The sequence below is a fragment of the Rhipicephalus sanguineus genome, chromosome 3 (genome assembly GCF_013339695.2).
Source record: "Rhipicephalus sanguineus isolate Rsan-2018 chromosome 3, BIME_Rsan_1.4, whole genome shotgun sequence".
Classification (NCBI taxonomy): Eukaryota; Metazoa; Arthropoda; class Arachnida; order Ixodida; family Ixodidae; genus Rhipicephalus; species Rhipicephalus sanguineus.
Genome location: NC_051178.1, coordinates 184,844,627 through 184,916,715, shown reverse-complemented (window position 1 = coordinate 184,916,715; position 72,089 = coordinate 184,844,627). Strand labels below are relative to the sequence as shown.

The following is a 72,089-nucleotide window of genomic DNA, read 5'->3' as shown; positions in this document are numbered from 1 at the left end:
CCTAAAAAAAAGATATACGCGACTCTCTTCCAGCGTCCCCTCTGAACGGGTGCTGTATGCGTTCGTGAGGAAGAGAGCGAGCACCCTTTGACTTTGGCGGCTGCGGCCCACTGCGGTCCGTCAACCCAAGAGCAAGCCAGACGAGGCGCTGCCGAAGTGAAGCTTCGCGACGCATGCGCGCGCGAAGAAAAAAAAAACAAGAAAGAAACGCGAGGACAGAGTCGTTGAAGTTTCGAATTGGCCGCGGCGGCGTGATGCCGAAGCAGAGCCGTTGCGGTATTCGCCATATCGTACCTTGGCCTTGGGAACGCCACTTCTGAAGTGCTCAGCCTCAGCTGTGTCGGCCGTGTGTGCGCGTTTTGTGCCTGCAGCCTCACTGTGTTCTCGCCGCTGGATGTGAAATGCGTGGTTTTACGACAGTGCAGCATGCCGTACTGCGAGTGGAATAATCGCGACGGCCTGTCGACTCAAACGAGCGTGCCGCTGTGTATTACCAAGCAGATGATGGGCACCCTGCGTTCTCGGCACAGTCAGGAACAAAAATGGTAAGTAATAGTGGTGTTCTCTCTATTTGCGGGTCCTTATCGTCGCTCATGCACCTGTAGATGTCTTTCTGCACTTGCGTAGCGTGAGAAGTGGAATGAAAAGCAAAAAAAGAAAAAAAATCGACATATCAAGCTTGCGAAATGCCCGCGAGCGCACCATGAGCGTGGCATGTAAACCATTCCGTACATGACGCGCATGTCATTCTTTCCATGTTACCAGCTGTCATTTATGTTCGTAGCACAAGCACGTCACGCTATATCAATTTTGGTATATGTCAAGCTAGCGAACCGGCCTCGAGCGCAACATGAGCGTGGCGTTTCAATCATGCTGTACATGACAGGCATGTCATTATTTTGATGTTACCAGCTGTCATTTATGTTGGTCGTACAGTCAGGCTGCACAATACCAATTTTGGTGTATATCAAGCAGGCGAAACGGCCGTGAACGCCCCAAGACCATGTTGTCTAAATCATGTCATACATGACAAGCTTGTCATGATTTGCACGCTAGAAACTGTCTTTATGTTCGTCATACACTCTTGTCACGCAATACCTATTTTGGTAAATATCAAGTTAACGAAACGGCCGCAAGAGAACCGAGGGAGTGGCTTTCAAATTATGCCGTTCATGAAATGCGTATCACGATTTTCAAGTGACGACCCGTCATTTATGTTCTTCATACAGTTCATGTCATGCCACAACAATTTTGGCATACATCCCATTAACGAAACGACCACACGAGCACAGAGTCATAGGCGGCTAGATAGGCAGAAAGATACGCTCAAAATCGCAGAAGTTCGCTAAGAAATGCTTCGCATTTAAGAGTAATTAAACTCGTATAGCAACGATGTGTGGTGCGTGTTTTGTAACTCCTGTTAATATAGCTCATGCTTCACACTACCAGTCGTGTGAAACATGACCAGTTGTGTGAATCGACCCACGAGTGCGCCCTGAAAAAGTCGTTTGCACGATATAATGTTCTTGCTTGCGATAAAGCATGAATGAGGCATAATGCTTTCAGGGAATATACATTAGAGCAAAAGGCCCTGGTTATCACATTGTCACGTGATGAAATGTGCATAAAAAACATTGTTTTCTATTTATTCTGTTCTCAAACTTCATTTTGTTTGTTTTTATCCTTCGTCTTGGTGTCGATTTGTGCGCATTGACATGTGACATAACTGTGCGCTCTCGTTTTGCAGCATCTTACCTTGGATACAGTCAATTACCCTGGGCATCCTTCTGCCGCCATACAACTGTGACAACCCATCGAAGCACAGATTATCAGGAAGTGAGAAAACTTTTCGACAACAATATTGCATTGCGCACTCTGCCCGTCTCCTGAAATAGAATATTAAGGTACATAAACACTGTACCTTGATTCATATGCATCAAGGAACAGTGAAATAGCATATCAAGGTACATTAACATCATTAGCTTGCATTCATTTAGCTGGAAAGAATAAATCATGTTAAAGCTATATAATGACGGCCATATCATGTCACAGACATCTGCTAAGTAAGAGTGTGTGGGGAAGCACATACATTTTAGAGTATTGAATCAATGAATAAATGTTTATTCCAGCAAAATACAAGAAATGGGCCGCGAGGGAAAAGCTACAATGGTAGCTTGAGAAGTGCACAAGGCCTGGTAGAGCAAAAACAGACAGACAGAAGAACGCATACGAAAAAAGAATTGTAGCTTGAGAAGTGCACAAGGCCTAGTAGAGCAAAAACAGGCAGACAGAAGAACGCATACAAAAAAATTGGCCGCGTATCTGCGTGCTTCGCTGCAAATGTCGTGTAAAGACGATAGAAGAGGCGCTGCGTGAGATATGAACGCCATCTGGCAATACGTCGGGAAACGTGAATGCTGTGTTGCGGGCTGGTAGTCCCGGCGCAGCAGCAGGCAAGACCGGCGGTGACCAACGCGACCGGCGGGGACGCCAGCCAGCCCGAACACGCGGTTTGGCGCGAAGCGCCGAAGCAGAAGAAACGTCCGCACTCAACGAGTACTCTCCACACACTCTTTTATATTCACGTCGCCTGGGTAAAGCAGGAATGCCAGAGCGGCGCCCCATGGCACTCGTACAGTGCAATACTGAACTGAAACCGAAACACAACAATGAGCTCGCGCAGAGGGCACGGTGGAAGCCAAGTTTCGGCGCAGTCGCATTTTCAGCGCAGCTTAAGAAACTAGGGTCTCTAGAATTACGTATCTATGTATTTTCTATTAAAGGAACACACCACCTAATACTTATCTAGTGATGTTGCGCCTCAGATATGCGTAATGTTTGCTTTTTGATCAACCATGTAGACAAGTATGAACCTAGTGAGCCGTTCACGATGGCTGGCCCTTGTGCAAGGGGTTCAACTTTGGCCGAGTGGCTGAATCGAGGGACGTGCCGACAAACAGAAAGACAGACAGACCAAAATTTCTGCGTTTAATTCCCCAAGAAAGACTATCGTCTTTAAAAAGAAGAGACAAAGCAGGAGAAACATGTGCACATTCAAAACACATATGCGAACTGCAAAGTGACAGAATAATAAAGAGTGAACATCTGTGCTAGTAAAAACAATGAAAACCAGGGGACAGTGAAAACAGCAAACAATGAACGGCCGTTCAACGGCATGGAAGAAATGCAACTTCATTGGTCACATATCAGCAGTGGAACATGCCAAGGTTACATGTGCATATTCTTAGCCATTAGGAAGTGTGCAAGGTTAATTTAATCGCATTGATATAAGTCAGCTGTTGAGTTTGTTGAACCACATCATTCAATCACCTTGTTTATTCCCTCTCGTTAATTTGCTGTTTTGCGTTATGTTTTGCCATAGTTTTTAAGGTCAATACATGGTATCATGACTGTTGACACAATTTGACAAGGTGAAAGTGCTGTTATTGTGCCCAGGCCTTTGTTTAACCTCATTAGAAGTGCGCTGTTTATTTTTGCCATTGGTCAACACCAAGTTGCCCAATCTTCACTCCTAAACAGAGTAACTGCGGTTGATCAAGACCTTACTAATTCACAACCCTTTTAAGGTGTACTTATCATGACAACTTCACTGACATCAAAAACTGCCCAGATAACGGTAAACATGACAAGAGTACACTTCCGGTGTTTTGCATTTTTTACGCCCGTGTGTATTTTTCGCCCTGTCCACACTAAGTGAAAAGCTCACAAGGAAATACTTAGCAGCGTCTCAATTTTGTATTTATTTCGTGCTTTGACAAAAAGTCTGCAATAATTAAGGATAGTCAAGGGCGGGTTTTTGGTAAGACATTAATTTTTATGGATGCAGAAAGCTTAATGGACTTCTTTTTTGTGTAATTATCAGGTATACACTTCTAGCAAAGCAGCAAAAGTTGCTTGCCCACCAGTTTGTGTTCAAGACAGTGTATTGTGGGCATGAGTGTCGGCAGGATTTAGTCTTGGAGGGTGCAGGGTAGTGTAACGTAGCGCCCAGGTGAGCGGGAGAGCAATGGTGTAGCTTAGGTGGGGTCAAGTGCTGGTGTGTCTTGAGGGGGGCAGGTGCCCCTTTTGCAACCCCCTGCCGACGGCCATGATTGTGGGAACACTCTGATGTGCCTCACTGTACACTATGTCGAACAGCTCGTACATCTTACTACATTTAGGCCAACACTGGTATTGATGCAGAGTGTTATGTGCGATACTGTGTGCAACCTTTCTAATATTATGTGCATTTGAAAATTTCACATTGTTTAAAAAGGCGCTGGGTGGAGCCAGCGTTATTCAGAACTGAAATCCTAACGGGGCAGTTGGACAAGTTGGTGTATACTCATTGCTAAAGAGCGTGCGAAAAAAATCACAACACCGAGAAATGAAAGCGACAGGATGATGCGCTAATAGCAACTGAAGTCTAATCGAAACCATAGAAAAGTATTAACACAAAGTACGAAAAAATTACAAGATTAAACCATCACACATCCACCGAGGAATGAAGGGGATAGACAAGACGATGCGCTACTAGTCTCTGAAGTTCAATTCAAACCACAGAAAGATATAAACACACGGCTCGAAAAAATTACAAGATTAAACAATCACACATCCATAGAAAGACCACGAACATGACTAAAAAAGCCAAACACATGTTCCACTTCAGTTGTTTGTAGTGCGTCGTCCTGTCCCCTTCGTTGCTATATGTTGTGGTTTTGTTTTCGCGTTTTCCTTGCCTATGAACATACCTGACTGTTTTACAACCTCTATACATGTGTGATCAATTTTTATTCATCCTCATGACATATCAAGTCCTAGCATCCAATGTGCAAAGCGACCAGTCACTAATTATAGGAAACTTTTTATTCAGTGCATGTGATCGCCTAATTCCAAGTTGACTTTGCAGCCATGGTACTTGGATTATTTTCAATGCGGTAATTAAGCATGAGCCGTAAAGTGAGGAAATAAAGATGAAGAACTATTGTGTTACAGATGGCACTACCTCGCATGTAAACATTGAAGCATAGCTGTACTAATTATGCATAATAGAAGTATTGGTACATTGCAGTCATGTGATTATCCCGACAAGTTCCCAAACATAATTCCAGAAATTTACTATGGCTTTCGGATATCTGTGTGTAAACATGCACAGCAATATATGAAGGCAGCCTTGTCATTTTGTGGGCATTGCTGAATGCTTTTACGCATCTTGGTAAGTGGACTTATGGTCAATACCAGAGGTCTATTTTGGGACTTTTCTGCAGGAAACTGAACTACACAATCATGTGTGACATGTTTTGATGCCATAGGGCAAACTAATGCAATAAAAAACTGTACAACTGCCTGTCTACACGGTTTCATATTTCTCGAAATTGATGCTAGCCTTATTGTACTAATTTAGTTGCCTTCATGTGTAGGCTGACACCAAGTTCCTTGGGTACCCTATTTCTTTGTATTGTACTTACATCCTGGCACGGTGAAGTGCGCACGTCAGTGTGCATTATGATGAGATTTTACACCCTGCTTTCATGTTGCTTTACTGCTGTGAATTATGTATAGTGCTTAGGCTGTACTGTATATGTTGTTCCACGTGTTCAGTATGGGGAGTATGTTCTGTGCGCGATGATGGCAATAGATATATCCTTACATTGAAATGAGAAGAGCTACTGTTTTGATTCCAACAAAATATTGCAAACACTGGTTCTTGTATCAATGGAAGTATAATATGACTACTTCTCGTGCATGCAAATGTAAGAAATGAACCTGTGCATGCAAAATAAATTGCTGAAACACTGCCTGTTCAATATAACTGCTTGTGTTTTATTATTAAACACATTGAACAGATGATTCACACATTGGGACACATTGTAGAAGAGAGAGAGGCAACAGAAAGTTAGGCAGAAAGCAATCGCAGTGTTCTAACGTAGATTGGGTGATCCTTCATCAATAATAGCATAATTGAAGGCGCCTGTTGTATAAATAAAATTTAACATAATACGCAGGTGGGCGAGGGAGCGCACATATGATAGAGCTTTTCCAGGTTTCTGCATATTTGCTACAGTCCTCGTGTTTCTGTGTTACGATTGTGAAATTCTGAATTGCAAGCAAGTCAACCTGTCTGCTGCTGTGAAAATACCACACTAGTATTTCAACAGAACAGTATTTTCTCAAGAACAGTTGTTTCATTGAGGAAGACGGTAATGCGTTTTTTTTTTTTATTCGTCCTGCAACATCTGTGCAAGAGGAGAGCTAAGTACTCATGGGCGTTCACAAGAGAGAAGTGCAAGTACATTAACTTTTTATTTTGCAGGAGGCGTGTCACTGGTAAATTTGGGGAGTTTGTGCTTGACCTTGGGGCAAGCGTTGTTAGGTATTCGCTTTAGCGCGGTGGCGTGCTGCTTAACAAAAAGGTTAATGAGTAAGATAGTAGGTAGTCTTCGAGTATGAAAGCAACCAAATACTGAATATGAGTTATAGAGAACAACTGTATGCCGCGCTAAAGCGTGCATTGCGAATAAGCGCTAATTGTGGAAACAGATGATCGTTCAGCTCCTCAGAGCGCGCTGCTGCCGCTGCGTGCGGCTCGCGACAGTACGCGCGCATTAAATGCACCTAATGCAGCCGCGTTACAATGTTCTTGTAAGTCCGGCATCTGCATGTGTAACTTTCATATGAGAACGCAGGCGGTCTTCGAACCGCTCAGAACACGCTGCCACCTATGGACCCGTGCAGTTCGCGGCTGCAGAAATAACGATAATTGCTCCACAGCATACGCTCATGGAATGCACATACGTTCGGTCATCTGAAGATACCTTTGTCACGCTGGTATTCACGAATTTAGGGCGAGCGAAGCATTGTCGATATATGGAGAAGCACTCAAGAGGGCACAGGTTTTCAATTGTTCTATAGCGGCACGACACGATGAACCGAAGAATTCGGAGCCGAGGGTGTTTACGTCGGCCTGCATGACGTCCCACTAATTATGTACTGACCTAACGCAAGCGCAAACACACGCTGATGGTACAAGAACAGAAGTTCGGAGTTCCGCCGACGGGTTACCAGCCGCTTTGTACATACATTGGTACATATATAAGCCCAAGAAAAAAGCACGCAAGCAAGTGATGGCGCTGTAGTGTAATGGTTATAGTGTTTGCTTTCGGTGCGTGGTGGTCGCGAGTTCGATTCCTGTGTCGTGTTTACTTGTATGCAAATGTACTGTATGTGCACAAATACGATGAATAGTAGCGGAAATTGTCCGTGAAACGCTAATATAGTGCCTGAAACGTTTTTTTCATTTTTTTCGTTTTGCTACCGCTCTAGGGCCTCGTATAAAAGGAGGCTTTAAAAGCTCTCAAAAGAAGCAGAAAAACTCCCAATGCGCTCCGTTCAAGTCCCCAAAATGAGTAAAGAAAAAGACCAAATTTACCTTCTAAAGACTGTTAGTTCCGTCTAATCACTCCCTTAACAAAGGATCTAAATAAAACCTCCTTTTCAAAGGGGTTTTGCGTAGTACCTATAGGATGCACGTTATGCGTCGAGCCCGAAACTCCCTAAAAGGCTCAAACCCGTTTGCAACACCTTGCGTTTCCGTCTACGGCGCCTTCAACTGAACAACTGCTTTATATGTCAACAGTTCAACCTATGAACGTAAGCGTTTTTCAAATCACAAATCATTTGCCTATCTCTCTACAGCCCGCATGCGAAACACTTTTTTTTTTCTTTTTGTCGCGAGCGCAAATTCGCAGAAGCGACGATCGTGCAGGAAAGTTCGCAGCACAACCCTTAAACACTGTCTGATTAGTGGTTGGGTGTACGCTGAGCTGACGCATTATTGATGCCTCAGACGACCGACGTTTGGCTAAAGGTCGCCGCAGTCGCCGTTAACTATAGCTAATTAAGGGGTTTAGGTTGGATTTCATTCTGTGCCGGTGATTCCGGCTATTGCAGGTCCGAGTCTCATTATTAAGGGATTTAGAACTAAAGGGGTTGTTCTGGCAACATAAACTGCCTACGTGACTAGTGATGGAAAGGCATTCGAGTGAGCCCACCCGTTGGGGCAGGGCGTGCCGCTAAGGTATGATAATACCCTCTGTACGCTGTACGTATGCTCACGAAAACTTCAGAGTTGAAGCAAGTTCACTACGAAATTCAGAATTGTAGTGGCTCAACACTTTATGATGCACATACCCAGTTCATCTACTAAGTCGCATGCAGTCTCGCTGCTAATGCTGGGAGCATGAATGATATTTTTGTCTGTGTGCCTGTGTCCCGTTTCCTAGACCATACTGCCATGAAACTTAATGGTACCCTGAGTTAGACACATGATGCGGCGCCATTATTATAGGCCGCACTTCACTTTAATTGGGCGTAACCGCAACGGTGGCTCAGTGGTTAAGGCGCTCGGCTGTTAACGCGAAGGACGCGGGTTCGATTCGGACCGCGGCGTCGCATTTAGACAGAGGCGAATTTAGACGGATGTCAAATTTCCGAAGCCCTGCACTACGGCGTCTCTCCTAATAGTATCTTGATTTTGGGACGTAAAACCCCTACAGCTACTACTCAAAGCACCTGTGGTGGTCTAAATTGCCCGGAAGTCCACTACGATGGACCTCATATTAGTATAACGGTTTTGGCTCGTAAAAACCCAGCAGTTAGTACTTATGTTAATGGCATGGCAGGCTTTAACGAAGCCTGCCTTCCCATTTTAGGGGCGAAGCTCCTTAAGGCGGCACCCGTTCGTCCCTCGTAGTCGTAGTAGTGCGTAACCAGTCGTAACGCAAGTACCAGATCATGACCTCCAAGGTGGTGCCGGTGGGAGATTTTTCCTGTGCGTTGTTGAACAATAAAAAATTCGCAGCGTGCGCGTTAACTAAAAGCCGAATTCTTCTGTCTCTCATTCCCCATTAGCAGCCATTGGCATGTTCCAGTAGGAAACGTTAGTAGAAGTAGAAGTGTAAGTGTTAGCTAAAAGCCGACTTCTTCTGTCTCTCATTCCCATTAGCAGCCATTGTTTACCTCCAAGGTAGTGCCTGGTGGGATTTCTCATGTGCGCGATTAAACAATAAAAATTTTGTTCAAAACGCCGTTGATTGATGAAATAAACCAACGAAAGACGCCAGATATTTTCTAAAAGCAAAACGAAAGAACGCCAGATGTTTCAATGGTTTTCTAAACAATGAAAATTCACAGCGTACATGTAAAATTAAAGTGAGCTGCAAGTCGTCATAACTCATCGAACCTTTAGTACAAACGCGCCCAATCTCACGCCGGTGATGATGTACTGGGCAGAATTCACGGAAGATTCACGGTTTACCGACGAACCTCCGCAGTTTCGCCCACTCATCATCATTCACTCCGTGGATATGCTGTGATTTTTTAATGGACCCAGGTTTAATTAACTGTTTAAAGTTGTCATTGTTGCTCCTTTTCATAGCATTGAGTTATTAAGGAAGATATCTCACATTCACGGTATATTTACGTGCATAGAAAATTATATGTACGGACTCCATGCATCCGCAGTGTGACCGCACTTTGCGTACTGGACTACACCCTTAGACTCTGCTCATTCTTTACACTCCACATATTGTATACGTACATAGTGCTTATGATTATTTTTCTACTTTCTCGTTATTTTATTATTTGTAGTTTTTCTTGTTTTTGGGTGTTTCTTCGCCTCGCCATGGTGGTCTAGTGGTTATGGAGCTCGACTGCTGACGGTCGCGGGATCGAATCCCGGCCGCGGCGGCTGCATTTTCGATGGAGGCGAAAACGTTTGAGGCCCGTGTACTTAGATTTAGGTGCACGTTAAAGAACCCCAAAGCTCGAAATTTCCGGAGCCCTCCACTACGGCGTCTTTCATAATCATATCGTGGTTTTGGGGCGTTAAACCCTAGATATTATTATTAGTGTATTTCTTCAATACTACCATCATGCTGACATGACAGCCGGCTCTAACGTAGCATAGTTTCTAAGGTATTTTTTTCATATATAAATAAACAAAAAATGTTTTGCGAAGTAAGGCTAGCATTTAACCCCATTAGGATGCTATCTTGCGTCACTCTAGAAAACGCTGGCATACGGACAGAGAGAGAGAGAGAGATACGAAAAGGAAAGGCAGGGAGGTTAACCAAGCTTTGGCTCGGTTGGCTACCCTACACTTCGGGTGGGGGAAGGGGGAATTATAGAAAGGAAAGGGTAGAGAAGAAAGAAGAAGAGGAAGAAAGAGATGGAAGAACAGCGTGAAACTACACAACACGAACCCGCGCTGTTAGTTTACAGGCGCTCGTGAAGTCCGGTGGTCCTCAAGAAGCACAAGAGGGCTTTCGTGGCCTTGCGCATATGCGAGACCGTAGGCGAAGGTCCCAAGATCTTCTTTTCTGTCAGTGGTCTTGAGTCCAGGTGACTGGCATACGGGAATACAGCCGCTCCGATCACCTTTTTCGCCTCAGCGCCTCAACGCGAAGTTGAGTCGCCTCAACACGAGGAGCGGTGAGAGCACAGCGCGTATACAAAGGCAGGAGCCAACTACCGATCACCGGCATTGCCAGAGGTAAGGGGGAGGGGGGAGGGGTGCTTCTAACTTTCTCAGAAAATTTTCAATTTTGAAGGTGTATATACACGCGCACACACAGAAGCGCACGCGCGAGCATACATAAGGTTATGCTTGAGCCAAACCCCTCCACCCCCACCCCCGAAAAAAACATCTGGCTTGCAGAGAATTCCCAGTGCTACACGCTAAGCTCAATAGAGCTCAAGCGGTGACTCTGAGATCGTTACAGAGAGGCATTTACCCGAATCCAAACTTTATTAGCAAGATATATCCAGAAAGAGAGTTACAAATCAAATGCGAGAACTGCAATGGCATCATTACTCTGCATCAGATGCTTAGGCAGTGTCCTGTGCTTTCCCAGACTGCGACAAAGAAAGAGACTGGTGGCAAAGATTCCTTCACAGTGGAGCTCTTTCAGATCAAATACACGCCGTCCAGAAGGCCCACGATATGGCGGTAAGGTTAAACCTTACTGTCCCAGCGTGGGAGCCGCCTGCGTCAACTTAGGGTTCACCTTCAGGACCCGAATAAAGTTCATCATACCATACCATACGCCCCTGCTACTGATGTCTGTCGAGAAGGCGCGTGACCACGCCCTTTTTAATCAATTTCACAGTTGCTGCCCGTGCGACGCAGCCTCCCCCCCCCCCCTTTCATGCTCCTTCGGCCGACAGAGCCGGCCGGTGCATTTCATCTCTGCTTGAGCCGCGCCCGTCTGCAGCCTTCGCAACATTGCGCTCGCTCATAGAACATATGACGCGCTGGACGGTGTTATGGATTTGGACTGTATATGGAACATGAAGGCGACGGCAAAAATGCACCTGAAATGTTCATGTGATCCCTATCGCAATAATGAACGAGTTTAGGTATGCAAGCATTCCTTGTGATAATTGAATTACGTGATATAATTGTTTGATGGAATTACGTGATCAAATTACATATCTACGAAGAATAACTGCAATGCGGGCGAGTTGATGTACGTACGTTTTACAGAATCTGCAGGGCAAGCACGTAAGTGCTGAAATAAGGTAGCGCGTTGAAGCAAAGAAGGCAAAGCATGTGCGTCACCACTTATGGGCTTGCGCTGCAGATTCTGTATAACTCATAGTGATGTGCTTTCTTTGTATCATTTTGCGACTGCCTTTGAAGCCTTGGCAAAAAACGTAGAGCTCACTCAAACTCACTCACCAAACAATCTTGCCCTTAGGGCTCACTCAGACTCGCCAAACTTTTCCTCGTCCGGACTCACTCTGACTCAGACTCACCAAGATATAATTCACTCGAACTCACTCAGACTCACGGCTCAATTTGAGTCTGAGTGAGTCAACTCATGAGTCCGTTAGCCTATAAATTGCTTTTTCTACCATAGTATCAATGCTCTTTAGCACCAACATCTCGCATAATCGGTGCTCTGCTTCGCACCTTTTGATCTCGTACCTTCAAACACGAGTTATCAGAGTTTGCAATTAATTCAAAAGGACCTTTTTATTGAAAGAGATGACTCACACGAGATATTTTTATCAATAGCTTCCCGTGAAAATGTTTACGGGGGGAGGTCAAGGCACCTCCTCCCCCTCTCCCTCCACAAATCACGCCTCTGATCAATAAATATAGAGCTGATGTATGAACAATAGCACGTTGAAGTAGGTGGGAGTATACACGAGTATAAACCTGAGCAATAGTAATGCTGAAGTTGACTATATAGGACCATAGGTCGGCAAAAAATGTGGAGCTCACTCCAACTCATTCATGCAATATATTTTGCCCTAAGGGCTCACCCGGACTCAGACTCGCCAAAATTTTCCTCAGCCGGACTCACTCAGACTCACCATAATTTTTTTCTCAACCGAACTCACTCGGACGCAGACTCACAACAGCTTTACTCACCAGGACTCACTAAGACTCACGTCTCGATATTAGTCTGAGTGAGTTTGCCGACCTATGGTTGTGACTGCTTAAAATGAGGCTTTAGCCCTGAGCTATGAAATTTAGGTGTAAGTTTTAATTCACAGTGGCAGATATCTTTGGATATCGTGCTTATTGAAAAGCTTGTCTTAATAAAGTCAATTTGAAAGGGTATGCACTTCCTCCATGCTCTGATTTCTATCTTGAAATCACAAGGTTGAACCAGCTTGTTTCAAGTTTCTTGGACTTTCCAAATAAGTAAATGTGCTGAACAAAGGTGAACAGTACACAGGATGGGCTTCATGCGCCTCGTGATTTAAGTTATCACTATTAGGAAAATTTTTACACTCATTTACACTTGATAGTTATATTAATTGCTTGTCTAGCTTGTGTTGGCTAGGGGATATTTAAGGCAATAGCGAGCAGTAAGTGGCGTAGAAAATTTTCAGTGCGCTCGCATTTCATAGTTGGCAGAATCAGGATGGTGCAGTGCTTATAGGCAGTTGCTATGTACACCGCAGGTTTAGTCAGAAGTACAGTGAGAAAGACAATGTCTAGATTTTGCTTTGGCATAAGCAGAGTTTTATATTTAAATGTAAATTTAAAAATCGAGGCTGTCCACTGTGGCATGCCTCATATAGGTATATATCTATATTTTGTCCCGTCTAGCCTAGGATTTTAAATAATTTATTTCGGAGAACTTGCAGTAAGTTTTGAGCATAAATGAATCATTTTTCTAATAGGAGTTGCCTCCATGAAACAACGAGCAAGACTGCACACTAGCCATTGTGCCTTGTTCTTTTGCTACGTGTATAAAAACATGGCAGCAAAACATGAACAAGCAAGTGAGCCCCTTCTTTCCGTATCATAAAGCTGCGTCTTTCTAGATATTACAAGAATAAAAGTGTGCTGCACACTCATTGCATACCTCACAAGAAAATACTTGGCAGCCTCTGAATTTGGTATTTTTGTGTTTTTTTTAAACTGTAGTTAGAGAAGTCAAGTTGGTATTTTGTACGGATGCAGGAAGCTTAATGGACTTCTTTACTTGAAATCTTTTTCAGGAAGACTGAACACTTTAGGCAAAACAGCAACAGTTCTGGCCCACCTGTTCGTATACAAGACGGTCTCTTCTGCGAGGACTCCTGTGCCTTACAGTATACTATACTGATGATCTTGTACATCTCTCAGTATTTAGGATTGTCAGCACTTGGACTGTGCTGCACTGTGTTATGCACTGTGCTGAGTGCGAACTTTCCAATAACAGTGTGCTTTTGAAAATTTTGCATGGCTTGAAAAGATGCTGAAACTGAACTCATTTAATTTACTAAGCATGATTCTTGACTGTTTTAGAGTAGTTATTGATTGCCTGTTCAGTTTTATTGCGATAGCAATTATATGGACAGTCTCGGCTGGTTAAGTATATATATATATATATATATATATATATATATATATATGTCCCAAAGAAAAATAATTCCGAAAAAAGCTTCCGAAGCGCGGAATCGAACCAGCGCCCTCTCGATCCGCAGCGCGTGGCTCTAACCACTATGCCACAAAGCGCAGATTGCCCAGGTGACTAACGGCGAGCGTTATATACACACCCTTTACCGCAGTACTCAGAGACGACAGGCGCTTATAAGCGTTTCTTCATTACCAGCGAGATGGCGCTAGGAGCGCAACGTGCTAAACGGGCGCACTTAAAGGCGTCGGCCAGCTCGCCCCGCTCCTGCGAACGCCGTTTCTCTTTACATGGCGTGGTCGCATTCGTGCGCTTATCCGAGAAAAGAAGGGGGCGGGCGGGGGTGGAGTGGGGATTGCCTGTCTTGTGCTTTCCCCGCGATGTCCGCGCTGAAGTCACAGAGCGTACGAAGGTCACTTCGCTTGCTGCAGCGGCCGCGTTTGCGAAAAGAGCGCGCTGTTCAAACAGAAATAAGTAACAACTGTGACAGTTCGCGCTCGTCCTGTGTGTACCTGTTCGTTTGTTTCGTGTGTCCTGCTTTATGTGTGAGCAGTGCGCTTCAAGTGTCGAGCTGTGACGCATGATAGTTCGCGCTCGTCCGGTGTGTGTTCTTTTCGTGCGTCCTTTGCGCTTGAGTGACGAGCTGGAAATTTCGAGCTGGTTTCCGTTCTTCGCGTTACATTCCAGTTTGTTGCTATCGCATTCATTGCTACGCCGTTGCGGCGAAACTGTGACTTTTTATTCAACATCATGGCATGTCCAGTCCTTGGCTCTAATGTGCCAAGCTACCGCCAGTATTGGTAGGCAATTTTTATTTCAAAGCATGTTATTGCCTAACTCCGAGATAACTTTCCATTCATGGTATTCGGATTCATTTTCAATGTGATACTTTTGCATGAGTCATAAAAATTGAGCTAGTGACGGTGACGAGGAACTACTTTTCTGGTTGCATTTGATGCACTAACTGGCGTGTAAATATTGTAACCATTGGTTGCAATATTTACACATGCATAATAGTACGGGTGTATAATGTTACTTATGCATAATAGTACGGGTGAATAGGGTTGTGAAATAATGTCATGTTCCCAAGCTTAACTTTATAAATTTACATTATTTCTTAAAAATATGTGATAAAGGTGACTGTGTTTGCAAATCTTGGCAGGCGGATGCACGGTTGACACCACAGGTCTTTATACAAAAAAAGTGAACTGCACAATTATGTGTAACATGTTTTTATGCCTGAGAGCAAACTAACGCAATATTAAGAAAAATGGTACACCAACATGCCTATTGCACAGTCACAATTCCCAAAAGTTCTGCAAGCCTTTATTGACTTATCGAGTTGCCTTCATGTGTAAGCAGACACCAAGTCCTCTGTGCATCAGGGGCATAGGCAGAAATTTGAAGTGGGGGCTGGGCAGGCAGAGGCGGTCAAGTGTCATTTTTGGCTCTGTATGCCATAGGAAAAAAATTTCAGGCGAGGGGGGGGGGGGGGCGTTGTGTCTCCCGTGGCTACGCCACTGCTGTGCACGCCATCTCTTTGGATTGTACTTGCATACTGGCATTGCGAAGTGTATGTGTTGTGCTTTGTGATGAATTTTCGAACTATACTTTTATTTTACTGCTGTGAATGAGTGCTCAGGTTGCATTGTTTATGTTGTTTCCTGTGGTAGATGAAAATGTATATCTTTATATTGACATTGTGGATGTTATTGTTTTGATTCCAATAAAGTACTACAACCAGCATTTATTGTATCATTCGAAGTTTAAGAATTTGTAATGCATTCAAACAAAAAGTCCTTGTGCATGTAAAAGAATTTGTTCACGCTTGCATATAGGTCAGTGGTTCTCAGCCATGGATGTTTCGGGGACCCCTGGTGGACTGGTGGGAGTGATCAAGGACCCCTTGCAGTGAGAGATAAGGGGGGAGGGGGAAATTATAAATTAGCACAACATGCAGCTTCAAATAGGTGCCTTGTGTTTCTCCGTGGCAAAGAATGGTCAAACTAAAGTGTCGCGCCAATTCAATCTCAACAGCTTGTCAATAAGTTGTGCGGTCTGCCGCCACATTTCAGCTGCTTCTCGCTACGCTTTCGCTTTAAATATGCAAGCCTGGAAAAGCACATGTCGTAGAAAATTGCAATAAAAGCTTTACAGCCATCTCATGGAGAAGTGAAAGCATAAGTCAGCCTCCGCCGCAACGCAAAACCATTATGCGGTGAAACATACAAAAAAATCAGAAGAGGCTGCTGTCATTGGACATATTGTTTCTTCGAAAAAGGCGTATTTTGTTTTTTGTTTGGAGATGCGTTTCGCGGACCCCCAGAAATGGCTTCGCTGACCCCTCCTTGAGAACCACTGTATGCTACAGATAATGCTTGTGTTCTACCACATGGGTTGAACCGATGATTCTTGCAAAACATCGTGCAAATAAGCGACAGGTAGTAAACGGAAACGGCTCAATAACAGTGATCGAACATGGATCGGTTGATCATTTGTCAATGGTCGCATAATTTGTAGATTTGGACATCAACTACAGGTACACGAGGTAGTAGGAGTGCACATGGCACCCACTTTTTTCAGTTTTTATTTATCTGCGGCACTCACGTTCGTGCTATGTGTAATCCTGAATCACGAAAAAGTCAAATTGTGTTCTGCCGTGACAAAAATATGTTACCAATTAAAATGAAACCTTACTTTCTGAAGAACAGCTGTTTCACTGAGGCATACAATAATGCCATTTTTCTTAATAGGTACTGCATAATCTCTTCAGGAGGAGTGCCAACTAGACGCGGACGTTCGCAATACAGAAGCGCAACAGTATTACCTTTTCTATTTTAAGCGAGACCTGTCACTCGCGAATCAGTGGACATCGTGCTTAACCTTGGTGGACGCCTTCGACATTAATTTTAACGGCGGCGTGATACGGAAGAGGTTATTTAGTAAAAAGGTAGCTAGTCTCCGTGTTTAAATGCATTTAAATACTGACTATGACTAATTCAGAAGCACTGTATCTCCTGCCTCAGCGGAGATACAGTGCCGCTGACCCTGCGTGCAGCTCGCAACAGTACCTACACTCGCAATAAATGCACATGCTTATATAGATGCACGCTAAAATGCCCTTGGAACTCTGACATCGGCGTATGCAACACAAATATGCTACAGATGATGGTCTTCGAACAGCTGAGAACGCACTGCAGACACTTGCAGCTCGCAGCACAAATAACAAAAACTGCTCAACAGCACACGCTCGTAGAATGCACATTCGTGAGTTTCGCTACCTAAAGGCACTTGTCACGCTGGTATCAGCAAATTTTTGGGCGAGCGACACGTCCACGATGTATGGTAAACACACAAAAAAACACACGTTTATCATTTCTCTTGCAGCATGACAAACGACGAACGGAAGTCGGAGCTGAAGGTGATAACGGTGGCCTTCTTGACACGCACAAACACACGCCGGTGATGCAAGAAAAAAAGAAGTAGAGAGCTCCGCCCTCTCGTTGGAAACCACTTTGTAAATATACGGCTGTGAAAAGGCAACGATGCATGCGGTGGCTCTGTGGCGTAGTGGTTAGAGCGTCTGTTTTCGGGGCTTGTGGTCATGAGTTCGATTCCTGTGTCGTGTGCGATTTGTATGTGTTGTGATATGTGCGTGTTTACATTGATGTCCATTTTCTAATTATCCCTAGCATGGAGGAAAGAAAAAAAAATCACAGCATATCCACGGAGTGAATGATGATGAGTGGGCGAAGCTGCGGAGGTTCATCGGTAAACCGTGAATCTTCCGTGAATTCTGCCCAGTACATCATCACCGACGTGAGATCGGGCGCGTTTATACTAAAGGTTCGATGAATTATGACGACTTGCAGCGCACTTTAATTTTACATGTACGCTGTGAATTTTCATTGTTTAGAAAACCATTGCTTAGAAAACATCTGGCGTCTTTCGTTAAGCAGCTGGCGTCTTTTCGTTTTGCTTTAGAAACATCTGGCGTTCTTTCGTTTTGCTTTTACAAAACATCTGGCGTCTTTTGTCGCTTTATTTCATCAATCAACGGCGTTTTGAACAAAATTTTTATTGTTTAATCACGCACAGGAGAAATCTCACCAGACACTACCTTGGAGGTAAAGAATGGCTGCTAATGGGAATGAGAGACAGAAGAAGTCGGCTTTTAGCTAACGCTGCGAATTTTTTATTGTTCAACAACGCACAGGAAAAATCTCCCACCGGCACCACCTTGCAGGTCAAAGCGTAGGACTGGTTACATACTACGCTACGAGGGACGAACGGGTGCCGCTATAAGGAGCTTCGCCCCTAAAAATAGGGGGGAGCACGCCTAGCGTCCGCAAGCCAGCCTCCTCTGAAGCCGCTTGCTCTTCGCGTTCGAGGCTCATTTCCCATGATGCTCCTGTTTCATTTCCTTTCTTGGCGGGCTCATGAACAAAAACAAAATTTGACTAGCGCGCGCGCCTAGCGTTCACAAGCCAACCTCCTCGGACGCCGCTCCCCCCTCGTACTCCAAAACTCAGTCACGTGGGTGTGCTCATTTCCCAGCATGCCCCTGTTTCATTTTTTTGGCTGGGCTTCAAAAGTGTCACGTGACGCTCCCTCCTAGTTTTTTTTTTATTCCTCCATGATCCCTAGAGATGAGTTTTACAGAAATTATTCAGTGAAACGCTGTTCGAGTGCCAAAATTTCTCTTCTTTCGCAGCCGCTTTAGGGCCTGTAGGCCGTACCCTGCCAGGAAAAATATAAACTGAAATTCTGCAAAAGCCACGTCATCGTGTTGCTTTCTCTGGGAACCGCCTACGGAGTCGCATAATGAATTGACTAGCAGCGGCCGCAAGTTGAACGGATTTCCTGGCTGCAGGCGTGGATTCCAGCGAGTATTCGACTAACCGTGTAGCAAAACGCTCACTAACACCGCACCTGCGTTCACATCTCTCCCTAAGAGAGCGGGAAGGTTCTGCTTCAATGTATGCATTTTGGTTGCGAGCGCTCTACGTGTTTTGGTTGCGTGGATGTGTGCGCGTATGAATGTACCATTTTCTGTGCTCGATTAATTTTATTTCAAAGCTGTTTCAACGTGATAGCTTTACTCCCTCGGAGGAGTGCTTTCACTCTATCGCAGACGGAGTACTGTACTCCATGAGGAGGCGTTGAATCGCTCCCTGTCTAGAGAGAGTTGTTTTACCCCAGAAAAGGGAGTGCCCAGCGGGACAAGCCAGAACTCTCGCAAAGGGTGTCGGGGCACTCCCTTTGTTCTAAGAGTGATATGACATATTGTGCCAGAAAAGAGCGTAAATGACAAAACATGAAGCCACACACAAATAAAAAATCATCCTGGCGCGCATAATGAACGAGGTTACGCAAGGTATTCCGAAAAGAACGGGTAACACGGCACCGCACGTCTAGGCGCGCATGCATGTTGCAACGACGACGGAAAACGCACGTATTATGTGTATGAATAAACGGTGAAATGCGCACGCATCAAGGGCAACTTGTGTACACAGCAGACCACCGGCGAAACAGCCTCAAAAAACTGCGCATCCAGATAAACCTGCCGGAAACGTGCACACTAAGCCAGGTGCGCCGAGCACAAGGCCATATATCTGGCTAAAATTTTATTGCGACGGCCACTCTACGGACCGCCAAACACATTCGCGCATCAGACGTTGTACTCCTACATGTTCTCCCTGTGGTATCTGTGCATGCAGATCAAATAATAAAAAATTACACCATTTCCCGCTAAAGGGGACTATGAGGCAATGCGAAGCCGGAGCACTTGCACGATCGCGTTCCGTTGGCGTTCGTTGGGCATGCTACCGACCTCGCGTCGTGGAACGCGAAGAGGAACGCTACACGCGTCTTGTCTTCCCTCTAGCCTGGCCGTTAAGGGACTATACACGCGCTATCCGCACACCCGCTCCGCACGTGGCGGGACACCTGCCGCCCGCAAACGGAGGAGGAAAAACCGGTACCCCGTGTGCGACGATTGGCGTCGTTCCGGTTTTTCCTCCTCCGTTTGCGGGCGGCAGGTGTCCCGCCACGTGCGGAGCGGGTGTGCGGATAGCGCGTGTATAGTCCCTAATTCTCACAGGGCGAGCGGGGAACGCGGTCAGCAGGCGTGCGAGAGGGGGGCAGCGTAGGAGAGGAGAGAGAGAGGGAGGGGACGCACATGCGCTGGTGCTCATCGCGGCAGGAGAGAATTTCGGCATGTCTAGCCCGCGTTTCAGAGGAAGAGTGGAAATGGGGAGGGGAGAGGGTGATGGGAGAGGGAAAATGGAGAGGGAGAGGGAAGAGAGTGAGTGGAGAGGGTATGCGCATGCGCAGCAACGGCGGTCACGCCGCACACCACCACCACCACCGGATTGAACTCCGCCATAAGATACTTCGCATCTAATAATATTAATAGTAATAATGACAAGAGCGGCGGAAACGCACAAGCAGAATCTCGCTGTTGGTGACACTTCCCTTCAACATGCTTGCTTTGCCATACCACTGAGTAGTGCAGCGCTGGAGGGGACGAGGCTGGGGTTTATGGATAGAAAATACGAAGTGTGTTAAAAAAATATTGAACCCATGATCAGTAGATATACGTTTATTGATTAGGAGGTACATAGCCATAATCCCCTTCAAAGTAGTCTCCTCGATAATTCACACACCTCTGCTCTATTGGAAATGCCTCTATTCTTTTTTCTTCTTTTTCGAAAGGCGATCAGGCGGGTCGTAGCATTTCGCATTTCGTCTCGTATTGGAATGGCCGACATAGCTCTTTGCGACGTCTGTGGCATGGAGGAGACATTGTAGCATATCTTCTGCGACTGTCCTCGCTACGCCGTACAGAAACGATCAATCGCAATTGCTCTCGCTCGCCTGGACCCCAGACCGATGTCGCTAGCAACTATACTCGAATGTAATCCCGAAAGAGTCAACGACAATTAAAGCAACGAAGGTCCTGTTGAAACTTCTAAGGACAACAGGCTTGCACGAGACGCTGTAGACTGATAGTGATGCCGTATACCTCACAAGACTGCCGAACTGTGACGTGGTGTGCGCGCTCTCCCTCTCTTTCTCTTTCTCTCTTTACTCTTCTTTCAAACTCTCCCATCCCTTTTCCCTGTGCAGGATAACATACTGGTTATGCTAGCCTGGTTAACATCACTGGCTCTCCTTTGTCATCTGTTTTCCTTCCTTCTTACCTCCTCTTAGCACGAACCTGCTTCCTTTCAGCGAAAATTTTCAGCTTGGGAAAAAGCCGAAAGTCACACCAAGCCATGTCGAAGAGTAAGGAGCCTGACTAATCGCACAAATGTTGTGTTTTGTGCAGAAATCCTAAACCTTATGTGCTGACTGGACGGGTGCATTCTCATGACAGAGCTACCAAGATTTTGCTGCGCAGATATGCGGTCGTTTGCGCAGCGCAGCATCCCGAAAAATTCAGCATACTGATCCAACACTTAAAGCCTGTTTCGTTCGCAAATTATCGGACTATGATGCGGCGGTATTTTATGGCGAAAGTTCGCGCTTCCTCAGTGACATTTCCATTTCTGCTTGTTGAGGATCTGCCTTAACGCGGTTCGCTGCCCACTGATGTCCGGCCAGCTTCAAAGTGGTTGTACCACTCCTTCCTCCGAAATGCTCTCATGTCATCGACAACGAAAGCCTTTTGAATCTTGTCACTGGTTTCCGATTTGGTATCGTCAAGGTTTTGAGAAAATGTTAGGCAATATCATTAGGTATGGTGGTCTATAACCTATGTACAGGAATTCGACAAGCGCTCGCTACGCATTCTCACTCATGGGCGACTGCCAGCAACTGACGACTCCTGCGGACAAAAAAAAGATCACGCATGGGCCTGAATATCCCCTCGATATTTTCATCAAAAGAAGTCTTCCAGACTTCAGTGGTTTGCACGGCAAAGAAAAATAGTTGTTGGGGTTTAACGTCCCAAAACCGCGATATGATCATGAAGGAGGCCGCAGTGGAGGGCTCCGGAAATTTCGACCCCCTGGGGTTCTTTAACGTGCACCTAAATCTAAGTACACTGGCATCAATCTAAGTACACTGACCGGATTCGATCCCACGACCTTCGGGTCAGTAGTCGAGTACCATAACCACTAGGCCGCCGAGGCGGGGTGGCAAAGAAGGGCTCAGGAAATTTTGACCGTTTGGTCTTCATTAACGTGCAGTGACACCGTACGGTACATTACCTCTAGCATTTCGCCTCCATCGAAATGCGACCGCCGCGACCGTTATCGAACCCGTGAACTTCGAGTCAGCAGCCGAGCAACGTAATCACTTTACCACCACGGCGGACACCAACAGTGGACATTATCGCTTATGCCAACACGGTGAAGAGAAGTCACGTGCGGGTGCTCAAATCCTATTAACATTCGTGCTCCTGGAACGACAATTTCACGATTCCTCGATCGCCTTCCTTACTGATATCACGGCTAACTGTGCACATGCCTTTTATTAGCCCGGAAATGCTGGTTGCTAGCCCCTGATTGCTGCTCCACTCGCCAACGTACAGCCGTTAAATACACGCGTCTCCATTTTTCAGTGACAGGTGAAGGTCTACGGGAAAGCCGAGTGGAAAGTGCTTTTGAGCGAAAAAGCGTTACCCCCCCCCCCCTCCTATCATTTCTCTGCGGACCAGCAGGTGGGCCACCGATCAGTTCACTGCTTCGCACTGGACGAACCGTGTAAGTGTTATCGCACTACTTCAAACGAATTGCACGTCGCACACTGCAGCTATTGTACCATCTGCTCATATGAGGCCTTTCTTCCCTCTCGCCTCAAACCCACACCACTCTCTCGCATGCTCCCCTTTCCCTCCGGCCAAAAACAACTTGTGGCACGTCGTTTGTCCTCCTCGTTATCCTTTTTTTTCTATTTTTATGCGAGCCCCTTTGTAATATATAGAAAGCTTTTGTGCGTTTATAAAATCAAACTGTTTTTTGGAACGACGATCGCAGCTTGAAAGGCTGGAATAGAGGCTGTCTGAGTTTCTCTTCCCCGCGGTTAAAAGCGACACGTTCATCTGCGACGTAGTGGGTCACGCTGTAGTGAGTACAATTTTCTATGCTATTTACTGCGGGTGATGCAACTGGGAGGAACTCGGGTTTTCCAACTGCTCTCAGTTTTCAACAGTGTCTGCTAATCAACTTGTATGTGACATAGAGTTACCTGTTTAAATAATAGAGCTTCACCACAGTAGGATAAAATATATTCGGCAAAAGTGCAAGTTGATAGGCTTTCGACGTCGCTGCGTGTCAAAGACAAGCCTGACAGGCCCACAATTGCTGTTATCGCCGTACGGTATTGCACTTGCTCGCATAGATCCCAGGCCGATGAAGGCATAAATCATTCTGGAATATCGTCCTGAGAGGTCATCGCGGGTGAAGGCGACGAAGGCAGTGCTCAACTTCTTGAAGACATCAGACTTGCACCGGAGGCTATAGACGAACGGCGTTATCATGACTGTGAAGTGTGCGACTTTGTGCTTGCGTGCTCTCCCTCTCTCTCTCTCTCTCTCTCTCTCTCTCTCTCTATCTTTAAAGCTCGAGGACGAATTCATCGACAAACGGGTGGTTGTCTATTTTCTCCTTCTTAACCCTTCCGCCACCTTGCGGGATTCCGCAGAACTGATTTGCAATATGTGTCGAGTTGCTTCGAGTTGTCGATGAATTCGCCCTCGCGCTGCCAATTGCTAGCTTCCTGGTTAGCTCAATTGGTAGAGCGACCGCCCCAGAAAGGCGTTGGTCCCGGGTTCGATCCCCGGACCAGGACGAATTTTTCGGCAACTAAGAGGCTTTATTTCTGAGAAATCCGTATGGATTTCCTTGTGGCTTCGTGCTACAATCGGGTGGTTGTCTATTTTCTCTTTCTTAACCCTTCCGCCACCTTGCGGGATTCCGCAAAACTGATTTGCAACAGTGGGGGACTTCGGGCGTGTTTTCACCGCCTTTTGACCTTTACTGAGAACCCAGTTAAAGCAATGTGCACAAGCGTTCTTTCATACCGCTTGGAATTGAACTGACGAATTCGGTGCAGCAGCGTAACGGCGAAAACTTTACCCGCAATGTAGTTACTTCTGCTTGATATGATTTTTAATAGCATGAAACCGGGTTGGCATCCTTGCTCTTGAGTGTACACTCATTCATAGTATGAGTGAGCAATGACTGGTCTGAGAAGACAACTGAAAGGCAACCTCAAGTTTCTTTAGAAAAAAGCTTGGCAATAAATAACTGAAGAGAGGATGAAGGGATGTTCGTTGTTTCCTTCCTCCTCCCTCCCATCTTCTTTTGCCAATCATGAAAGGCCGGGCCCCCTGAAGAGGAAGTAAACATTGCTCAAAAAACAATTTTTTTTTTTTTTTGCAGGAAATAAAATAGCGTATCGTGGTTCGACGATCAGCGGCATTCAAGTCGTCCCAATGTTGATGAGCCGGGTTCTCCTACGACCACCTAAGGTTAAAGCCGGATCATGGACGGCTGCGAATGCTCACAGACCTGGACATATGCAGAGACCTTTGATGTCACAAAGTGCGGTAAGGAAATTTCGCCGCCTGTACACGACAATATTCTGGCACGTAATTACGGCTTGTATCAATGCGGAAAGGTACCAACGTCAAAATCGCTGTCGTCAAAATGCAGGCGTGAGAATTGAAGGGTACATCTCGTTTTTTTTAAGATTTTTTTTTTATTGAGGGGGGGGGGGGGTTATGAGCAGCACAATCATTTATGAGCAATAAAGTAGATGCAAGGCATGAAATTACACGAGCAATGGCGAATAAGCCTTCCAAACAATTTGAAGGATCTGTCCGTGCATGTTTCAAAAGGCACTTTATGCTTGCTAATCACAGTTGCTCATACTTCGCGATGTTCGCGTCTCAGCGACGCCAACCTGCGTTTTTGATTTCCGCATAGCCTTCTGTGACACCCTTGAGAACTCCCGCTAACTCGAAGGGAACTTTCTTTGCTCCCTCCACCGTCTTTCTTTTACATGCCGGCAACTGATTCGTTGGTCAGCAACTGAGCAGTCGAAAAAATACGATAAATGCTATTGCTTCACCGTATTTTTGGTTTTTTTTTTTGTTCTTGGTCCAGTCTCAAGGCCATTACGAAACAGATGATGGAACTTACGTCTTCACTCGAGGATCAGTACACGACGTGGCAAAGCAGATCCTTGCTAAGCGGGTAAGCAATCACTTCGTTGTTAGCACGCATATTTCGTTTGCACGATTATGAAAAAAAAAAGCAAGAGAAACATAATTTCAGTCGACAAGCAGAAAATGTATCGAATGCCAGAAGAGCAATCATATTTATGCCCTGCTATGATGCGTAGGTCTATGCGCGTAGTTCACAGACATACTAGCCTTGGTCACTCATGATTCCTTCGGGGTAGGACCTCTAGAACTGCACTGTGTCCTGCTGTACTAGTACGCTTTCTGAGGTTAGATAATCCACGTTTGTTCCGGCAGTGCTACAAGATGACGCCTCTTACTTCCCCTGGCAGTGTGATCTTGCCGGCAGGGGCGTAGCGAGGACATTATTTCGGGAGTGTGCGTGTGTGTGTAGATGGAGGGGTGCTCCTGTTTGCCTATATGTCCACGTGTGTTTTTGCATGTGCACTTGTATATATACATACAAACTGCTAAAATTCAGCGGTGTAGTGGGTGTAGGGGTTGAATAACCCCGGCGTCCGCTCCCCATCGCAACGCCTATGCTCGCCGATCCTTAAAATAGCAGACAGTGTTTGATGCTGCCAAGGTTTGGCAGCCCGCTCTACAAGCTTTTTATCAAGTTCATGCAAATGCGCCATCTGATGTATTGGTGTAATAGACACGGTCGTGTGGTGTCGTTTCTTTTATTAAAATAAAAGAGCGTACGTCCCTGTTTTACATTATAGTGTAAAAAGGACAATAGAAGTGGTTTTGATTATTTTTTTTAATAAATAGCCGGATACCGATGGGATGAGATTGGTCGAAGCCCGAACTACTTTGAAATTAATTTCACAGCGTGCAGAGCAAGAAGCCTTCTTCGTTTGCGATGTGCGTGACATTGCCAAGAAGGTCGACCTCTGGCGACAGTGTCTTCCAAGAATCATGCCTTTCTATGGTGAGTCACCTCCTTAAGTGTTCGCTGGTGCGGTCACGTTGTAGTGATGTTTTTTTTTTTGTTCCCAAGTAATCAGTAGGCTTTCTTGGCAGCGTAGCACTAGCTGGATAATTTTGACTGTGGTGCGTGAGATTATTGCTGAACAGCGACACCTATTGTCTGTATCAGTGACATGTGCTAAGCGTAAATAAGCCAGAACAGAACGAGAATAAGTATCAATAAAAGGGGGTTGCCGGATTGATTGTTGAAAAGTAAGGAGAAAGAAGAAAAACTAACAAGCATAAAAATCAGATTTGCATTACCATACAGCCCAGAAAGTTAGGCCGTGAATTTATAGCTTTTTTTTTTTCTTTCAGATCTTACATTGATATAGACGAGACAATGGCAGATAAACAAATTCAGCTTGTGGTTCACAGACCACCGCCCATTTCAAAGGGGACGCTCATAACATTCATGCATATATATCTATTCGTGCACATTTGGAGACAACATCTCCCCTGCGTCTCAGCGCATCATCATGACTCCCTCATCTCCACGTTCTCGGTGTCTCTTGCATATAGAGTTCAAATTTATTATTTTAACTTCATGGTTGATTAGCATTCATGGCGCTGTGCTGTAAAATACATTGCCTTGAGTTCAACTCGTAAACACAGTGGTCATTTTTCAATGTGGTGAAGATGCAACTGTATACTAAGTACAAGGAACTTGCACATGTAGTTGGAAAAACTGCGCTAACGAAATGTTCCTGAACTATATAAATAAATCTAAATCGGCGAATCTAATCTGGAGTTGTTCAATATAGCCGAATCCTGTCTTTGTAGAATATAAGAACACTAGATAACGGGCTAAGTACCGTCGCTTGCGCCGCATTTGACTGGCTTAATTGACATCTGAGGACCATAATCAAATAATTTCTGTGATATGACATCTTTCTAAGATAACTGTATACATTATCGTAAGCGCGAGAACCACGCAACAGTACATCCTCTTTGAATGGCAATATAGGCTAGGAACTAACCATTTATTTCTCTCACTTTACGGTATCTACCATTCCAAACAGACGCAGTTGCATTTGCAAGCGAATACTAAATATTCGCATAAGAGTTAAACATTTTCTGCGACATTACAAGCAACATGTACCACGGGCGGGTGCCTGGAGTTTCATTAGAAGGCCCAACTGTCTTTCATTGGTGACAAACATGTATAACCTGTGTAACAATTTCGAAGCGCTTACACACCCTGTCATCACCAAGTGATTGGTGGTCGTAACACAACTGTTTGGTGGTTACGTTAGAATGCGCAAGAAAGCAAAAAGCAGAGGTGATAGAACTAGATACCAGTGCAAACGCCAGCCGTAGACAGTGCGATGTCCTGCTCAGCAAAAGGAAAAAGAAACCACCGAAGGCGTTCATGGGAAATGAAAGGGACCACTATGCACGCTATTAGGGCTCTCCCCGTCTCCTCCTGTAGCAATCATTTAGGCAACCACTGCCTTCCTCCCCCCCACCCCCTCAAGTCCCACGTTTTGAGCGCACTTATCACCGAAATGAAAACCAAGCTGTTCAAACATCTGGCGCAGAAATTATTTCGGTCATGCAGCTCACCGCGATTTTCTATACCTTATATGCTACTCCATATCTTCTTTTTCTCCTTTCTTTAAAGTTGACTAGGCCTCTTATGCACAAAGCATTGCACTATAACAGTACAACTGCAGCGCAAAATGGCCCAGTTTCATGGTACTTAACAATAGTGAAATTCATGCATCCGGACGTCAAAACAAAAGAGCTGCAGTCTTAGTGAGTCATGTTAAAAAACGAAGGGATCAAAAAAATTCGGCAGATCCCATGCACCGTGGGAGTCGATGTTATGCGAAGCATGCGGCGGGAAGTTGATTGTGGCGTAATTTTTTTTATGAGCGAAACGTTACAAAATGACGCTAAAGGTTTGTATAAACTTTATGCGCACGTATATATGTTGAAGAGCCGCATATGTGTTATATAACCGGTTGTTTACAGTTGGGTAACGCTGCCAACGGCAAAATGGGTATTACCAACCCCAGAAGCGGTAAGCTGATATGTAGTGCTTATACTTGTCCCTTATGATGGAGAACGGACACACGTTTCACGAACCCGTGTGCATGTGTGGAAGAGGCTCTTGACAGTTCTTGAACAAAGTCATCATCACCGTGATCAGTGTTATCGGATCCGGTCGTGATCGCGGTGACGAGAGGTCCATGTGTAGTGAATGAGGTATTGTGCAGCTGTTGGAAATCGTGGATGCCTCGGTCACTTCGTCGACAAATTGTTTGTCGATAGAGCCGGTGACATGTCGGAACCTCAAGTCACCCTTAGCGTTGGTGAGGTATAGGCCGTCGAGGCTGGTAGGCCTGGATACTGCTACGTAGACCAACATCAGTGGATGGCGTGTGTCGTATTCGTAGACTACGTGGGCGTATGGGGCCTAGTGGCGTAGCTAGGGGGCGGGGGGGGGGGGCACACCGGGCCCGTTCCTCCCTCCCCCCGAAATGTTTTCTTGCCATGGCACACAGAGTACAAAATGACACTCGGCCACATTTGGCTGCCCGGCCCCCACTTCAGATCAAGGTGGTGCCCTCCCCCCCTGAAAAAATTTCTGCCTACGCTCTTGATGTGGCCTACGTAGCCTAGTCTACAAAGCGGCTGTCCGTCATTCTGGCATCATCAACGGCCAGCATGAGGCCATCGCCCAGCCTCGTAAGAAATGAAGAGGACACTGCGTCGTTCTGGCGGACTAAGTGCACTCTACGGTGCGATGATTTGAATATCATGCGTAACTTTCGTTAATGTATTCCTCAGGGGTCGAGCAATACTTCAGTATAGCTTGCTGAATACTATGAATACAAATGTAATGTTTATTAGACTGCTACAAAAGCGGAGCCAGCACTGGAACCACAGACGTTAATCTGATATTAAGCCTGTATTGTAGGATTTCATATGAATTTTTTATTGCTTTCTTGCAAAATCAGATAACCACCACCACAACCACAATTGACGTTGCACCGACATTACGCCTGCATAGGCTGTTTTTCCAAGCCAGTTTATAGACCTGGTGTGGCTCTGTGGTAGAATACCTTATTGCCACGCAGAATTCTTGGGTTCGATTCCTGCTGGGATTCTAATTTTCATTCAATCAATTTGTCGGGTCAACGCTGCCGATGTCGGTTTTTCTTAACGCTCTCGCATTTAAATTATCACTGTCTGTTCTCGTGGTTCGTGGGTAGATATAAACTGTCGATCACCTGTGGCGCATACCCGTACACCGCGGCCCTTGGTAAACGGGTATGTGCCACACGTGTCTAGAGGAAAGGGTTTGACGACGTACGCGACAGGACTGTCAGGTTATTCATGTCATGACCCGACAGTCATATTAGTCAAATCCTCTTACCCTCCCATGCTAATTTTGGTCTACACCAACTGAAGGAGGCGATCATGACAGCACCCAGACGTAGGTGGCTAGATAGATAGATAGATAGATAGATAGATAGATAGATAGATAGATAGATAGATAGATAGATAGATAGATAGATAGATAGATAGATAGATAGAAACGCGCGCATATTGCGGTATCATACGAGCAGCTATACTGTGTGTTCTATTAAATGCTTCGCATTTAATAGAACACACAGTATAGCTGCTCGTATGATACCGCAATCAACCAGCAAGAAGGCGATACAGCAGTATACGCTGCGCTGTATAAATAGTCACTCTCGAACCGTGCCAAAATATAAAGACAAAACTCCAAAAGCCGTAATTCTCTTCGGTCGATAAATCTATCACTGTCGGCGCTTCGTGCTTTGTGCGAAAGCAGCTTAAGTCATTTTCTTCGCCTTTCTTGCCTTTTTGCGTGGAGTGGTGCAGTCACTCTCACTAGCAGGAAACCATCTAATGACTTTCCTTGTACTGCGACGTAGCAATTATTGCAAAGCTCAACTTCTGCATTCGCGTACATTGAACCTCGATTCGAGATTTCGTAAGCTCTTTTCGTTTACACCGAACTCGTATGTATCATCACGAAAAAAAGAAAGAAAGAAAGCGCGAGTCTACTGACCCGGTGTAAATGTACGTAACAGCTGCAGTCGTTATTGCGTCCATGTTTTCAGTGTTTCGCTCTCGCTCACTGCTCCCGCATATTGTTAGGCATTGCCCAATGCAATGCAGTGCATTGGACAATACAGTGCATTTCCCGTGGCACGGGAAGGGGCTCGGTTAGTCTAATTTGGTGTCCTAGCAGACTCACTTCCCCCGTGATAACTAAAGAAAATTATGTCTTATGAAAAATTGGTGCAGGCATTGCTACGTACCCGATTGTTTGGCTGTATACCCTGTTTGTCGTAAATGCGTTTGCATATAATTCAAGAATGGCGTGCGCATTGCAGCTGCTCCGAATGTTGGTTACGTAAGTCAAAACAGCTTTCCTGTAAACATGGTTGCATAAATGTGCCACGCAGCTATGTGTGTGACCTAGTGTTTTTTGCGTGTTCTGAATTCTCTGATCAAATTGACGTGACGGTCTCATAATAACAAGTTAACAAGTTGCGTTCCACTGATTTCTGTTTTTCCTCTACGTGCGACGCTACACGCTACAGATGTGGTGATTTTCGCTGGACGCACTGCGAATATGTCGCGCGGCTGCATTCCAATTAGATAATAAAGCAAGAACCCTCTTAGTTATTTGTTTCTTTCGTTTATTAGTTGCACATACAAGGGAAGGTAGACTACAATAGGGCCTGGTATCGCAATACAATCAAACCCGCATATATCGAGCCCGCAAATTACGGGAATCAGTTCGGTGTATCGTATAATTCGATATGAAACGTTTAAAGCATTTATCGTATTTAGATGCGAATTTCGGTGCGCAAGTATGCTTCACCGCATTGCTTCACGATATTGCAAGGAAGGAGGTTTCAGAGCAATACGCAGGGTTTTTTCAAATATATTTTACGTTTGAGGGTTTGTAGTTGGGGGTGCAGGTTAATGCAGGGGCAGGTAATACACGTGAAAATGAGGTATCGATGTAAAAAGCACCTGAACACCTTCTTACGCTGCTGCACATACTCGTTGGGCGCCCGAAGCCTCCAGTCCTTCTTGGCCCTAACACAGGACTTGCTCTTCAATCGTAAGCGATGTACTTGGGGTGCTGTATGCACCGACGACGTCAGACTTCTTTTCTCCGCGGTCGAGTGCGTTGATTGTCACCAACTTTGCGGATACCAGCATGTCCTTCCGTTTCACGTGCGGTAACCGTCGTGCTAACAAAGCCAGCAGACAATCGCAGAGAAGCGAACGGCGACCGCGCACGACGTGCCGACGGAAATGACGACGAAGAATCTTGGGGAGATACCATGTGATGGCAAGCGGTAGTTTCTACTCGCTCTGCGCGGCGCACTCCCACAAAAAGTATTAAAATAAATAATCGGGAGATGATTAGTACTTGCTAAGAATGCGAAGGCGAAAACCAACTTGGACCTTCTATTGGTCTGCTGTTGGACTTTCTGCTGATGCTGACGTACTGTTGTAGTTTATCTTCAACGTAATGTTGATGTCTCGTCGAACTTTGTGGCGGTATTTCTGTCAGACTTCGCATTGAAATTTGGTTCAAATTTCTGTTAGGCTTCCGAAGAAGTTCCCTTTGACGATCAAATGCATTGTGCTGACATTTATTAACTGTTATATCGACGTTTGTAGAACTTTCAAGTATCGTTTACCACTTCTGCCAAGGTCGCGCGGAACCGATGCTATACTATGATCACGTATGTACATTAAAGTATGTGAGCTCTGAAAACACTTTCTCTTTATCAAGTGGCAATGAACTCAGACCGAGTTGTTTTTGTTGTTGTTGTCGTTGTTGTTGACAAAGCTACAAGCAAATGAAAATTTATCGTTTTTTTCTTTCTGTCTCTCTCTATCTCTTTCTATCTATACATCTGCCAGCCATCAAAGCCTGTCGGGATCCAATAGTCCTCAACGTTCTCAACAGTCATGGTGTCAGCTTTGACTGCTCCAATAAGGTAAGAAATATTAATTGAAGTAACATTCGTCGATTAGAATCTTTCAGGTTGCACGCTCGTGAATTATGAACTTTGATGGGCACGTAGTATTTTCTTTTCTTTTCTTGGGCACGCGCAGTAGGAAATTCCTTATTGCGCTTTTGACGTAATAAGGAATATATGCATTTACTCTGCATTTTCTCTGTTATTTAAGCTGCTGTTGCTGCAATACACCGATGTCACTAGATAGATTGGTGTATCGTGACTTTCGTGACTATGCACTCCGCCCTTTACAATATCCTTGTCAGGCAAACGTGTGCATGTCGCCAGCAGGCCGTTATATAAATCAGTGGCTTAGGGAACGTCAGTATGATGTCAAGAACGCTGTTTCGGGCCACTGTGGCAAGTATTGCCAGACTTGCGGCTGTGTCCCCGTGTTTGAAAACACGGATATCCTCAAACAGAGCCCAAAGCAAGATGACAATAGAAGCTATTGAGCGTATGAAACTGTAAACAGGAAAGGATGTGCGTGAGCATTCCTTCATCGGTGTTTGTCGAATAAAGAAATGCGGTTCCTGCAGTTGTCGCTTTAGAAATTTCCAAGCAGGCTGTCATTGCAGTAGTGGACGCGAGTCGGTTGTTTGATCTTTATCTATATGTTGCCTCTCTAGTGTCCGTTTTCAATATAAATACACGCTTCACAGATATAAATCCAGGGCTGGGCAAAGATACTTTGAAATTGCATCGCGATACGATACAAGATACTCAGGCAGGATGTATTGGAGATACAGATACAAGATACTGCCACAATAATTGTATCCGATACGATGCTTGGCAATTGTATCTTAAGATGCTTCGATACACTTACAAATTTGTTAATATAGATCCATATAATGTAGCAGCAAACACCTATGCACGAAAATGTCTTCTTGAAAATTTCTGAACTGTTATTTTGTTTCACTTGAGTGAAGTGTCTGTCAGTATCTCAAAAGTTTTGGCCTTCTTACTCAAAGTAATGTTTCCTTCCAAAACAATTACTGTGGTTTGTTTTAGCTTCTTCTCAGGACAGCTCTTTATACACTTCGCTGACAACGGTTTTCGCTTGTCATTTTTGCAATTTATGGTAGTCGCTGCTCAGCTTGCCGACCAGCTAGCGGGTTGCCATTTGATCACAATAACGTGAATAAGAAGCCTTCGCACGACGGCGCAAATACCGGTGTGGACTTTTACCTTGTCCGTAAAGGACAGTTTGCACAATATTGTATATCTGAGCAGGTGTACAGCAGCAACAACGCTGGTAGCGACATTTTTTTTTTTTTTGGGGGGGGGGGCGGGACGCATGGTGTTTACTAAGGGTTTGAGACCTTTCGCTAGCGGCCCGGTCGGCACACATGACCATCTTCGTCCCATTTGTTTTTATTTTCTAAATAAGTATGTTCGTGAGCTACACAGACTTGATAGGTTTCTAGCATTCCTTTTGCGAGGAACATGTGGTCACCATGTGCTGAAACATAACCGTGGAACAAAAACTCTATATTTCAAAATCCGCGTCCAGAATTTACTCGTTGTGTACATCGGTATCGATGTTTCTCGAATCCTGACTCCAAATCCCCTTCAGAAATACCTATATATGAGACATGGGAAAGGCTTCCTTTCGAATGGCAACGTCATTTTGTTCAAACTCCCTGCCACCATCTTCGATCTCCCTGCCCTTGGAGCTAAATTTAGCGACTGCGGCCCACTGGCTATAAGCTCAGTTTGATACCTCTGGTGTATACGTAGATGACGTAAAACTGCAATGAATTTTCATATTCTACTTATCTGCTGGCGTAAAGGATTCTTTGTTGATATACTCACTAACGTGCAATCTTTTAGCAATTTTTCTTCAACGAGAGAACATGTGCAACAAAGAAACATCCCAGACGTAGTGTATAGTTGCACAAAGCGTCACAGGACACCGTCGCTATTCGCACTATTGCCGCTTATAGCTTCCATTAGGTGGCGATTAGTAGTACGAAAAATATTTAGGAAGGCCTAAAACAGAAAAACAAATATAAGTAAAATATAGAGGTGGTCCTGTATCAAACATCAAGATGGAATGAGTACAGAAACACAATACAGACGGCGCCCTTAAAAGCTTTGAGCAGGAAGTATCGTCAACTTACCTGCTGAGACAATGGAAAATTCAGTGCTTATAGAAAATTTCCTGAAAGGGCTCGTTGGGACGCTCATGAGTAAAACGGAGCATTCAGTAAAACAAAGTTTCCCCAATCCCCTTCCTAACATCTCTAAGGTGGCTCTTAATGATTTCCATTATTATAATGCAAACTCAATTTCGCTATTTTCCTAAGCGGTAAGCAGAATATTTTGTGTTGTCACTCAAGGGACGCCCACATAATTATATATTTGTTTTCAAAATCGCCTTGGCAACGTGTAAATGCGTAAAAAGAAGTAGAAGTATAAACCAGACAATTAAAAGAATAAAGCAGAGATCTTATTTTGGGAGCACGTTCAAAAAGACATACGGCAGTGACGAGACCGAAAAAACAGTACAGAGACCTAGATAATGTATGGGATGCAAAATGACAGCTAAGAAAGCGCTTGTGCTAATAATCAAATTATGATTTCATAAAATCGTTGAATATATGTAGCAGGAATTGAAAAATACGGCGCGCCAAGATATATTCTGTTAGGTAAACGCTTGCTCTATTAGACCTAGCATCAGTACCAGTGGTGTACGTGGTACGTAACGTGTACGTGGTACACGTGTACGTGGTACGTAACAAAAGGTACGTGGGCTGGGCGTAGACGTCTGCGCGCTTGTCTTTCTCATCTTCTGCCCTAACTGGAGGACTCTGGCGGAAAAATAAAATTGCGTCACTGCCCTTAGACTTATTCAGATGGCTTAGTGGCACTATTACCAGCTTGAGAATGGGAGCTTGACCAGCGAATATTGTTTCGCACGGTTGTGTTGCGAAAGAAGTATCTTGTATCTTAAGATACACGATGCATTATCGAATGTATCGGAAATACAGATACAGATACTCCTCTCTCGAGACGTATCGCGATACAGATACAAGATACCTATAGAGTATCTAAGATAGTATCTAAGATACATGTATCTTCTATACTGCCCAGCACTGTATAAATCTATGAAGCGCGTGCGAAAGTAAAAACTCGCAGTTGAAAATTAGCGTTCTACGTGCGTCCTCATATTACCTGTCCCTGTCCAGTAGAGCTGCATTGAGTTTATTATAGTTTTTGCATAGCCACTCCTATATGTGGCCGACCTTCCCTTTTTCACGTTTATTAAAGTAGAAGGACAGCATCTATGGTTGTGCATCAGTCGTCCAAGCGTGACATGATGAGCCCAGTGATTTAAATGCGATTTCTCATAGGTCACCAAACGACAGGCCACGGTTCAAGTTCGCCATTATCGAAGAGATATAGCTTCTTAATGGATGAATTCGCTCGAAAGGACGACGGCTCACGGATATGCAGGTTTATTTAGACATTCAACGCGAAGGAAAAATGTCTGATAAAATCATTATGCATGGTTTTTTCTGGAGTACCGCTTCTTGTGATTGAACATTATGGTCTCCTGCTTCTCTACATCAAGCCATATGGGTGAAATGGAAACTGAAAAAAAAAAGTCACAGTTTCACCGCAACGGCGAAGCAATGAATGCGACAGCAATAAATTGGAATGTTGGAATTGGAATTCTTTCCTCGAGATAAGCGCACGAAGGCAACTACGCCCTGTAGGGCAAAGAGCCGCGGCGTTCGCAGGAGCAGGGCGATGATCTTTAAAGCGCGCCACGCGCGCACTTCGCGCCATCTATGTGGTAACTAAGAAAGCATGCTGAAGTAAATTGTGTATATAAATAGCTCGCCGTTAGCACACTGAAAGACGGTACTGTTGGTGGCCTAACTGCTAACGCCGCGCTCTGCAAAGCAAGAGGTCGCCCGTTCGATTCCGCGCGCCGGAAAGCTTTTCTGAATTATTTTTCTTTATGGCTTTTATATGTATATATATATATATATAAATTTATATATATATATATATACATATCGCCGCTGTCATGCACCGTATATGTATATGTCCATATATATATATATATATATATATATATATATATATATATATATATATATATTGACATATACATATACGGTGCATGACAGCTGCGATGGCGACGGCAAAAATCAGCCGAGACTGTCCATATAGTTGCTATCGCAATAAAAGAAACTCCAGCATTCAGTATCGTTTCAACAGCCCATATCCCGTGGTTTATAGCCATAGCTTTCTTTAGGTGCACGTTAAAGAACCCCAGGTGGTCGAAATTTCCGGAGCCCTCCACTACGGCGTCTCTCATAATCATATCGTGGTTTTGGGACATTAAACCCCAGATATTATTATTATAGCCATAGCTTTCATGCGGAAACTTCAACGGTCTTGCTAACTTCGTCATTGCAGCTTGAGTGCATACACGTGTATGGAAACGTACGCGTGCAGAGCAGTGTCCTATGCTGCGGCCACAATACCTGTACCGGCGCTCTAAAAATAAGGGCAATATTTATGACCCACTCGCGGATACAAGCAACGGATTCGGCACATGGTGGGCGGCATCACCACGTGCGAGTGCGAAATAGGCGCACGGGACAGGAGCAGCCCGCATACGCACCTGGACTTCCAGTCATAAATCATTTCCTCTTTCATTTTCTTTTTAATAACCAAGAATGACGTTCGAGCTAGCACGCCAAACTAAAAAAAAAACAGGTGTCTGAACCAGTAAACGTGAGAAGGAGCTTTCATTTGCCATATTTTAATGTTGATAGTGGTTCGTAAAACTTCAGATCAACCCTAGTGAAACCCTCTTGAAAAATGTCTGACTTTGTCGTGAAATACACTGTAAAAAAATGGAGGATAATTTCAGCGGGAGCTTGAAAAATGTACGGAAGTTTATGAAACGAAGTGTTGTTAATCATCCATATGTAGCAGGAAAGCAACAACTGAAGGAACACGAAGCTGCAGTGTCGGGTGAATGACAATCCTATTCGCCTAATAACTAACTATTGTTGTAGATGTGTAGTTTCAAAAGTGGACGTGGAAGAAGCGCGTTGAAACCACGTTATGAGCTATTTTTCTGCGGAATTTCTTATTAGGCCTATTATTTCCTTTTTCAGGGTGAGATCAGCGCTGTGCTGAACATGGGGGTTGATCCAGATCGCATCGTGTACGCGAACACAATAAAGAGCGTCTCGGACCTTAAATTCGCTCAGCAAAACGGCGTCACGTTCATGACATTCGATTCCGCAGAAGAGCTGGTCAAGATCAAGGACAAACGGGCAAGGTACAGTAATCACGCGCATGGGCATCTCCCAAACTGGGTGACAAGTAATGGCCAATGATATAGCGAAACTATTCATTGATGCCCAGTGACGAGTCTGTTCTGGTCAAATACGTGTTTGCTATGTTCGCAGGCTGCTGCTTCGAATAGAAGCCGATGAGACGGGTTCCCAGCATTCATTCAACTCCAAGTTTGGCTGTTCTTTCGATGAAGCTAAAAGAATCCTTCAAGAAGCTCGAAGGAGCGGAAGCAATGTTGTCGGCTTATCGTACGTATGGAATTTGTTAAAATGTGTTACATCTTCTTTACACATTATGATCTGCACTCTCGTAAAGATTACCAAAATCAGCTGATATAGGTCACCCGCGCAGAAATATTAGTCGATGTTAACGACGAGGTAACATGTATTGATGTATTGCTATGTACCTATAATATGTATTTATTGTATTTCGTTACACTTGTATGTACCTATATTTGCTCTGTAGCTCAGCAGTACCTACTACTGTTAAAAAACGGACCCCTGCAACTGCCTTTCACTGGGCTCTGAGTCTGGGGTGCTACCTGTATAACAATAACCAGCCATTATATGTATGTTACACAATAAAACTGATTGATTGATTGATTGATTGATTGATTGATTGATTGATTGATTGATTGATTGATTGATTGATTGATTGATTGATTGATTGATTGATTGATTGATTGATTGATTGATTGATTGATTGATTGATAACGCAGCAACCTTTTTGTACTTAGTTGCACTAATAAGACGCTTTTACACTATTACAAGATTTGTCTCGTATGTTGAATATCAGTGGAATTGATACTTTTATCACTATGGTGAGGTGTGCTGCTTCCAACTTGTTCTAAACAAACTGAGACAGCTTTCTTTTTCGTTTTTTTTTTTTTACTTTTAATTATATTGCGTAGACGTCGCTCCGTACTGCCTGGTTAGTTTGTTCACTCTTATATTAGTATAAAGACCACAACGAAAAACAGCTCAAGACAGGCGCAGTAAGGGGCACACACACGAGCACCTTTCCGCCCCTGTATTCTTGCGCTGTTTTTCGTTACAATGCTTCAAAACCAAATAGCCCACCGAAAAGCATTGACAAAGTATAAAGACAACACGAAGCAAAATCAAGGCGGCGAGATGCTCTCTTTCATGTCCAGTTCTACGTGTCTTGCGCACCGTAACAAATGCGCAAGTAGTAGTTTGATCCATACGATCCATACGTGAGGCAATAGCGCACATATAGCAGCATTTTCGAGAGAATCATTTGTAACGTTTCTTCACTAGCTCTTAAATTCTCCCCCTCCCCCCTTCCTTGTGTTTAATGTGACGAATACACGTCCACATTAGACGCCACAGCTTGCCTGCTGGCGTGTGAGAGAATACAACGCCACGCGATTTCCTTGTTCTCCGTAGATTTCACGTTGGCTGCGCTTATCAGGATCCTGTGATCTTCGCACGCACAATCGAACGAGCGAAAGCCATCTTTGATATGGCGTCGAGCATGGGCAATACGATGAGGGTTCTCGACGTTGGTGGCGGCTTTCCCGGAGGCCTGAGAATACGCGAGAAATTCTTTGAGGTAAGCAGCCTTGCTTATCTCCCGTAATACGCTTAATCTTAGCGAACGTCACATTTATCATTGTTCAGATTAATCGGCATGGACTGTTTTACATGCGGCTACGTACATTTTAAAAAGTTAGTGCTGGGTGGCTTTTATGCCATAACGATTACTTTGGAAGGTATTACTTGGATTGCGTTGTATAAGTTGAATTTGTGACGTCTGTGAGAAGGCTTCGTAATGTACAGGGTAAGAAAAATCAGATACAATGGAAGGAATTCCTGAGTTTTAATGTCACTTCTCTGTGTGTGCTCGTTGAATTCCAGCGATAGAACACCCGCAGGGGCGTAGCCAGGGGGAGGGGGAGGGTTCCAATTTCCCCCGAAATTTTTCAGTTTTGCTTGCGTATATATACACGCACACATACAAACACACGCACGAACATATATAAAGTGTGGTCGAACCCCCCCCCCCCCCCCCCCCCTCCGCGAAAACATTTCTGGCTACGCCCTTGAACACGGGTAACAATAAGGGTCGTTGGATACTGCTCTCATACCACATATAAACGAGCCTACTTCAGTTTATAAATATCAATTCTCGAAATCTGACTTCTTTTCCTCGTCTGCATCCAATTGATTCAGCTATAAACAATGTCACTCAGCATATCCAAAACGTTTTCTTGAGTCTATTCAAACACATTTACTGATTACTGATTACTTACTGCATAACTGAGCGTCAATTTTTTTATTGGTGTCTTAGGTGTGCGAGGCTATACGCTTGGCTACAGATCTGCACTTCCCAGTGTCCAGCGGGGTGCAAATCATTGCCGAGCCTGGACAGTTCTTCGTGACGTCCGCTTACGCTCTCGTCGTCCAAGTTATTGGAAAGCGGCACCGCGAGGTTGTATTAGACGGTAAGCCACTTACAACGCATGTGTTGCATCATTCGTGGCGTCTTGTTTGGCATTCAGAACTGTTTCCGTAACACTGCATGACATCGGTGATACATCACCTAGGGATAGTAAATTCCATGCCGCTTATAATGGAGGTTTCTGTGCATTACCAGATCGTGCTATACCTAACATGCATTCGCACAAAGCAGGCTGCCATTGCCCATGCCTGACCTTGCGCGACTTATTTGCACATAGAATGAGAAATGACCCGCATGCGTTCTAGCTTAAATGCCACTTGTTGTCTGGCAAAGCAATAGGCAAAGCAATAGGCGAAGCTAGAACTAAGTGAGGGCCTAAGCACAGCCGGAACCGCCGACACGGGACAAGCTTTTCCAGCTAATATGCTCGCATCAGAGAACAGTACTATTACTCTACAGTTCGCAACTACCTAGCTCAATTAAAAACACCTGATGGACACTGCGCTTCCCAGACCATTGGGGCAGATTCCACGCATTGTTGGAGACAGTTTCATGAGAAGCTGTAGGCGAGTAGCAGCCTATGTCGCTCTTTTTTTTTTCTTTTCTTTTTGCTTTCAGTCAAGTGTTATGTGTTGGTTTCGCTAATGAAGTTGGCTCTTAATCATAGGCATGCCCAGGGTTCTCCCTTAGGGGGGGCCAAGTTTCACCGGCAAGCTAAAGGTGGTAGACCTGCTGGAGGTTTTCGGCGTTGACAATTGAGTCAGGAGCGAACGAACTTCTGCACGTAGCGGTACATCCCCCGCCAGAAATATCGTTGTCGAATGCGATAAGTTTTGGATACCCGAGAGTAGGCACACTGCAGATCAGAGTGAAACGACTCGCGTATTTCAGAACGCAGACTGCAGGGTATTACTAGTAGCCACTGGCGGCCGTCGGCGTTGTAATTGCGTCAGTGCAGTAGGTCATCGCGAATGGCGAGATGGTGGGCTTGACGACGCAAAGCGCGAGTGGGTGGTGCTGCCGACGGATCAGTGAGCAGGTCTATCAGCGAGGCGACACATTTATTCTTGCGCTGTTCGGTAGCAATAATGTCAACTTCGATGGAAGAAACGGCAATGTGAGATACAGAGCAGTGGGCATTATCGTCAGGCAAGGAGGGTGGTGAGGGGGCGAGGAGGCGTCGGCGTTAGCATGCTGGAGTCCGTTGCGGTACAGCACGCGGATATTGTAGTCTTGTAGGCTAAGTGCCCAGCGGGCAAGACGGTCTCGGGGATCCTTCAATGACGACAACTAGCATAGTTCACGATGGTCGGTAACGACATCAAATGGGCCACCATAGAAATAAGGTCAGAATTTGTGAGGGCCCAGATGATCACCAGGCATTCTATTTCCGTGACGGTGTAATGGGTCTCGGCTTTAGTAAGCGTACGACATGTCTATGCCACGACATTCAGGGAACCCTGGTTCGCGCTGCGCAAGGACAGCGCCGAGATCAACACCGCTGGCATCCATGTGTACCTCTGTAGGGGCCGTATGGTCGAGTGGCGTAGTATGAGAGGAGACGTCAACAAACGAAGGAGCTTTGCGAACGTGTCGTCGCACTCTGACGACAACGAATTTAGGGGCCCCATACTTCCAAGGAGTTTCGTCAGCGGCGATATGATGGTGGCGAAGTTTCGAATGAAGTGTGGAAAGTAGGAACACAATCCTACGAAACTGCGTAGTACTTTGACGAACGTAGGTATGGAAAATTCTGACACAGCCCGAAGATTCGCTAGATCTGGTAGGATTCCTTCCTTGGACACGATGTAGCCTAGGATTAACGCGTCAAAACACGCCGCAGGCGTTGAAGATGCGTGGAGAAGTCTGGAGCGAAAACGACGGCGTCGTCTAGGTAGTACAAGCATGTGTGCCCTTTCAAGTTGCGTAGAACGGTATCCATCATGAGCTTGAAGGTTGCAGGCGCATTACACAGTCCAAACGGCATGACGTTGAATTCGTACAAGCCTTCGGGCGTGACAAAGGCTGTCTTCGGTCGAGCGTCATCAGCCATGGGTACTTTCCAGAACCCTGAGCGCAAATCGAGAGATGAAAATAATTCTGCTCCTTGCAGGCTGTCAATCGCGTCGTCTACTCGTGGCAGTGGATAAACGTCCTTACGAGTGATCTTCTTGAGCCGTCGGTAGTTCAAACAGAACCATCCCTCTTCGCAACAAGAACAACAGAAGCCAAGAGGCTGTTTGAGAGTCGAAATAACATCCCGTCGAAGCATGTCGTTGACTTGCTCGCTAATTACCAGACGTTCTGCGGGAGATACACGATATGGACGTTGCCGCAGTGGCGGTTGGACGCCAGTGTCGATGCGATGCGTAACAGCGGATGTGCGGCCGAGAGAAGTTTGCGCGACATCGAAAGAAGAACGAAATTCTTGCAACAGGCACAGAAGCTGGGAACGCTGGACCGACGTAAGGTTGTCAGCAATTGAGGAACTAAGTACATCATCGGGTGATGAATCAGACGTGCAAACAGCACTGGGGCAGTGCGTGTCATCCGGTGCGTCGATAACTTGTGTGTCTTTGAGGGGTTCCACTCTGCCGAGACATTCCCCTCGCACCAACGCAACAATGTACGGGGATAGGTTGGTAGCAAAAATAGCGGCCTTGAGCGACTTGCATGGTCGCAAATCGCACCAGCAAGCCTTTTTTAATGCAAACGTGGTCAGATGGCGAAGGGAGTGCAACGGTATTGGAGAGACCGGCGCAGTAGACTGACACAGCCGTTAACGAGTTTGGAGGCACTTTGGTATCGTATTTGACGAATATCTTGCTCGAAGCCGATTGACTGCCGGCCGGCGTCAAATCTGAGAACTGTGAGAGTTCTATTTCGGCTGGTTCGCAATGAATTACGGCGTCGTGGCGGGAGAGAAAATCTCATCCCAGGATGACATCGTGAGAGCATGCAGAAATTATGATGAATTCGACGTCGTACAGAGCGTCCTGAATGACGACGCTGGCTGGGCATACTGCCGTAGGATGAATAGTTTGGGCGCTAGCACCACGCCTATGCTGCTCTTAGTCCAGCAAGTACAGCTCCTGCTCGAGTTGCTGTCTATGTGTGGTGTTCTTGGGGCAGTCCAGCAACAGATGATGCACATCCTCATCATTATGACTGCCCAAATATGTTGAATATGACGCGCACTTAATTCGGAACAAAAAAATTTTGTGTATGCTCTTCCGAGTAGTAGGTGATGCATGAGGGTGTCGATACGTCGTGGGAACTGAGGGTCTAGTTTGCTCTCAAGATTGGGATCAATGCGTTGTCGCATTGTAGTTGTGGGGCGACGGTACCAGTTAAATCGGTGTTTTCAACGATATAATATTTTCCGCACATATTGCATGAGTAGGCCCACCTGTATAGAAAATAAATTTCTCCTCCTATTTGTAACTGCGCTTTTTTTTCGCGTAGGTTGGAGCCAAACTCAGCAGGACGTGTTCATCAACGAATCGAGGGACAACTGCGTGTCGCGGAACCTCTACGATTACTTGGACGTCAAAATCTGGCCATTGAAGGTCAGCATACCACTCCATAGTGTCATTCCGCTGCGTCAAAAAAATGTATAAGCCATCTGAGGCATTCCAGCTGTCATTCGAACTTAAAGTAGCTACTCACATGCGCCGCGACGCCGCAGCAGTGGAGCTTGGTGCTTAGAACAAAGCTAAAAAAAGAGCTGTTCGAACCACACACCAAGTATGTGCATTGAACCAACTAAGTACACCTGACGTACTTCACTCTTACGAAAGAAACAGAACAGTATACCGCTTTGTGTCGTCTTCATTTCTCTTCATCGTTGTATTGGTTGCACCACACTGACAAAGAACTGCAGCATGATACATACCAACAATCCCAAAGTGTTATAATTGATCTACGTGCAGATGTTGGAGATAAAAGGAAATCACAGCTATCTTTTCTACTGAACGTCAAAGCATCAATTCAGATGTCGTTTGGAAGTCAATTACACACGGACCCTCCACTTAACAATTCGGTATTTTACTTGACGCTCAAGTTACACACACAAGAAAAAAAAAAAGAACGCAACGCGATCGACGCGTTGTTATTACGACCTAAGGATGGCCTTTTTACGTTTTGTGGGGGTCGCAGCCATTTTTAGAGAGCCGAGAAACGGACTTGTACATATTGTTGTCAACAATTCTGTTGGTCCCGCGTATTTTCTAACACATATCCATAAGTGACGACCAACCTTGGTCACATTGATGTCCCTGATGAGTGCAATTCAACACTCACAAGTGAAATGACAAAGCAAATGATACATCTATTATTTGTTGAAACGATGCAAGAATGGGCTTGTTAGTGGCGATACTTGGCAAAACTTGTAGCGCACTATGACGGACACGAACGACGAAAGTAAAGACAGGACGATGCGTCCTGTCTTCAGTTTCTTCGTCCGTGCCCTTCATAGTGCGCTATAAGTCTCGCCATCTATCATAGGACGTGACAGGTCAAGCCTCGTAATGACTCATTACTACCGCAGAAACAAGAAGGCATTCTCACGTGTATTTCCACTTGATTCTCACACATGCAGGAACCCTTGGAGAGACAGCGCGACGTCCCGACCACCGTGTGGGGCGGCACGTGCAATCCAGTGGACTGCATTGAAAGGAAGCCTCTTTTCACCGTAAATGTGGGCGAGTGGTTGCTCATGGACAATATCGGCGCTTACTCGCTCAGCAGGGCGTCGGGCTTCAACGGCCTACCGTATCCGGCAGTGCACTACATCGCGCCGCAGGAAAACGTCAGCGCACTCCTTCGAATTTTGAACGCTTCTCCCCTGCGCAGCGGCTTTGGTCAACCAGAGGGTGTACTCAAAAGAAGCCTCCTGACGCAATGGAGATCAGAAGCAGCGGGCTGCGACGAGCAAGCTAATGCAGTGCCTGTAGCGGCTCTTCCTTGCTGAGTCGACGTAGGAAGTCTGTCAGGGAAGAACTGACGTCCCAATGCATACATGTACATAAGAATTTTGTCGCGGATATAGGTATAATGACGCATTGCCATGCTTGGCTGATAACAGGGTATCCAGAATGCATTCGGCCTGCCTAATTTCCCTTTCTATCCATATCATTCCATTCTTTCTCTCTTTGTCTCTCTCTTTGCTTACGCAGTTCGGGTGGGACATTGTCTTGCTTACGGCGTCACACAGGCAAATAATGCTTAACACGATCTACCCCCAGGCGTCATTCAGCATAAGCTAAAGGATAAAGGGAACCGATGTAGCTGAACCTTTTGTTACTTGCAAACCGCATAGAGAAAACTGACAGGAAATCCAGAAGCGAGCTGTATATGTGTGCCCCCAGTCGGGTGAGTTTTTCCCTGAAGGTCAACCATGTCGAGGATGCAAGCTCCATTTACGTATTTATAGGTAGGATTCAGAGGCTTTCACACTAACCGCCGGGGCAGTTTAATTTAATGACTTTTCAGTCGGCATGATTTCAATGTGTTTTCCACAAGGTCTTCTGTAGCTTTAATAAAAAATGTGAGCCCAAGTGAGTCCAAATTCGTTCACATATCGCTCGTGCACAGTTTCAGAATCAAGCTTCAGTCGAAGGCAAGACGTCTTTCATAAGAAAATGTTAACCCCGTTGGTGCGGCGTCATTAGCTTATATTTTAAGGGAGGACGAGGACACTAATGAGCAGAAAAGAAGGAGAAAAGCTATATCTGGATACTTTCGGCGCTATTATTAAGGTGCCTATGCCGCGTAATCATGGACAGCTATTATTCCCATTCGCGAACATCTCTGTTCAGAAATTGTGGCCTGGGTAATTACTTTCTGACAGTAGCCGTTTTGCCTGATCGGTGACATTCCGCTTTAATCTTTTTCCTTTGTATTCTTTCGTGATCTAGGTGCTAATGCTGTCACCACGTTCACGCAAAAGTGGCGCCCGTATGCAATGGGCAAACGACATGCCCGCAAGTCATACACTTTCGGCAAAGGAGTTTCTCTCCAAGCATCTGTAAAATCCATGACCACAAAGGGGGTAAACAAAACAATGAAACTGTAGAGTTGAAGCAGAGAGGTAACATTGTGCGTTAGCTACAGTGAGCCCCGGACGCAGCACACCTGAGCGGCACACGCTGCATGTCCGCGAAGAGCGCATCAGGGTGCCGTGATTTCGCAGGTGGAACATCAGGCGCAAAAGCAAGCTGCCCTCGGCATTTCCCTTTCGTTAGACGAGGATCTGTTTTGTTGCTGTTCATTATCACAACGCTGCGACCGTATTTCGGTGCGTCTAGTGTACGCCTATGCGCATGGTCATTCCACAACTACGCTGCAATTTGCAGTCAACGTTTGCGCTCTGACTTAATGAAAAAAAAAATCTACATGGCTTGTGAACACTGATGTCTTCTATTACCTTGTATTCCGATAAGTAAATACGGAAAATACGTGCTCGTGGATTTTACACTTCCAGATATGCCGTAAACAGCCTGGCTGCAATGTACAGAAGCGGGAATAGAGCAGCGCGCTGTTTTCATCGCGCTTTGACCTGGATGGCAATAAAAAGATGCTTGATTGTATCATTGTGACTCTAGTAGCTCTTTATTACTATTTAGGCCTCAGCCGATTGAAAATAAATGCGAAACATCAGAGCGCATAGGCTTTCAAAGCAATTTCGAGCGGCGCCACTGCTCTTATCGCAACTGGAGGCATCCACGGCCACAGCACTGCCGTCTGCCGCCCCCGTTCCGCGCACACGCAGAGCTCTCGGATTGCATATGTGGTGCGTCACAATGTAACTATTGCTGACTAGCGGTGCTCTGAGCCGAATGAGGAGCGCACGCGCGCACGAGCTCTTGCCGCCGCCTCTGGCAAATCCGGCGACAAACCGCCATCGCGTGCAGCGTCTGCCCCCAGTAACGCATAGCTCAGCCGCGCGAGTGTCGCGCCCAAACTTTAGCTTGGGTTCCCTATAGACTATGTTACGTAAGGCGTATGGGCGCCGCCATAATGGGTTGTTAAGCGAATTTTTTTCTTATTTTTGTATCCCCTGACGCGGACTGATAAAGTCAGGAAACGCCGAATGCACCAACCCAACAGTTTTCATGTGTATACGCCCACCATAACAATGTTCGCTTAGTTGTTCAAGATAAAGCACGGCAAGGTTAAAGGGGTCATGAACCACTTTTCCAAGTTATGATCTAATGACCTCAATATCGGAGTTTGCTCCCTCCCGAATCGATTGCCGCAAAAATTTCTCGAATCCATCAAGAATTAGCGGAGTTACGGGGGTTTCGGGCACGCTCTCAGCGCTTTCTCACTTTTCTCGTGCCGACGAGCGCACTGGAAGCTACACAGGGAGGGATGGCACGGGGGAAAGAAGTTGTAATTCGCATACGCGAATGCGGCTACCGAGTAAAGTTAGCAGACTGAGGAGTGCGGCGCGGGCAAGTGGCGGCACCCCGTGGCAAGAAGCGCATCTGATCCGAACGCCGCTCTCGATTTATGTCGGCTATCGGCCAATGAGGATGCTATGTCTTTTGCGACGCGGCGAAGCAGATAGGTGACGTCAACCGTCACTCGCCCCGCCCACCTACGAGATTTAGTGTTTGAAAAGAGGGCGCCTCAGAAAACAGCAACTTCGCACTCCACTTGTAGCCTTTACGCGGCGCGCACGACTGCAATATTTGGCTGAGCAGTTCATGGCCGTGTCATATTTCCGCAGGATGTGTTTTTTCAACAAGCCCAACGGGTGCTTCATGACCCCTTTAACGGCCCAGCATGGCGGCACCGAAACCCGTTCGTAAAATAGTCTGTAGATGCCGCACTGGTGCGTTTCTTTCCATCGCCCCTGCACGTTCATAGAAACAAAGCTGTCTCTGTTAAACAGGTCGCGTTCCTATCCGACGTAGTTACAATAATAAGTCCGGTTAGAAAGCGATGGAAATATTTCGAGATGAAGGAGATATAGAACAGTATGGGAACGAATGTACCGAATTAAAAATTTAGAGAAAGAATCGGCTTGAAGCAATATACGTTCCTCAACGGCAGAAGAAACATTCCTGCGACAGCGTCCCGTGAAGGCTACCACAAAAACAATATCAGGAACGGAAAAATTCACTCTAGGAAATATCATTTGTTTTCTACGATTCATATCACGAGCACCAGTCGAGAAAATATAAATAATAATCACCGTGTTTTCCAAAGCGGGTATGATTGTTTATATTCATAATATACTTTGTTTTTTAGGCAGTATTGTGTATATTTCAAAAAAGGCTGCATGTATCATGTCGCCTTTTTATATTTGATGCGTTTGAATGATCTATCTCTGACTATCTACGTCATCTTTCTTGAAATTTTCTGTTTCGAGTTCTCTTTTAGCCTGTATAATCTACACACCTGCTACGGTCTCGCTAAGCAGACTACAGCATTGAAAGTGGAGGAGAGTTCAGCAAAACCTCGGCGATACGAATCTCGCGGGGTTACCAAAAGTATTCGTATCATCCGAAATTCGTATCACCAAAAAACTTGGAAAATTAGTATGCGACAAAAGAAAGTTGACATACGTTTTGATTTAGTGTTTCTCAGGGCCGCAGCGACGTCATCAACAGCTCTGAATGATATTGCCATTAAAGTTTTTAGATGTCAACGATCATACTTGTACTCTTAAATATACGGGGCGTGCGCGCGTGTGTAATTAATGAACAAGATGTGTTGTGACCCTTGACCGCTAGTAGCCACTTCCTAATCCTTCTACGCGTTCCTGCATGACACCACAGCAATGCGGCGAAATTAACCTAAAAATCGCTTTGTACGCGATAATTTAAGACCAGAAAATCTTGAAACCGGTGTCGTTTCTTACCGTTATTTTCTTATCGCGGTGTTGTTGGGGGCGCTTTTCCAGAGATTTACGGCCGTGCCCACATAATCGGGAGGTTTGCTCGAAATTCAGGAGTCTCCCGTGCAAATCGGAGAATTCGAATGCGGGCGTTGCTCATTCGCCATGATCGTCCGCTTCGTCTCTTGGAGTCTTCGTCCACCTGTCATTGGACTTCATGATGGACCCGCAGCACAAGTTTTAGTCTTGTTTCATAGAACGTCTGATTGCGAGGACATGGCTTGCATCGACGTGGCAGGCACGTGTTAACACCGTACAAAGACGCTGCTGCCTCGAGCACACCAGCACGCGTGAACGCGTTAAAAAAGGAAAAAAAACGCGACGTCATCTGTAATCTAAACGCGAAGGCGCATAACGCCCTCCAAGATTAGGGCGCACAATCTCGGAGGCTCAGCGCGCACGCCCGCGCCCGCGCGGGACGGCCGCGTATTCCGCGACCGCATGAGCAGCACTTGTTCGTACCTGTGCGCTAGCGTACGTTCGTATCAAACGTCGCAGGTGAAAATCGCTTCGCAACAACCGCACTGCAATACATTTCAGGCTAATGGGCCTTGGCCGGGACCACAGAAAAATTCGTATCACCCCGAAATTCGTACGAGCCGTGATCGTATCACCGAGGTTTTACTGTATTATGTACAACATCAAGATCGAGTTTCTAGAAAGGATTTCTTTTAGCATATAGTCGATGAGAGAATAACAACGGTCTTCAGATTCGAAAAGATGGCCACAATAACTGCGCTTTTGTCTTTGAACAACGGAGCTGTTTAAACCGGCCGTATAGTCTGTACCAATGCGAGCAAAAAAAAAAAAAAAAAAAACTTTGCTCTACGATGACGTCATCGCGCGTTGCCTAGCAACCGGATGCACAGCTGTGCGCCTGCTTCGCTAGCCCATACACTGCTCCGCCACCAGCCCGCCTGCCTGGACACTGCGCGCAATCGCTCGGTCGCGCGAAACGTGACGTCACGGCCAACTGCGCATGCGCTCCTTCGTTATGTATAATGCCGGCATCGCGCGTTGCCTAGCAACCGGATGCACAGCTGTGCGCCTGCTTCGCTAGACCATACACTGCTCCGCCACCAGCCCGCCTGCCTGGACACTGCGCGCAAACGCTCGGTCACGCGAAACGTGACGTCACGGCCAACTGCGCATGCGCTCCTTCGTTATGTATAATGCCGGCGCGTGGCGGCGGCGCCAGACGCAGACAGGAGATCGAAGAAGGTTCGCACTGTCGACGGGGAAGCCGCTTACCGGGAATCGTGGCGCGCTGCCAAGCGAGACTGCTGCTCTCGACTCGTTTAATGTAGTCCACGGCGTAGTACGGCCGAAACGGCGAGAGGCGATTGTGCTGGAACGGACTGGAACTTGGCATCACTTCGTACAACTCGGCATCACTTCGTATGGCCAGGACCAGCTAGTACAAGCTACGCCCAGCTTTAACTTCTCTTTTTTTTGCTTTTAGATATTCATGTGTCTTAAAATGTGCCATTTGTTATTTTACACAACATATACGGCCCGAAAAAATCAGTTGACAATTCAAGTTCCTCCATTTACGGTAACCGTACGAGGATTCTTCGAAGCATGACAACGAAGCTGTTCTGTTGAGTATGTCGTCTTTTTTTTTTTTTTTTTGCTGCGCTATACCGAAAGCTTGTTCCATAACGAGTTTTCAACCCACAATAACATAAAAGTATTGTGGAGCATAAAAATATCGTGGAGAAAACCACGATATTTTTGTGTGGCGGCAGTATCCCTCTATAAAAAGTCACGTTAGGCAATACCAAGTGACTTTTAAAACGTAGTTTGAACATTGGTAGCAACGCCGTCAAAAAGTATAGCTGTATGTAACGCCGCAACGCCGTCAAAGAGTAAATACCTGTATGTAAATTCACTTTTGGCTGCTCTGAGGCATTGTGATCCTTTTATCTGAAAAGGTGCGGTGGCACTTATTTTTACAGCAGAGCTGTTATGGTCGAGGTTTGCCGTGTGTCATAGATAGAAAATTATCATCATCATGAAACGACACGCGCTCAACGGCCGCCCAAGCATCCTGTACAGATGGTCAAATGATTAAGCTTAAACGTGCCCACCAGCTGTGCTGTGACCCAGCCTTGCGTGACTTAGTGCAAGCTGCGCTCATTTCTTTTTCACAGTATTTTAGTATTGTACTTATAATTCGGGCAAAATATATGATTTACTGTGGCCAGCTATCACTTATATGACACCACAGCAAGGAAATCGGTATGTCAGAAGTAGGAATGCCGCGCCCAGTGAACCGTTTATATAAACCACGAGCTGCGTGTGTGGTTTATGTACGGCAACCGTAGACCTTTTTCTGCGTAAGAACAGCAAAGTTAAGGCTAAGCGTAGAAAAGTAATTGAACCTGTGTTGAGGCAAGCACATACTTTTCACGTATGTACCCAAAACTGGTATAGCGGCTGCTTTTGTTATTTTGTTTCTTTCTGTCTTTTTTTTTTTTATCGGGGTGTCACGCTCCTTTCTGCACCAAACTGCTCTCTGTAGTGTCCACATAGATCTTTTGGTAAGGTAGAAACGTTGGCGAGTTGGAATCGATGCATACTTGAAAAACCAGAGAAAAACGACGGAGAAAAGAAAGACACAAGACGAGGGCTGTCTAACAAATGAAATTTATTGAAGCAAGAGAGAGTATATGAGAAACCAACACCGTGCATGCGCAGGTTTCAAAGCCACGTGGAAAATTTTGGTCGCAACCTAGCAAACAAACGTAAAGTTCAGATGTATGTACAATCATCGGGCATCATTTTGATGAAGAAGGCTCCCACGAGTTCCCGAGATCTTTGATGCTTGTGAGTGGTATGTTCTCTATTGTCTAATAAATTTCAGTTGTTAGAGAGCGCTTGTCATGTGTTCTTTTTCTGTGTGTTCTCCGTCATTTAGCGCTCGTTTTTCAAGTATGAAAGATGGTTCGGAATTTCACAGCAGCGAGACTGTGCATGACAAAAATTAGTTTTAGATAGTTAACTGTAATCATTACCGGGTATTCAAATGAACAGGATTATATAGGCAGATACGTATGGTCAAAAATGCCCTTTTGTTACGAGTAGTAGTATTCTACTGGATGCACACTTTTTCTAACACTTAGCCCGGAGTTATAGCAACGCACGCTTCATGGAAAATGTTGCTAAAAATACATATCTCGACTGCGGTACGAATTAACCTCGTCCACTATATCGTTTATGTTTTAGTGTGTTGACATTCGCGCAGCAAGCCAAGAATTATTGTAGCAATTAAGTTAAGAATATATTCATATTTCTTGTAATGCGACAAATGTGAGATACAGTTGATATGACTGGGTGCACTCCACAGAGCTCAGTGGTGATAGTGGCTTAGTGATGCTCATTTTCTATTGAAAAAAATTCTATATGCTCCAAATTTCATGTACCTATAATACCACGCATTAGTGCAGCACCTGTACGAAAACATGCATGTTCCCATTCAAAATCAAATCATCCCATGGGAATGCGGTAAGGGCCGTACGCGCGCGTTCCGGTATGAAATTACTTGGCTGGAACGAACACCAAGCCTGCAGGGAAACTCTGCTGCAATGAATACAAGAGTGGCTGAGGATGTAGTTGTTTATTTAAGGACGGTAGCCCTCAAGTGCCTTTCGTGCTGCCTCCACAATCGGGTAGCGTATGCCTTGCTGGCAGTCGGCTGCGTAGTCGTCTGCCTCCAGCGACCACACGAAGATGCCGCCAAGCTTGCTCTTCTTCATCCACTCGACCTACGACGAGGGTAAGCATGGCATTGAACAGACAAATCATAATCGTCAGTAGCATCAACCACCGAAGCAGCAGCAGCAGCAGCTTATTCCACTGCAGGTCGAAGACCTCTCCTAATGATTTACCCTGTTCTGTGCGAGCTGGTTTAATTCTTTGCACGCAAGTTTGTTGATCTAACCCTTTTCCGACCTTGCCTGCATTTTTGACTCCTTGGTATTCATCCCGTCATTCTAACTTACAATCGGTTATCCGTCCTCATGAAGAGACCTCACGGGTGTATTTTTCTCTTAATGCCGAAGAAGATATCGGCTACCCCTCTTTGTTAAGGGAGGAGGGGTGGGGGGGTGACATATTGACAAGAAGCTACGTCTGCGAAGGCCATGAACTTGAGCGCGCGTCAACAAACGCGATCACTTTCTCCCAGTTTGATTTCGGGCGCGCTAGTGTTGCGGCTGTGTATATCAAGGGCGCGGCGCCGGAAAGTTACAGCACCCTGCGCAAGAAGCACATCTGATCCAAACGCCGCTCTTGGTTTATGTCAGCTATTGGCCAACAGCAGCGATCTACGAAATAGAGCTGGCCCCGACAGCTCCGGAGAGAGTGAGGGCGGGCCTCTGTATGAAGAGAGTGCGTTTGAGAAAGTGGCGACTTCGCGATCTGCTTGTAAACACGCCTTGCCGCACACGACTTGCAAGATTTGGCTGTCCAATTCACATTTGCGTCTGTTTTCCGCTGTATGCGTTTTCTCACCAACGACGAGGGGTGTTTCAGGACCTCTTTAATAGCGACACGGGCGTATATATAATGCGAACAGCGTCACGTTACATGCATGCTGCGCTTCAGTTGAGCGACTCGAGAGAGTGCACCAAGGCGTTGTCTTCTCTTTGAGGTCATTATTTTTGTTGCGTCGATTAATCGGGCACTGTGACTACAATGCACTACTGCTTCGCACTCCGTGGACGTACTGCTGTGACGCATTGATGAGTACTTTCTTCAGTACATATGCAAAGCAAATGTCTGGATTATTCCCCTGAGTGGCGTAAAAATATGCTTACATCTGCTTACCACAAACATTTTTTGGGGGGGGTCTATCTTACGGCGGCAATTTTCATGACGTATGAAACACATGCGGTGTATGCCCATCAACAAGGCTGAAGGAACATGGAGAAAATGAAGTTAGGAGGAAAGAAAGAGGAAAGAAAATAAGAAAGTAAGAAAATAACGCAGACACAGGGACAAAAATAAGTAGTAATACGGAAAAAAATGTCAATACACGCGAGGCGAAGGCAGTATACTGAGGGTCTTCGAATTATGCAGAACTAATCTGGGGTGAGAGAGCTCATCATCTCCAAATCATAGAGAGGGAGAGAGGTCATGAAAAGAACCACCTTTTGACATCTACGTAGTCGTATCGGTATCCCAGCCCAGTATCCGCTTGACCTGCACCAAACAACTCCTCCATAGCGCAGTGACGTTCTGTCGCACAGGGGTGCATACCTTGTACTTGACGCTGTCTTTGTCCTCGTAACTGACCCACTGATCCTGGTAGTGAATGTAAGGAGTTGCCGCAAAGTTTACCCATTGTCTTGGCCAGTGGAAGTATACGACACGTCGGCATGTCTGAAAAAAAATGTGAGCGGCTCGATAGCACGTGATCACAGTATTGCAGCAACAACCCAAGACCTTTAAAGGAGTACTGACACAAAATTTCGCGGCCGAGATAGCCTGCGGGATCGATTCCCGTGAACATACGTATATCATCTGCAAAATATCAACAGCGAATATAGCTTGGAAGGCATTTTAAATAAATTTTGAAGTTTGCGTGAGCGATCGACAACCTCGGGCTACTGACACCCTCAAAGGTGACCCTTGGTGACCCCCTACTTCCCTCACGTGACCACGCTGCAACACGTTATGATGACGTCATAGCCGATTTTTTTTTTTTTTTTGCCGCGTTCGCTCTAGAAGCCTACTTCTGGGTGGCTGCTCGCGAACCACGCGGAAGTGCGTCAAAGTTCTGTGTGCTGACGTGATCGTGTGCTGCACCAACTAGGTGGTGATAGTTGCACCCGGTGGCTTCTCGCTTTTGAAACCGACACAGACACTCACTAGCCGGTAATGAGGAGCCTCTAATTAGTTATCTGTCACGCGCTGCAGCAAACGATGCGCCGTGTTTTGACTAACAGGCCCCCCAGCAACACATTGCAGCAAAAAAAAAAAAAAAAAACGCGAGGCCAAAATTTTTGTGTCAGTACCCCTTTAAATGGCACGTAGCATTGGTTACTCCGCAGTGAATAATATAAGAAGTTCCACATTCTCCGACCTCACACGTTAGGCCATGCTTATCCTGATGACAAATTTCTAAGCAACAACGACAACATTGCGTAGAAAAGAATCGCGCAGGAGACATATTTTTCAACAACAAAAGGCGGAGTGTAGATTGATCCAACTAGCGGAAACGGATCATCTTCCTGCACTCCGCCTTTTATTGTTGAAAAGTGTCTTCTGCGCAATGCCTTTCATACGGCCATGTTCCAATCACATAGTGCGAGTGTATGTGTTTAGTTCTACTTACCCGATAATATGCGATACCAGTGATGATAATGGTTACTATCGTGTCAGCAGCCACCTGTTATACCCTTGTCTACGGCAAGAAGCGCATTTACAGTACGCCCTGAATTCCCTGATGAAAGCCGGACCCCGGCGTGTCCCTTGTCCTATGCCCCACGCGCTTGTCCTGTTTCCACCCCTTTCTTCTTTAGCTGTGTCTGTTTTCGACGCTCAATACCTCTGTCAGATACGGACCCGACTCGGGCCTTGAGTAAACCCTTCAACACAGTTTACACTACAATGTGTCCTCTCTCTTTTACTGCGTGATAAACGCGTCTGGGGCTGCTCACCTCGATGTAGCTCATGTACCCGGCCGTCTTGGTGAAGTTTGCGCCATAACCAAGTGGATGGGACTTCTTGAGACTCTGGTCGAGGCCGTAATTATTCTGGTTGTCTAGCGTGTAAGAGCGTCCGTACGTAGCGATGCCCACGATTAGCTGGTTCTTCTGCAAGGCGGCTTTGGACCAGTGATACGTGCAGCCTTCCTGCGCAAGCGAATGTGACAATGGCGCTCTGCTGCGTCACTTCCGTGTAGACTAGGGATTACCGAGGTCAGAGACAAGTAAAAGTCGGCCAAATGGCAGAAGAGCCTGAAAGGTTTCAAAGGCAATTAAATGGTGACATTGTTTAACGTCAATGACGATGCCTTTTTCCTTTTTTTTTAATTGGGGAAATGTAACCACACTAGGCACTGGACGTTTCAAGCATATTCCTGCTGTCTCTGTGGAGTTCCCTGGGCTTTTGCGTCGCTACCATACACTTCATACGCAAACAAATCTTGTTATTCATTAACATATTAACTAAGGTTCACGCTAATTCGCTAGGAATTAACTCTGACTGCGGGTTCATGTGGCTTGTGAACGCTCAGAAGTGTTGCCGCACAGGGACTGAACATTTCGCTTTGCCGGTGAGGGCATAATTAAGAAACCACCTCTGGCCGAGTCGCGTTGTTATCTTGTCAGCCCCGATGATGAATATTATGGAAACAATAAACCCAGGGTGGAAGTTCAATACACTGTGCACATAGGAAACACCGGTCTAATAATCTACCCTGAACTAAAGACAATACCGCATTGAGATTCTGCATGGTGGGGGGGGGGGGGGGCTGCCAATTACCAATTCAAATATCCAGTTTGCGTTTCTTTTAATTGTGCAAATAGAAACCAGTGTTTTTTTTCTCTCGCTCCGACATATCAATCACTGAAAAAATGTTTTATTTCCCCCGTTACGCACGCAAGGTTAAGAAGGGTGAGAGCAGAGAAAAAGCCGAAAGTCGTCCGGCTTCACAGAGCTCCGGTCCTCCAGGCAGGCAGTGAACTTGGTGCCAGTACAATAGTAAAGAACATGTTACATAGTATAATACGATAAAATGCAATATGCATCGAATAACATACAATAAAATATATGCCCCGAGCGAGCAGTCAGTATTTCCAGGGTGTTATGTAATATAATGATGAAGCTACAGGTGTAACGGGTAAAATCAACTGTCTAGCTCGCTACTTACCGTATCAATATGGGTGCGCTTCCCGTTTTCGTATTGTAGGACTCCACTGGTGATCCTCGTCCGCGACAAGTCGTCTAACTTGTAATCGAACGTCATCAGGAAAAAGTAGTCTATTAAGCTGCATAAAGAAATCAAGCACTGTGATAGCGAGAACGACGGAGATGCGTTATCACGTACCAAATAAAAACGTTATTGAAAAACCTTACTCCTACATTAAAATTATAATGTTCGAGGAGTTCAGCTCAGATATTGAAGTCTGAGCAAACGCATCCTTGGCTTACGAGTGCACCTATATTAGTTTTGCTGAATTCCACGTGGCAGGGGTGCCCCCGAAATAAATTTCAGTCTTCCATTTACATTCAGTAAGTTCATACAAGCAGAAACCCACACGAGCTACTTAGAAGTAGACCTTAGTTGTAGCAAAAAGTATGCTAACTGTCGTCGCCCGAAAGCCGGGAAAGCCCCGATCAGGAAAAGAGAGAGAATATTAAAGGAATCATGAAGTACTTTTCTAAAGTAATCATGGAATGACCTCAGTATCGGAGTTAATTGTCTCACGAATCAATTGCCGCAAAAGGTTTTTGAATCCTTCAAGAATGACGGGAGTTACAGAGATTTTTCGCACGGTTTGAGCGCTTTCTCTCGTCCCTACGAGCGCGCTGGAAGCTAAACAGGGGGAACGACAAAAGGGCAAGAAACAACGTCAGCGCGCGTCATGACACGCGTTCGCCCATTCACGGTGGGATTCCTGGGGCGCTAGTGTTGCTACTGCGTAATTTTAGAGAACACGGGGTGACGGACTGAGAATTAACACCTCGGCATTAGTAAATATAAGCATAGTTACCGGGCGAGTTTACTTTTTTCAACATGGTCACACTTGGAATCACGGCAGGCCGGAAGCTGCATCGTCAGCAGAATGCCTTGGTGGACGAGCTGCGACCGTAGTTTCTGTGAGAAGAGATAGTGCACTTAGTGCTCGTCTATCCACAGCAATAATCAGATTCAAAGCTGATATCATTGCCGCATGCAAATAAAGTGGTTTCATCGTGAAGGCGCCCGCACACCTTACACAGTGCTCGAGTAACATTATTTGGTTTATGCTTCAAGCTATACCTAAAAGCTATCTGTACAGCCATTCGTTTATACTGTATCACAGTAAGAGGCGAAGGTGTAAAAAAGGAATACGAGGCTGCTTTAGGCCTCCATAATAGTCGTGCACCAGCTCCGATCAACTTATAACGCTTCCGAAAAGCATTTCAAGAGCTTATCAGTCTGTTCCGGACTAATTATCTCGTTCTAGCCCTTGTGTTGCATGCTGCCGTGTTTGAAGAAGCGGTCTCGTGGGTCATAGGCAACTGGGCAACTGGGCAACTGGGCAATTCCTGCTCCCCGGCTCCACAACATGGCGCGGGCGGCCTCCTGCCGACGCCATCCTGCCAAAACAGTGTCTCATTACGGGGGTGCCGAGAGCTCGGAAGTGTCGAAATTTAGTAAAACTTCTTTTTGGGCCTAGTTGGTTCATAATCCTAGAAGTGCATTTACAGCGCAAATGCAAAGACGCACCACAGGTAAGTCAGCGCTTGTGTGTGTCGTTTTTTTCTTTGTGGTGTGTCTTTGCGTTTGCGCTGTAAATGTACTTCTAGGCGTAGAAATTTAGTGGTACGCTTGCATGTGCAAGAGTTTACACTCCGCCTAATTAAATAAATAGTTGTTACTATAAAAACAACAAGCAACAGTTACTAAACGTTAACAACTACATGTTTGCACGACTACCTAACAAATTTCTTTTTTTGGAGGAAAGCATGCAAACTTCCTCACGTTTGCGCAAAAGACGCAGCAATAAGAAAACCAATAAACACACTGCCATTGCACATGGGACCAAACACTAATTTACGTATATCAGTGGAACATGCTGTTTGCGTGCTCGAAGTTACACAAAGCGGCGACATCAAAGGAAATGTGGCACTGGTGTGCAGCATGGTAAAGACAGAATAACATTTAGTCTCAAACGCTTATTCCCTACGGAGGGATGCAACTTAACCCCCTGACAGAACTTCGAATGAAGGCAGGCAGTTTTCCTACAGATAGGACTAATATCACACTTTTGTTGTTGGTGGTGCTCTTACGGTGTAGGAACCACCCATATATGCCGCATTCGATTAAGTGCACCTAGCGTTGGCTTGCCACATAAGTCGCACGGCCACGCAATGAGTTCCCTCTACCATGCGTCATGGCAACAAGACACCCCGACATTTGTAACCAAGTCAGAAATTATCGCGGGATATAGGTGAGCACTTTAGACTCCATTTTACCGCGAGCAAAGTTTCGTCTTTGATTACCCTAATGAACCTGTAGAACTTTTCAACATCATCCTTGTTACAGGTGGAAGGACCCGGTCCCTCAAGGTGGAAGTTGACGCCATCCAGGTTCATATTTCTCATCACCGTGTCCAGTTCCTTTACCAGCATGGCCTCGTCCCGTTCAGAACGCAACCGGTTCAGAAGACTGTTCCAGTGCGCCCCACCACCGTAGCTGACGAGAACCTTTAAATCTGGCCGCCACTTCTTCATTGCTGCCAGCCTCTTCAGTATCGCTGCATTCGGAAAGAGTCTTAATCAATAAAACGTTGAGTTGCGCAGAGAAAGAGGGGAGCGGCACTGAAAGAGCCAACATGCACAACTGGAAAATAAGTTGTCAGTGAGAGGCTTCAGCTGAGAGTAACTTTTTTAGAAAGAGAGGAAGGGAAAGGGAAATATACATGAACGAACGCCAAATGCACGCAGCCTAACTGAAGTAAGGGTCTGCAAGCTAGATCTGGAACAGGGTTGCCAGGTGAAAAACACAGAAAAAAGCAAGGAAATTGGAGAAAAAAAAACTAGCCATAAAGTCGACAACTTGATCCAAGGGCAGTAAAAGTAGCCAGTAGTTGCCACGCGTGTGTCAAGGAAACTGCGACAAATGCAACAGCCTCGTCGGGGAAATGTAAATAAGTACAACAAGAAGCCTCTAAAATAATAATTGCTAAGATTCAAGCATAAGCTGTACACCTTAGTGATCATTTCGCGCGGGATCACAGCGTTTCGTGCGCTCTTGCAGAAATAACACTCTCTTCACGCGTGCTGCGTGACTCTTTATGAAAGGACTACAAATAGCAACCTTGTGGCGACAATGAAAATGAGTACTGCATGAGTGAGCGCAACATCACAGCTCTGTCTGTGTGTGTGTGTGTGTGTGTGTGTGTGTGTGTGTGTGTGTGTGTGTGTGTGTGTGTGTGTGTGTGTGTGTGTGTGTGTGTGTGTGTGTGTGTGCGTGTGTGTGTGTGTGTGTGTGTGTGTGTGTGTGTGTGTGTGTGTGTGTGTGTGTGTGTGTGTGTGTGTGTGTGTGTGTGCGCGTGTGCGCGCGCGTCACAAGATATTGATAGAATGCAGAAGGGTTGATAAGCGGGCCAGTTTGTTTGTTTGTTTGTTTGTTTGTTCCTTTGTTAATACTGTCAACCCCGAGAGGGGATTTTCACAGGACTGCGAACAAATACGATTTTACAAGATAACATACAATGTTGTGCTGCAATTCGAGCACTAGGAAAATGGCCAAGCAGAACATTACAAAATGAAGACATATAGTGAACACAGGCATGTACCATTGCATTGTGCGCATTAAAAAGAAAATAAAACACAGCGATGTACACTTACATTGTGCCCATTGAAAAAAAATGACATAGATAGGCAAAATACGTCGACATTGTGCACACTAGAACAAAAGGATATAATAAAAATAAATGCTACGATGCATTTGTAACAAAAAAAATAAGTGACTATTGCTGCAGTAAAAGTACTGATGGAGGAAGACATGACGACTGGACTTGGTAGTTCGTCCATTCTTTAATTGCCTTGGAAAGAGGCTGCATTTAAATGTGTCATTTTGGGTGACTGGGGGCTGTATGTGTAAACTGTGTCTGTGTCTAGAGTTGGTATAGATACATTGTGAAATTTCGGCAGCGCAAACAAACGGGACGCAGAAAGAGCGGTGCACAAACAAGCCCAGCCAAGCTTCTGTAAATAAATTCAAGTTTCAGCCTGCGTTTCTTTGTGCCCCGCTCTTTCCGTATCCCGTTTGTTTGCGCTGCCAAAATTTCACAATGAGGATATCGATCATTTGATTGAAGCCAAGGGAACAATAAGGCAGCCAAATAGCAGAGGCGTTCTTTTTGGTCCCACAGGCCTAAAAAGATGGCCGAATTGCCGCAATATAGACAACCCTGGCAACCCTGCCCTGTGCTGCTTTTTAAGAAACGCGGACACAAAAGCGCCGAAGTCTTTCACCCACCTTTCTCCATGTGCACGCCTCTCTTTCGGTACAGCAGCTCTCCGGTTTTATTGTCCGTCTCCAGGAAAGAGTAGACAATGTGCGTGCACTTGTCCGAGGGTATGGTGCGTAGGGGAAAGCGCATGACTCCGGTCTGCGTGAGGCCGTCTCCTCTCAGGAAGCACACCAGGGGCGCCTGCTTCACACGGGCGCGATCATCTTCGCGCTCTTGACGATCTTTCTGGAGCTCGCGCCCGTTCTTTTCTTCTCCGCTGTCGTCTTCTCCCATGTACCACGGCACTCCGGCGCCCCCGACTAAAACGGCGAAGACGAGAGCGAGGAAGGCGATGCGGTTTTATATGTTGCAAGTTTTCCAAAAGTTGTATGCATCGCAGGAAGAGCATGGTGCTAGCCTCGTTGCTGCGTTACGGTAAACAATGTTACGGCGAGTACTAGGGACCCGCATTCAAAACGAGCAACTACGCTAAAATTGTTCGTTGGAGAAAATTGTTCGTTACCTAGGGAACCTGGAAACAGGAAATATCATTAGAGAACGCGGACGACTAACGCAAAGAAAACCTGGGGATGAAAGCTTAAAACTCGGCCCCTAATGACCTCAAAATGAATGCGTGCGTAGACAGGGAGTGAACAATAATATCAATGTGTCTAGGTAAGGCGGGCACTCATTGATGCTTTATAGTTAGCATGGTAGTATTCTTACTTGCTATGTGACGGTGAGGTTTTCAATCGAGGTATAACAAGTGTACAAAAGGGAAAGAACAGTCAGCGCACAAACTACACGTAACACTATAGATTTTCCTTACCATGTGTTACCGACAAGGCCAAACGCAAACACTTCTAAGTGCAAAAAATCAAGTTCTATACTTTCATACTCTAATCGAAGTCCGCTGTTCCGTTACTTATTTTTTTCCGAATACTCGATTACTGCCAGATATGTGTAGTGATTGTGGTAACTGCAGACTGGCGACCGTGAAGCCGATAAATTCAGAACGGAAATTAACTGCGGCTTGATGGTCGAAATGGACTATGAGAAAAGGGAAAGGAAACTGAAAACGACTTGCCGCCAGTATCAGCCAAGGCGATAGCCTCAGCGTCGTATCATCGATGGATGCTTGTCAAATTACTCGTAACTCACGCTGGCATAAAAGCTTTGTCATTATGAGTTACCCTGCCTTTTTACGAATATACAACAGTGATCTAAGTGTCTTTGACCTTCCTCTTCTACTTTCTCAACTTTGTTTGTACGCACCAAGTACAAGTCAGAACTGATTTTCTCCGAAATACGCGTGACTTGCGTCTGTGAAAAGTGTGATATACAGTAACGTCATTCGCTTCTCTCCTTGCGATAATTACACAAGATAAACCTTGGAGAAAACAAAAAAGGAATTAGTTCATATGCGAAGTTTACCACATTTTTACTAACCACATGAGTTAATTAGTGCGACTTGACCGCGAGTGCTCCATGACGTAGAACGTGTGCACTGAACGTGTGCACAGCCGCAGGTGGTCTTGAGCTTTCGATGTGGCGCGGTTATGACAGTGGTTGGTTAGGCACAATAAATTTAAGTTATTTGTGCTCTAAGTTATGTTTTATAAATCAGAACAGTTTTAAAAAAAGATATTTGGGGCACCTACGTACTAGCGGTGCAAAGACTTAAGAAACAGCGAAGCTGGTGGCTTTCCCCTCCGTCTTTCCCTCCTCCTCACCCTTACATATCTCCTCCTCACACTCACTTCCCTTTCCCACCCCCTTGCTATACTATGCTATGCATGGTCGTGCCATGATTTACCCTCTTACCTCCTTCTTTTCCTCATGCTGACCCTCACATCACTCCTCTTCGCCCTCCCTTCCGTTTCCCACCCATTGCTAAACTCTACTATACATGGCTACGCTAAGCTTTACCCTCTCCTTCTTTACGTCCTGTTCACCCTTACAACACTCACCCTCACTGAAGCTGGGAGCAAGAAAGCCTATTTCTCCTTTCACGCGTATTATAAACATGAGCTCCATGTCGAAAGCTTTTTTTTAGCTAAGTGCATTGAAATTTTGAGCCTCACGAGAAGTGCAGTTTTAGAGAGTGTATATTGAGCAATAACCGTTGGATATATTAAGCCTGAAATGCAAGGGAATGCGACAGAAAGCGCCGGCAAACTTTAACGATATTTATTTCAAAACTAACTAAAAATATCGCCATCGGAACTCGCAGGAAGTAGCACATACTGCGACAGTAACACAAGTAAGTAACACAAAGCATGCGACACCTCAGTATGACCTTCGAAATCGGGCGCTACCCGCGGCATGTTTAGTTCATACGCTCCAAAGAAGAAAAAAAGATTAACAATTACAACTTCATGCAGGCTGCATCACTACGTACACTACTCATCCAGTAGTACTGCTACTTCGTGTAGTAAATATTTTAATGTCAGAAACGCGATTACATAAATGAACGGAAGAAGGCTAGTTATTTTCGAGGGTCTCGTTTCTTAGTTAGACCACGGCCGCTAAATTTAGCGGCCGTAGTTAGACACAACCAAATGAGTCTCACAGACAATTTTCCCAAGGAAGCCCTAGGGGACATTAATTGTTATTTTCTAAGTCTAGTGTAGTAACAATGACGTAAATTGAAATTAATTGAAGTAGACAAAAAAGCACCCTTTACGTGTAATCCCTGGGAGTGTTAGCAGCGCCACTCATCGAGTGGCGCTGCTCCCACTCCCAGTGATTACACTCCCAGGGATTACACTCCCAGTGATTACACTCTCAGGGATTACACGTACAGAAATATACCCAACGAAGTGCGCATGGAAGCGCCTTCCCACGTAGCTCAATTGGTAGAGCATCGGACGCGTAACTCCAAGGTTGTGGGTTCGGATCCCACCAACGGAGAGGGTGATTTTCTGTCGATTTTAATTCATTTCAATTTACGTAATAATTACTACACTGCAGTTAAGAGACAACAATTAATGCCCCATATGCTATATTTCGATTAATTGCTTGATGGATTCATTTGATGACACAGCAGGAAACGCATCAAGGCAGGAGTTCTTGCGATTATGTCTTCCATTTAATTTTATCTGTTTTTAGCGTTAAATAACTTATAGTCGATTTAGTACCGATTTGTAAAGTTTGTACCAGTCGTAGCCTTTGATTAGGTCGCATTGTCAGGAGATCAGTCGTACTTACCTCCACCGTGTCCACCATAGCTGTCTGAGCCTGAACCGCCCCACTTATCGTTTCCGCGGTCATAGTCAGGGTAATGATTGTGGTGGTCCCTGCAGTGTCCTCCTCTGTAGCCGCCGCCTTTAACGTTAGCGGTTCTTCTTCTCCCGTGCAACGCCGTGGCATCGTCAACGCTCACGATCGCAACAATTGCGACAATGAACATCCACGAAAGATGTCTCGGTTCCATATTGCCTGCACCGAAAGCACGATGGTCAAACGTTAACACGTAGTCGGTTTAGGCGACCGGCTGTTGCGATCACGCGATCGGTTAGTGGACACCTGCAGGCTAGAGCATGGCTATATGGCTAACCTACAGGCTATATGGCTAATGACAGACCATGGCTATATGGCTAACCATGGCTAACCTACAGTTACTATTTGTTGATTTATTTTTTTCAAGCAAATGCGTTAAAGCAAGAGTGCCGTATAATCGGAAGGGTTGAAGTGAGGTGATACTATCTTAGAAAAGCAACCTTGACTAATGCCTGATATCGAGTGCTGTACAAAGTTTCCAAGTGAAACGTATGCCGCCAGAGGGGCCTCCTAGTCTAAAGAACGTATGATGTAGTATAAAACATGAGTCAGGTATGAACTGGTAACAGTAAATGCAAATACGATTACCGCCAGAGCCAATGGTGAGCAGCAGGGGCGTAGCCAGAAATTTTTTTCGGGGGGGGGGGGGGGGGGTTCAACCATACTTTATGTATGTTCGTGCGCGCGTTTGTATGTGTGCGTGCCTATATACGCAAGCAAAACTGAAAAATTTCGGGGGGGGGGGGGTTTGAACCCCCCAACCCCCCCCCCCCCTTGGCTACGCCCCTGGTGAGCAGTAATTTTAGTACAACGAATGAATTGCGGGCGGTATAGACTCTATTGACGACTGCTGACGCGAGAACGCATACAATTCGAAATGGGTGTCTCAACCATATACAACTACATGGCGCCCTAATTGCTTAAGTATATGGGATAATCTCTGATAATCCACCACTTTGGAAATTTGAAGGCAGATAGGTAACGAGAGCACGAAGACTTCAAGTTATCGACAAGCGAGTGATCAGCAAGCCTGACGTGATCAACAAAGGCTGAGATTTGTACCCATGCCGCTGAAGCAATGCGCTTCCGTGAGTCCAGCGCGCCAACGACTGTTCTATTTTAAAGCAAACACCTTATATGTGTCATCAAACGCGAAATTTGACCGTCTGCGTCCCGCGCCATCGGCGACGAGTGATGCAAAGAATTATCATCGCATGATGACGTCACAAACCACCAAAACTTGTGACGTCATTATGACGTCATCATGACTTCACCGTGACGTAACGTGACGGAACGTCACATTGTGGCGTCATCACATGACATCGTTGCTTGGTCAAAGGTGATCCGATTACGGAGGCAATGCAAAACCAGGTGAGGTGCCTCGGACCTTGGAGCCAGTGCAAAACCACGTCAGGTGCAGAAAGCTTTCGAAGGGTGGCGGGGTAGCATCTTACATCGGCTGAGAGGAAAAAGAAGATGGCTTTCGCCTTCGAGTCGTCTTAAATGAATGCATGAGGGACCCTGCGAGTTTCTTCTTTATTGCCATTTGCACAGTAGATAAAAAAATTTTCACATTAGGCGGCTGCATTTTTGATGGAGGCGAAAATGTTTCAGGCCCGTGTACTTAGATTTGGGTGCATGTTAAAGAACCCCAGGTGGTCAAATTTACCGGAGCCCTCCACTACGGCATTCCTCATGACCATATCGTGGTTTTGGGACGTTAAACTCCAGATATTAAAAAAATTAATAAAATTTGCACTTTCTGTAAATGATAACAGTGTATTTTAACTCTGGGTCCCTTGTTCCGAAGCACGATGCTCTAACTCAAGTCACAAGCGCATGTATCGTCAGGCAGAATAAAACGGAAGAATGTTCCGCGTGTGAGAAAAACTTGTTCAGACGCTTGGTGAATTTCCACAACACTGACGGTTTGGCATCAGTCTGGTGTACGCACGATGATGAACCGTCGTGCATACACCATTTATATGCACTGCCTGTACCACCACTGGTGGCACTGCTGACCACACTTACAGTTTAAAGTTGCTCGACCACGCTGATGCCCCGTACCCCGGCGTAATTCTTATGCATTCGTCTCAAGTTTACCACTAAATTGACAGGGACATTTCAATGCGAATAGTCGCACGAGTATCTGGTTTCGTGGAACAAACTGGTGAAGTCGTAGCAGCTGCGCCGCCGTTGTCATGCCGCTGTGCTCATACTGTATGGTCAGTCATGAGAGAGCGATCAAGCGTCTCTTATCACTGTGTCGTGGATTCGTTGTCGTCAAGTTGCCTTAGTCATGGCAATGCCATTGCTTCTACCGCCGTCACTGTATGGCGATCATACCTTGCACGAAAACGTGTCGACGACCATTTGGGCTGACGTCATCAAAACCTGTCATCTACGTAAGCGTTGCTCGTGCACCCGTTTCGGTCCCGCTGTCCATATCAGCTATTCGTTTACACTGACAACCGTCATCCACCGATTTCTGCAGTATATTATTTACGAATTATAGGGCTTGCGCGGACGACTAGGTAAATTATACCCGAGGCACTTTTGTTTAAACTTTTCTTCTAACAAGGTCGCTATTGTTCAGCATTTATAGCTGCTGTCCCACAAAGCACCCTACGTCGCCGTCATTCAGACGCGCAACTACGGCACTAATTGCGCATTCATGGGACAATGCATTATGCACTTGAGACGTTTGCAACGTACAACACAAATGCTTCTCTCAGAAAAATATTTACAGACCTGTTTTATTTCTATACCTTCGCTCAGCTGATGCGTGTCAAATTTATCACTCAACTGAACTTTAAAAAAACACTGTCACGTGTGTTCGTAGCTTACAGCAATAAATCGACGATATATAGTAATGGAGGCATCATTTATGAATAAGCAAATGCATGAGAAAAGCCACAGCACGTCGCTTTATGCTGAAAATTTCTTTTCCTCTATGAAAAAAAATTTCAAAAATGAAATTTCTTAATGTAATCGTACACGAATACCCGAAAAACAGCCTCCCGAATGTCGGATCACATAACATTTTTTTTTTCGTTTTATTTCTAAACCGAGTAAAGCTTTATTATTACGAGAAGGCATAGGTCGGCACTGTAAGAGAATACTCACTCACACTCACTCACCCCAATTTTTTCAGCCTTCGCACTCACTCACGTTCATACTCACGCCTACTCACACTCATAGGAACTCACTCACGTTTATACTCACGCCTACTCACACTCATGGCACTCACTCACGTTCATACTCACGCCTACTCACACATATGGGCACTCACTCGCGTTCATACTCACGCCCACTCACACTCATAGGCACTCACTCAGCTTCATACTCACGCCCATTCACACTCATAAGCATTCACTCACGTCATACTCACGCCTACTCACACTCATAGGCACTCACCTCACGTTCATACTCACGCCTACTCACACTCATAGGCTCTTACTCACGTTCATACTCACGCCTGCTCACACTCATAGGCACTCACTCACGTTCATACTCACGCCTGCTCACACTCATAGGCTCTTACTCACGTTCATACTCACGCCTGCTCACACTCATAGGCACTCACTCACGTTCATACTCACGCCTGCTCACACTCATAGGATCTTACTCACGTTCATACTCACGCCTGCTCACACTCATAGGCACTCACTCACGTTCATACTCACGCCTACTCACACTCATAGGCTCTTACTCACGTTCATACTCACGCCTGCTCACACTCATAGGCACTCACTCACGTTCATACTCACGCCTACTCACACTCATAGGCTCTTACTCACGTTCATACTCACGCCTGCTCACACTCATAGGCACTCACTCACGTTCATACTCACGCCTGCTCACACTCATAGGCACTCACTCACGTTCATACTCACGCCTACTCACACTCATAGGCTCTTACTCACGTTCATACTCACGCCTGCTCACACTCATAGGCACTCACTCACGTTCATACTCACGCCTGCTCACACTCTAGGCACTCACTCACGGTCTACTCACGCCTGCTCACACTCATAGGCTCTACGTTCATACTCACGCCTGCTCACACTCATAGGCACTCACTCACGTTCATACTCACGCCTACTCACACTCATAGGCTCTTACTCACGTTCATACTCACGCCTGCTCACACTCATAGGCACTCACTCACGTTCATACTCACGCCTACTCACACTCATAGGCACTCACTCACGTTCATACTCACGCCTGCTCACACTCACAGGCACTCACTCACGTTCATACTCACGCCTGCTCACACTCATAGGCACTCACTCACGTTCATACTCACGCCTGCTCACACTCATAGCTCTTACTCACGTTCATACCACGCCTGCTCACAATCATAGGCACTCACTCACGTTCATACTCAGCCTACTCACACTCATAGGCACTCACTCACGTTCTACTCACGCCTGCTCACACTCATAGGCACTCACTCACGTCATACTCACGCCTGCTCCACTCATGGCACTCACTCACGTTCATACTCACGCCTGCTCACACTCATAGGCACTCACTCACGTTCATACTCACGCCTGCTCACACTCATAGGCTCTTACTCACGTTCATACTCACGCCTGCTCACACTCATAGGCACTCACTCACGTTCATACTCACGCCTACTCACACTCATAGGCTCTTATCACGTTCATACTCACGCCTGCTCACACTCATAGGCACTCACTCACGTTCTACTCACGCCTACTCACACTCATAGGCTCTTACTCACGTTCATACTCACGCCTGCTCACATCATAGGCACTCACTCACGTTCATACTCACGCCTACTCACACTCATAGGCACTCACTCACGTTCATACTCACGCCTGCTCACATCATAGGCACTCACTCACGTTCATACTCACGCCTGCTCACACTCATAGGCACTCACTCACGTCATACTCACGCCTGCTCACACTCATAGGCACTCACTCACGTTCATACTCACGCCTGCTCAACACTCATAGCACTCCACGTTAGGCTCTTACTCACGTTCATACTCACGCCTGCTCACACTCATAGGCACTCCTCACGTTCATACTCACGCCTACTCACACTCATAGGCTCTTACTTCACGTTCATACTCACGCCTGCTCACACTCATAGGCACTCACTCACGTTCATACTCACGCCTACTCACACTCATAAGCTCTTACTCACGTTCATACTCACGCCTGCTCACACTCATAGGCACTCACTCACGTTCATACTCACGCCTGCTCACACTCATAGGCTCTTACTCACGTTCATACTCACGCCTGCTCACACTCATAGGCACTCACTCACGTTCATACTCACGCCTGCTCACACTCATAGGCACTCACTCACGTTCATACTCACGCCTGCTCACACTCATAGGCACTCACTCACGTTCATACTCAGCCTACTCACACTCATAGGCCTTACTCCCGTTCATACTCACGCCTGCTCCACACTCATAGGCACTCCTCACGTTCATACTCACGCCTGCTCCACACTCATAGGCACTCACTCACGTTCATACTCACGCCTGCTCACACTCATAGGCTCTTACGTTCATACTCACGCCTGCTCACACTCATAGGCACTCACTCACGTTCATACTCACGCCTACTCACACTCATAGGCACTCACTCACGTTCATACTCACGCCTGCTCACACTCATAGGCACTCACTCACGTTCATACTCACGCCTACTCACACTCATAGGCACTCACTCACGTTCATACTCACGCCTGCTCACACTCACAGGCACTCACTCACGTTCATACTCACGCCTGCTCACACTCATAGGCACTCACTCACGTTCATACTCACGCCTGCTCACACTCATAGGCTCTTACTCACGTTCATACTCACGCCTGCTCACACTCATAGCACTCACTCACGTTCATACTCACGCCTACTCACACTCATAGGCCTCACTCACGTTCTACTCACGCCTGCTCACACTCATAGGCACGCACGTCACGTTCATCTCACGCTGCTCCACTCTAGGCACTCACTCACGTACTCACGGGGTTCACTCACGCATGCTCACACTCATAGGCACTCACTCACGTTCATACTCACGCCTGCTCACACTCATAGGCTCTTACTCACGTTCATACTCACGCCTGCTCACATCATAGGCACTCACTCACGTTCATACTCACGCCTACTCACACTCATAGGCTCTTACTCACGTTCATACTCCCCGCCTGCTCACACTCATAGGCACTCACTCACGTTCATACTCACGCCTACTCACACTCATAGGCTCTTACTCACGTTCATACTCACGCCTGCTCACATTCATAGGCACTCACTCACGTTCATACTCACGCCTACTCACACTCATAGGCACTCACTCACGTTCATACTCACGCCTGCTCACACTCATAGGCACTCACTCACGTTCATACTCACGCTGCTCACACTCATAGGCACTCACTCACGTTCATACTCACGCCTGCTCACACTCATAGGCACTCACTCACGTTCATACTCACGCCTGCTCACACTCATAGGCACCACTCACGTTCATACTCACGCCTACTCCCATCATGGCTCTTACTCACGTTCATACTCACGCCTGCTCACACTCTAGGCACTCACTCACGTTCATACTCACGCCTACCACACTCATAGGCTCTTACTCACGTTTATACTCATGCCCGCTCACACTCATAGGCACTCACTCACGTTCATACTCACGCCTACTCACACTCATAGGCTCTTACTGCACGTTCATACTCACGCCTGCTCACACTCATAGGCACGCACGCACGTTCATACTCACGCCCTACTCACACTCATAGGCTCTACTCACGTTCATACTCAAGCCTGCTCACACTCATAGGCACTCACTCACGTTCATACTCACGCCTGCTCACACTCATAGCCTCTTACTCACGGTCATACTCACGCCTGCTCACACTCATAGGCACCTCACTCACGTTCATACTCACGCCTGCTCACACTCATAGGCTCTCACTCATGTTCATACTCACCGCTGCTCACACTCATAGGCCACCTCCACTCACGTTCATACGTCACGCCTACTCACACTCACAGGCACTCACTCACGTTCATACTCACGCCTGCACACTCGGCACTCACTCACGTTCATACTCACGCCTGCTCACACTCATAGGCACTCACTCACGTTCATACTCACGCCTGCTCACACTCATAGGCACTCACTCACGTTCATACTCACGCCTGCTCACACTCATAGGCACTCACTCACGTTCATACTCACGCCTACTCACACTCATAGGCTCTTACTCACGTTCATACTCACGCCTGCTCACACTCATAGGCACTCACTCACGTTCATACTCACGCCTACTCACACTCATAGGCTCTTACTCACGTTCATACTCACGCCTGCTCACACTCATAGGCACTCAATCACGTTATACTCACGCCTATCACCATCATAGCTCTTACTCACGTTCATACCACACGCCTGCTCACACTCATAGGCACTCACTCACGTTCATACTCACGCTGCTCACACTCATAGGCTCTTACTCACGTCATACACGTCCATGCTCACACTCATAGGCACTCACTCACGTTCATACTCACGCCTGCTCACACTCATAGGCACTCACTCACGTTCATACTCACGCCTGCTCACATCATAGGCACTCACTCACGTTCATACTCACGCTGCTCACACTCATAGGCTCTTACTCACGTTCATACTCCCGCCTGTCACATCATAGGCACTCACTCACGTTCATACTCACGCCTACTCACACTCATAGGCTCTTACTCACGTCATACTCACGCCTGCTCACACTCATAGGCACTCACACGTTCATACTCACGCCTGCTCACACTCATAGGCTCTTACTCACGTTCAT

General features: G+C 45.8%; 1 protein-coding gene and 1 non-coding gene across 2 annotated transcripts; both read left to right on the top strand.

The window, feature by feature from the left end:
• The first annotated feature begins 23,643 nt into the window (after positions 1 to 23,643).
• Positions 23,644 to 23,717, top strand: Trnas-aga (transfer RNA serine (anticodon AGA)). The gene has a single exon. It is a non-coding gene; the product is annotated as a tRNA-Ser (tRNA).
• A 600-nt stretch (positions 23,718 to 24,317) lies between these two features.
• LOC119386170 (ornithine decarboxylase) lies at positions 24,318 to 44,838 on the top strand. The gene is made up of 10 exons (XM_037653511.1): positions 24,318 to 24,477; positions 25,037 to 25,126; positions 25,948 to 26,047; positions 32,017 to 32,093; positions 37,259 to 37,425; positions 37,556 to 37,690; positions 38,852 to 39,017; positions 39,756 to 39,909; positions 43,332 to 43,435; positions 44,467 to 44,838. The coding sequence occupies exons 1-10, from the start codon at positions 24,364 to 24,366 to the stop codon at positions 44,836 to 44,838; spliced, it is 1,479 nt and encodes a 492-aa protein (XP_037509439.1). The 5' UTR covers positions 24,318 to 24,363.
• The last annotated feature ends 27,251 nt before the right edge of the window (positions 44,839 to 72,089 follow it).

What these genes read in the sequence shown, in the direction of transcription:
- LOC119386170 (XM_037653511.1), top strand. Translation starts at nt 24,364, where the DNA reads ATGTTGATGAGCCGGGTTCTCCTACGACCACCTAAGGTTAAAGCCGGA. An exon ending in AAGAATCATGCCTTTCTATG is followed by an intron (nt 26,048 to 32,016) that starts GTGAGTCACCTC and finishes TACATCTGCCAG; the next exon opens with CCATCAAAGCCTGTCGGGAT. An exon ending in GCTTTGACTGCTCCAATAAG is followed by an intron (nt 32,094 to 37,258) that starts GTAAGAAATATT and finishes TTCCTTTTTCAG; the next exon opens with GGTGAGATCAGCGCTGTGCT.